Source organism: Eurosta solidaginis, chromosome 4 (genome assembly GCF_040869045.1).
Source record: "Eurosta solidaginis isolate ZX-2024a chromosome 4, ASM4086904v1, whole genome shotgun sequence".
Classification (NCBI taxonomy): Eukaryota; Metazoa; Arthropoda; class Insecta; order Diptera; family Tephritidae; genus Eurosta; species Eurosta solidaginis.
In genome coordinates, this window is record NC_090322.1 from 176,497,699 (window position 1) to 176,569,787 (window position 72,089).

General features: G+C 38.2%; 1 protein-coding gene across 3 annotated transcripts; it reads right to left on the bottom strand.

Annotated features, from left to right (window-relative positions):
- Positions 1-23,854: 23,854 nt before the first annotated feature.
- On the bottom strand, positions 23,855-51,435 carry su(r) (dihydropyrimidine dehydrogenase su(r)). Of its 3 annotated transcripts, none has more exons than XM_067783927.1 (9): positions 51,296-51,435; positions 30,767-30,826; positions 30,595-30,705; positions 29,886-30,530; positions 29,421-29,825; positions 27,903-29,360; positions 27,611-27,841; positions 24,254-24,411; positions 23,855-24,184 (listed from the first exon to the last, which is right to left on the bottom strand). In XM_067783927.1, the coding sequence occupies exons 2-9, from the start codon at positions 30,809-30,811 to the stop codon at positions 24,094-24,096; spliced, it is 3,144 nt and encodes a 1,047-aa protein (XP_067640028.1). In that variant the 5' UTR covers positions 30,812-30,826; positions 51,296-51,435; the 3' UTR covers positions 23,855-24,093. The 3 variants fall into 3 exon arrangements, with proteins under 3 accessions (XP_067640028.1, XP_067640026.1, XP_067640025.1); XM_067783925.1 differs by having other exon boundaries at positions 30,595-30,708; XM_067783924.1 differs by lacking the exon at positions 51,296-51,435 and adding an exon at positions 46,060-46,114.
- Between the last annotated feature and the right edge of the window lie 20,654 nt (positions 51,436-72,089).

The window sequence follows — 72,089 nt, forward strand, 5'->3', positions numbered from 1 at the left end:
ATCGTCATAAATGTAGACCAGGGGTGACTGTAGAATGCGTTTGTACGATATGGGTATCAAATGAAAGGTGTTAATGAGTATTTTAAAAGGGAGTGGGCCGTAGTTGTATATGTGAAGGCGTTTTCGAGATATCGACCAAAATGTGGACCAGGGTGACCCAGGGCATCATCTGTCGGGTACCGCTAATTTATTTACATATGTAATACTACGAACAGCATTCCTGCCAAGATTCCAAGGGCTTTTGATTTCGCCCTGCTGAACTTTTTCATTTTCTTCTACTTGTAACGTAGCGTTACAATAACGTAAATCCTCCCTGTATTTCCTTATTCACTTAAACCTGAACCTCCCTGTACTTATTTTTCTATAGCATAGCCAACAACCACTTGTACTTATTCTTTTATAGCATAGTCAACAGCCACTAAATAGCAAACCAATGAAAATCACAATAATGGTGTGTTGACTTCTCAACCAGTTTGCGGCACCACCCATATAAACATCGAATTTGCATTTTTGCAATTCAGTCCTCGCAGGTGAGCCAGCGGGAGTGGATGTCTTTTTTAAGACATACTTTTCCCTCCTGCTAGCTAGCTGAGTGGAAGGGGCGCCGTCATGGCACGGGTCACCCTTCACTTAGGTAAGGACGACGGGGAGGATGCCTTGTGCTACTTTGCCCCCCGCGCCATCCTAGGCGTTGAGCGGCCCGACGCCCACATGACCATTCCACCCCTTCCCCTCTGCACTGGTTTCGGCTGTGAGCCGATGCGTGCGCACAGGGGCTACCGCTGTGCCGTTAAGGTGCACTTCCCCTCCGCCCACGGGTCGACCCACGGTGTATCGGCTGGTACAACCCCGCCCCCTTACGCACCTTTTACTAGTGTGCAAGTAGAGAGGCGGGGGTGTCCAGCGGTGAAACCAGCACTAACGAGTCCTCGCAGTTTCTCCCGCAGGTGGCTTACCCCACTGACTACCAAGGCTGCCGAAGAAGAGCGATTAGCCCGATCCTGTTGAAGCCGACCGACCAATACCAGCCCGTTGGTACTCCCATCCTACCCCGCCCGGAACACGCAGCCGCTGTCCAGGTAAACCCCGTCGCCAGCCTATTTCCCCTCTCACCCGGCCCTGGTACGCGCTCCGTAGCCCACCGCTGCTGCCGTCGCATCGTCGCCCCTCTGGTGCCGCCGGTGCTACGCCGACCGTTGGCCGTCCGCCATGCTACCGCCGTGCCCATCCCGCCTTGCTGGTGCCGCCGCTGCCACACTAACCGTTGGCCGTTCGCCATCCTACCGCCGTTAAGCCGCTGCATCCGTCACGCCGCCGCTACGACGACCGTTGGCCGTCTGCCATCCTACCGCCGTTAAGCCACTGCATCCGTCACGCCGCTGCTACGACGACCGTTGGCCGTCTGCCATCCTACCGCCGTTAAGCTGCTGCATCCGTCACGCCGCTGCTACGACGACCGTTGGCCATCTGCCACCCTACCGACGTTAAGCCGAGGCATCCGTCCCGCCGCTGCTGCACTAGCCACTGACCGCTTGCCATCCTACCGCCGTTAAGCCGTTGCTTCCATCCCGCCGCTGCTTCCGTACCGCCGTACGAGTCCGCCCGTTACCCAACCGTCCAACCGCCCTGTCGAACCTTCTCTACTCCAACGACCGTTAGCCGCCGCTCCGCCCCCTCGCCATCTTGCGACGGAAAGCTGCTGCCCGCCTAATATCTCCAGCCGTGTGTGCGTGTGTTCGTAACACATAAATATTGTGTATTTATTCAGTAGGGGTTTGTGGGACCTTTACTCGACTCTGGATTGACTGATCGTTACCCCAGCCTTAGACAAAACCCACCTCATATACTTAATATGGTAGGTGTCACACCTATTTTACAAAGTTTTTTCTGAAGTTATATTTTGCGTCAATAAACCAATCCAAGTACCATGTTTCATCTCTTTTTTCATATTTGGTATAGAATTATGGCATTTTTTTTTCACTTTTCGTAATTTTCGATATCGAAAAACTAGGCGTGGTCATAGTCGGATTTCGGCCATTTTTTATACCAAGATAAAGTGAGTTCAGATAAGTACGTGAACTAAGTTTAGTAAGATTTATCGATTTTTGCTCAAGTTATCATGTTAACGGCCGAGCGGAAGGACAGACGGTCGACTGTGTATAAAAACTGGGCGTGGCTTTAACCGATTTCCCTCATTTTCACAGAAAACAGTTATCGTCATAGAATCTATGCCCTACCAAATTTCATAAGGGTTGGTAAATTTTTGTTCGACTTATGGCATTAAAAGTATCCTAGACAAGTTAAATGAAAAAGGGCGGAGCCACGCCCATTTTGAAATTTTCTTTTATTTTTGTATTTTGTTGCACCATATCATAACTGGAGTTGAATGTTGACATAATTTACTTATATACTGTAAAGATATTCATTTTTTTGTTAAAATTTGACTTTAAAAATTTTTCTTTTTAAAAAGGGCGTGTTCGTCATTTTTAGCTAGCACACATATAGTAATAGGAGTAACTTAAATGCCAAATTTCATCATGATATCTTCAACGGTTGCCAAATTACAGCTTGCAAAACTTTGAAATTACCTTCTTTTAAAAGTGGGCGGTGCCACGCCCATTGTCCAAAATTTTACTAATTTTCTATTCTGCGTCAAAAATTCAACCCACCCACCATGTTTCATCACTTTAGCCGTATTTGGTAATGAATTATCGCACTTTTTCTGTTTTTCGAAATTTTCGATATCGAAATAGTGGGCGTGGTATGGTCCGATTTCGTTCATTTTAAATAGCAATCTGAGATGAGCGCCCAGGAACCTACATACCAAATTTCATCAAGATACCTCAAAATTTACTCAATTTATGGTGTCCACGGACAGACAGACGGACGGACGGACGGACATGGCTAGATGAATTTCTTTTTTCGCCCAGATAATTTTGATATATAGAAGTCTATATCTATCTCGATTAGTTTATGCCGTTACGGATTACCGTCATGAGAACAAAATTAATATACTCTGTGAGCTCTGCTCAGCTGAGTATAAAAAGAGAAATGAGGAAAAATGAAGTATTTTAGAGAAGGCCGCGGAGAACGCTCTCCAAAAAAGAAGAAAATGAAAAAGTTCTGCAGGGCGAAATCAAAAGCCCTTGGAATCTTGGCAGGACAGTATCGTGGTATTATATATAATAAGTAAGGAAGGCTAAGTTCGGGTGTAACCGAACATTACATACTCAGTTGAGAGCTATGGAGACAAAAAAGGGAAAATCCCCATGTAGGAAAGTGAACCTAGGGTAACCCTGGAATATGTTTGTATGACATGGGTATCAAATGGAAGGTATTAAAGAGTATTTTAAAAGTGAGTGCGCCATAATTCTATAGGTGGACGCCTTTTCGAGATATCGCCATAAAGGTGGACCAGGGGTGACTCCAGAATGCGTTTGTACGATATGGGTATCAAATGAAAGGTGTTAATGAGTATTTTAACAGGGAGTGGTCCTTAGTTCTATAGGTGGACGCCCTATCTAGATATCGCCACAGAGGTGGACCAGGGGTGACTCTAGAATGTGTTTGTGCGATATAGGTATCAAATGAAAGGTGTTAATGAGTATTTTAAAAGGGAGTGGGTCTTAGTTCTATAGGTGGACGCCTTTTCGAGATATCGCCATAAAGGTGGACCAGGGGTGACTCTAGAATTTATTTGTACGATATGGGTATCAAATGAAAGGTGTTAATGAGGGTTTTAAAAGGGAATGGCCCTTAAGTTTATATGTGAAGGCGTTTTCGAGATATCGACGGAAATGTGGACCAGAGTGACCCAGAAGAGCATCTGTCGGGTACCGCTAATTTATTTATATATGTAATACCGCTAACAGTATTCCTGCCAAGATTCCAAGGGTTTTTAATTTCGCCCTGCAGAACTTTTTCATTTTCTTCTACTTAGTATGGTAGGTGTCACACCCATTTTACAAAGTTTTTTCTAAAGTTATATTTTGCGTCAATAAACCAATCCAATTACCATTTTTCATTCCTTTTTTCATATTTAGTAGAGAATTATTGCATTTGTTTTAATTTTTCGTAATTTTCGATATCGAAAAATTGGGCGTGGTCATAGTCGGATTTCGGCCATTTTTTATACCAAGATAAAGCGAGTTCAGATAAGCACGTGAACTAAGTTTAGTAAAGATATATCGATTTTTGCTCAAGTTACCGTGTCAATGGCCGAGCCTAAGGACAGACGGTCGACTGTGTATAAAAACTGGGCGTGGCTTAAACCGATTTCGCCCATTTTCACAGAAAACAGTTATCGTCATAGAATCTATGCCCCTACCAAATTTCAGAAGGATTGGTAAATTTTTGTTCGACTTATGGCATTAAAAGTATTCTAGACAAATTAAATGAAAAAGGGCGTAGCCACGCCCATTTTGAAATTTTCTTTTATATTTTTATTTTGTTGAACCATATTATTACTGGAGTTGAATGTTAACATAATTTAATTATATACTGTAAAGATATTAAATTTTTTGTTAAAATTTGACTTTTAAAAAATTTTTGTTTGTTCGTACACCGATTTTGCTAATTTTTATTTAGTACACATACAGTAATAGGAGTAACTTTCCTGCCAAATTTCTTCATGATATCTTCAACGACTGCCAAATTATAGCTTGCAAAACTTTGAAATTACCTTCTTTTAAAAGTGGGCGGTGCCACGCCCATTGTCCAAAATTTTACTAATTTTCTATTCTGCGTCATAAATTCAATCCACCCACCAAGTTTCGCCGCTTTATCCGCCTTTGGTAATGATTTATCGCGCTTTTTCTGTTTTTCGAAATTTTCGATATCGAAAAAGTGGGCGTGGTTATGGTCCGATTTCGTTCATTTTATATAGCAATCTGAGATGAGTGCCCAGGAACCTGCATACCAATTTCTTCAAGATACCTCAAAATTTACTCAAGGTATCGTGTTAACGGACAGACGTACGGACGGACGGACGGACGGACATGGCTCAATCAATTTTTTTTCGATACTGATGATTTTTATATATGGAAGTCTATATCTATCTCGATTCCTTTATACCTGTACAACCAACCGTTATCCAATCAAAGTTAATATACTCTGTGAGCTCTACTTAACTGAGTATAAAAAAAAAAAAAACAATCATAAAATGATATGGGCTACGCTGGCAAAATTTGGTACAAATCGGCGGTAATATGTGCACAGCCCAAGGAAACTTCTTAACTAATGAAGATTCTGTGGTCTTGGCCAATCCTTTACTGCTTCTATCGTTTCATTCGCGGTGCCGATGTCCTCCGTTCAAATTCTATCCAGTGCAACTACGGTTAGGGAATTTAACATCTACTCTGATAGCCAAGCGGCTATCAAAGCCTTGAGTTCAACTACATTGCGATCGAGGGTGGTCTGGGAGTACCTGACCTCGCTTGCGATTGCATCAAACTATTTTATAATTAAGATTATCTGGGTCCCGGGCCATAGTGATATCCCGGGCCATAGTGATATCCCGGGTAACTGTCAAGCGGATTTCTTAGCCCGCATCGGTACAACTGAACAGGATGAAGATGGATGCAGGGATTTCGGGACTCCGCTGGCCACCTGTGGTTTGCCCCTCCATTGCTGTGCCTCGAGTCAGCTCAGCAAACGTTTGGCGGACACCACTTGCAGTGTATCAAAATCTTTCTGCCGAAATAATTGGGTCCACTAAGGCTCACCTATCAATGGTCATTGGGGCTTTGACAGGGCACTGTCCCATGGGTATCCATGCGATACATCTCAATATACTGGAAACTCCATCCTATTTCAGCTGTGTGGAGGATGATGAGTTGGAATCACCAAACCACTTACACACACACACTGCTACCACAACAACAACAACCAAATCACTTTATGATTGATTGCCTAGCTTTTGCCAGAACTAGGCGAAAGTACTTCGGTCGCGACTCACTTGGATCTCCCGAGGATTTATCGAAGGTTGAGATCGGTATCATTCGGAACTATATCGTTGCTACCCAACGTTTCTCTAAGTAGCTAGATCTACGTCACCGTAATTTTATTTTATTGTATGTGGTATCACAACGGACCAAGTGAGCTTCCCTTATCAGGGCAGCTACCACCTAACCTAACCTAAGCAAACTCCCTGAGTAGTTAGCATCCACAGAATATAACGAAAATCCTCATACAGTTAAAAAGGCCCTAGCAAAAGTTGACGTATCCATATCCATATAAAACAGCTGATCCAACCTTATGGAAATCAATGTAATTCTTCAATGGTACCATACTGTAACGAATTTACTTGCAAATCCTCTTATTTGCAACCTTCTGCTAAGTTCGAATCACTTAAACTGTTGAATAAATAACTCTCTGATTTTCTCGTTCGCATCTTCTAGGCGCTTCCATTTCCAGAATCTACTAGTTGGCCATCAGCTATCAAATTTCTCAGCTGTAACTACAATTGCACGCTTTTATAGCTTCTTTCATTGCATACTTTCGGGAGTATCTCAGATATATGCATGTGGTTGTTCGTTGCTTCTCAGCTGCGTATACGTACATATGTGTAGACATAATGATTGAATTATTGATGTGCATTCACGTCACTGCTTAGCATCGGCTTAGAGATGACAGTACCCTTATTGTTGCTAATATTCGTTACAATACCATAACGCGCAAGCCATAACCATAGCATAGCCAACCAATTGGTTTTTGGTTTTTCGGCATATCCATAACCTAAAAATATTGGAGTTGATGAATTTATTAACTTTTTGTATATTTTATTTATTTCTTTGGATACGTTTTAACTAAGAGACTTATTTTTTGTGGAATAAGCTCGTAATTTTTTGCGTTTTCTTCATTTTTATGAAAATTTTACGAATTTTAGGTTAAGGCACCAATTACTGATGCTAATTGATATGGATAAGTAAAAAAATATGGTTACGACTATGGCGTTATGACTATGTCAACTTTTCCCGGCCCTTAAGGGCAAATTAAACTTCCTTAACCCTAGCGCCATAGTCGTAACCATACCAATATAAATAACCATCTCTAATGTAATCGATTAATGGTGCCTTAACCTAAAAATCGTGAAAATTTCATAAAAATGAAGAAAACGCAAAAAATTACAAACATATTCCACAAAAAATAAGTTTCTTAGTCATAACGTATCCAAAACATTGAATAAAATCTACAAAAATTATTAAATTCACCAACTCAAATATATTTAGGTTTCGGATATGGCGAGAAACCAAAAACCAATTGGTTGGCTATGATATGGTTATGGCGTTAGCGTTATGGTATGGCACCATTAATCGATTACATTGATTTCCATAAGGTAGGTTCGATCAGCTGTTTTATCTGGTTATGGTTTTAAAGTTATAAGTTACCATTAATTAGCCCTTTAACTTTAGCTATGTTTGTATTATTGTACATGTAACCCCCAATAGATGTCGCAAACAGCATTTAGTTTGCATTAATCTTGGCAACACTTTACTGGAACAAAACAGTCGTTATGGAACGGAAAACAGTTCAAATTGCGCAAAGTGATGTGACGAAGTTAAAAGTAGATTTGAGTGCGGTTTAATTATTTTGTTTTATATAGAAATTTTAATTTATGTCTTGTTTGATTAAAATGTGTTGCTACAAAAGTAACAAAGATTAATAAGAGTGAAAGCTTTGCATGTAAAATAGTGAAATATTAAAAAGGAAGAAAGTAAATTCTCAAAGTAATTAGCATACATAGGGTAACGAATTCACTTGCAAATCCTCTTATTTGCAACCTTCTGCTAAGTTCGAATCACAAAACTGTTGAATAAATAACTCCAATATTTAATAATGGAAAAATGGCCTTTATTAAAGTACTTCACAATAAATAACTCTACTATTGCCCGACAGATTGCGTGCTTAATTAAAACTGACTCTAGCGCCTCTACCTTTGGTGCTTTTATACTTTGTGATTTCCTCGTTGCATCTTCTAGGCGCTTCCAGAATTTACTTAGTTACTGCCATATAATTATAACTACAGATGCACGTGTATAGCTTCTCATATGCGCGCGTATTTGTGAGCGACGCTTCCCCAAATACAATTACATACTTTCGGGAGCATCTCAGATAAGATATATGCATGTGTTTGTGCACTGTTTCTCCCTGCGTGTACGTACATATGTGTAGACATACTTTATTGATTCGTTTGTGTAGATACATAATGATTGATTTATGGATGTGCATGCAAGTCACTGTTTAGCATCCGCTTAGAGATGGCAGTACCCCTTAGTGTTGCTAATATTCGTAACACTGCCCTCCACCTAAGTCAGATCGTCCCGATCAGACAAATCATTTGATCTAAACGCTGCCAGCCTTTCCAAATGGACCACTTTCATTTTGGTTCGTGGTTTACCGATGGTTTTTATGCGGTACACTACATCGTTGATCTGTTTTACAACTTTGTATGGGCCTTCCTAATTACACTGCAATTTCGGGGACAAACCTTTTTTTCGTTGTGGGTTGTATAACAGCACTAAATCTCCTTCCTGAAAACCTTCCGAATTAATTGCTTTATCGTACCTCGCTTTCATCTTGTCACTCATAATCATTGATCGTTGCCTTACATGATCGTGTAACTCTCTTAGCTCTTCTTCCAATACACCAGTGGATTTCTTGACATTTCTCTCCGCATCGGCATCTATGCCAAACTTGAAATCAGCTGGCAGTCGAAGGTCATTGCCAAAAATTACTTTTGCAGGGGTTTGACCCGTTGTCTCATGCACTGCTGATCGGTAAGCCATCAAGAATAATGGTATGCGGGTATCCCACTCTTTATGGAACTTGTCCACTACTTTCCTTAAGTGCTCCTCCAATGTTCTATTGAATCGTTCCACCATACCATCGGACTGAGGATGCAATGCAGTTGTCCGTGTTTTTCGAATGCCCAATGATTTACACATTTCCTGGAACACAGCTGATTCGAAATTCCTGCCTTGGTCAGAATGTAACTCCATTAGTACACCATACCTTGCAACCCAATTGTTTATAAACACTTCTGCTACAGTTTCCGCTTCTTGATTTGGGATTGGGTATACCTCTGGCCATTTGCTGAAATAATCCATAACCACCAGTACATATTTGTTTCCGCAGTTGCTAGTAGGAAATGGACCTGCGACATCCATAGCAATCCTTTCAAAAGGCGCACCTGAGTTATATTGCTTCATCTGGCCATGACTTCGGGTTTTGGGCCCTTTCGCTCTGCTGCAAATCTCGCAGTTCGCAATCCACTCAGTGACCGACTGACGGCAATCAGCCCAATAGAATCTCTGTTTAATCTTCTCGAGCGTCTTCGTGATTCCAAGATGACCTCCGCTTGGACCATTATGCAGCTCACTGAGCACGTCAGGAATCCTCTTGCTGGGAACAACTATCAGTTTCTTTTTTCTTTGACCATCCTCACTCTCCCATACTCGATGCAAGCAACCGGATATCAATTCTAAACTGTTCCCTTGCGCCCAATAGGACTTCGCAATGGGACTCTCTGCTGACACCTCCTCTCTGCTTGGTCTTTCGTTTCGTTCGAGCCCTTGCATAACATGTGACAGATCTGTATCTTCCAGCTGACACTTTCTTAGTTGTTCCTTGTCCTATTCATCCGTACACGTTATAGTCATTAGCCGGACATCTATAATGTCTTCTTTAGCCTCGGCCTTTGAACAGTGCTTGCATTCCAAACTACATAGTCTTCGTGGCATTGCATCGGCATTTCCATGGGTACTACCTTTTCGATGCTCAATGGAAAAGTCATAGCTTTGTAGCTCGATCCACCGTGCCAATTGTCCTTCCGGATTACGGAACAGCAGAAGCCATTTTAACGCTGCGTGATCTGTCCTGACACGGAATCGCTGGCCGTATAGGTATTTGTGAAAATGTTTAATGCACTCTACCAATGCCAACATCTCCGCGTAACGCAGTAGTTCCTCTCTGGTTTTCCAATCGAACGGCTGTAATATGCAACTACCTTCTCCTGTCCATCGACTAGTTGTGATAAAACTCCTCCTATAGCATATCCACTCGCTTCTGTATCTTGAATAAATATTGCTCCTGGAATCGGATATGCTAACATTAGGGCAGTGCACAACCGCTCCTTCAATGTTTGGAAAGCCACTTCTTGCTCCTTCTTCCATTCAAAAGCTTTATTTTTTCTTGTAAGCTCATGCAGGTTATGGGCTACGCTGGAAAAGTTTGGTAGAAATCGCCGGTAATATGTGCACAGCCCAAGGAAACTTCTTAATTCATGCAAGTGCTGTGGTCTTGGCCAATCCTTTACTGCCTCTATCTTTTCATTTGCTGTATGGATACCTTCTGTCGTTACCTTGTGACCCAAATAGTTTACTTCCTTTTTAAACAGCGCACACTTTTTGGGACTTAGTTTCAGACCAGCACCAGCTATTCTCTGGAAAACTTCCTCCAAGTTTTTAAGATGTTCATCGAAGTTCTTGCCCAATACGATGATGTCGTCCAGGTATACCAAGCATGTTTTCCAGTGCAATCCTTTTTGCAGTCCTTTCAAAACCTGATTCATGAGTCTCTCAAAAGTAGCTGGTGCATTAAAAAGTCCAAAAGGCATTACTGTAAATTGCCAACGACCATCTCCGACGCTGAAGGCGGTTTTTTCTATGTCTTCCTCCTTCACCTCCACTTGCCAGTAGCCACTTTTCAAGTCCAGTGTGGAAAACCATTTCGTACCAGAGAGCGAGTCCAGAGTGTCGTCAATTCTTGGCAATTGGTAGCTATCCTTTTTCGTGACGTCGTTCAACTTGCGGTAGTCAACGCAAAACCTCATTTTGCCATCCTTCTTCTTCACAAGTATCACAGGTGAGCTCCATAGACTAGCTGATGGTTCGATGACGCCGCTGTCGCTCATTTCTTGTACGATTTGACTCACAACTTCCCGTTTTGCCAGTGGAACACTACGAGAAGCTTGACGTATCGGCCTCGTGTTTCCAGTGTCAATTTGATGTTTCACAACATTGGTGCGGCCTGATTTGGAACCATCCTGGTCAAATATGTTCGCGTACTTTAGGAGCAGTTGTTTTGCCTTACTCTGATCGGCTTCCTCTAGCCCCTGCGTCCATGCCGTGATGTCATTTGAAAGATCAGTATTACTAGATGAAACGTGTTCCTGGAGCTGTTCACAGTTAATAACTACTTCAGCCTCTTGGCATCTTCCCAAAATAGCTCTTTTGGTCAGTTTGAGTGGTGACTTGAACTCATTGAGTACTCTTACCGGAATACGTCCATCTTGTTTTGTCATAGCCAGGGTTTTTCCTACAAGTATATTCAGTGCTGATGTGCTTGCTGCTTCTACAACCCACAATTTGTTTGTCCCACCTTCTCCATCAACCTTTGCCCAGATGACTGCTTCGGATTTTGGTGGTATTTGCTGACTCTCTTCCACCAGCACTCGTTTACTGCTGTGCCTCTCCCGTAGCCGAAATTAAGTGGCACATCCATGTTCTTATATCGCATCGTCTTGCTTTCATATATATATACATATATCTACATATATATAATTGCATAATAACTGAAATTGTTATGAAATGCTTTACGTTTTATTATAGTTTGGTACCAGGGTGGGAAAAGAGCCATGAAGTTCGCAGTGCCGAGGATTTGGAGGGAACCGAGTAATCATGACACTGATTGCTATTTTTGTGTACTGAAACCACTGAAAGGGAAACGTTTAAGGAAAACAATATATCCGGAACTACCATCGACATCCGCTCCAGTACTACATTCGGGACAAAATCCTGTACCTGATCCACCTGTGTTGGAAAAGCAACTATTCCCTCAAGGCAGCTTTCAAACACCGAGTACATCTGCATCCGTACATTCCGAATTTGTTCCTCAATTTGAACCAGGAATACTACATCTCATCAACTCTGAAGATCTCAATGACTTAATAAGAGACTTAAATCTATCAAAAGACAAAGCAGAGTTATTAGCATCGAGGCTTAAACAACGAAATTTACTTCTGATGTTCGAATATTCGGCACAGAAAGCGTCATGAAGAATTTTCTTGTTTCTACAGTAAGGAAGATGGACTCTGTGTTTGCTATGACGTGAAAGGTTTATTTGAAGCAATTGGCATTTGGAGTGGGAAGATTTAATATTAAACATGAAGCCATTGTGGATCCTAAAAATATATTGATGCCGCCAATGCATACTAAATTGGGCCTTATTAAACAATTTGTGAAGACTTTTAATATTGAGTCTAAAGCTTTCAAATATTTGCAGACTTTTTTCCAAAGCTGTCAGGGGCGAAAATTAAAGCTGGAGTCTTTGTTGGCCCTCAAATAAAAAAAATTATGAACTGCGATATTTTCCCGGACCTACTTAGCAATGAGGAGAAACTAGCGCGGAACAGTTTTAAGGCAGTAGTTCATGGCTTTCTTGGAAATCATAGGGATGAAAATTATGATGAGCTGATAACTGGCATGATTACGAATTTTTTCGCCATCGGATGTAGAATGTCGCTAAAGATGCACATGTTACATTCACATCTGGATAAATTCAAAGATAATATGGGAGGTTATTTAGAAGAACACGGAGAGCGATTCCACCAAGATATAATGGAGTTTGAGAAACGCTACCAAGGCCAGTATACGGAAAGAACGATGGGCGACTATATTTGGACGTTAATAAGAGAAAATGTTACCGAATATGGCAGGAAAAGCAGGAAAAAGCATTCTTAAACATTTAAACTGTATTCTAAAATTAAATTTATAAAAATAAATCTTAAATTGATTTTTACTATACTAGAATAAATCAAATCTATGTCAAATTTTGATGAATTTTCACGTTTTTCTTTTTTCGAACAAAACCAAATCAAACACTTTTTTATGTTCATATTCTTATTTCTGGGTGCAAAAGCAACAAAAAAAATATACGCACGACCCATGTATAAAAATGTTGTTGACCAGTGTTATTGATGTGCATTCACGTCACTGCTTAGAGATGACAGTACCCCTTAGTGTTGCTAATATTCGTTACAATATGTTTTTGAAATCTATTTTTAAGGAAATCAAATATTGGTAAGTAAAAATATATAATATACTAGCTTTACCAGGCGAACGTTGTAACGCCCGAGATCGAATGGATGTTGCGTTATTTTTTCTGTTTTGTTTGTTGATAATTTAATTTATTGTTCTGTAAATTGAATTGAATTTTGTACGCATATTTGATGAAATTTTTTGTTAAAACATATTATTCTTGTATCTTATAGTATCTTATTTTATATTATTGTATTGCTTTTACCGCTGATGATTGTTGCTTTGATTACATTCCGAAGAAGCGTGACTGGTGGGCCAATTTTCAAAGTTGATATATGCGCAGGCATTCCTTTTGGTTCTAAGGAGTATAGAAATTCATTTGGATAATTCACAATTTTATCTTCATCTGTAACTGTGTCGTCGATTTATATTTCGTCACTTCACCAGGAAATTGATTTTGGAAGCGATCATTGATTTTGTTAACATGATCATTTTTGGGAGCTAAGATAGTTCTTTCGCATAGCCAAAAAACAAAAACATTTAAGTTTAAAATTTTTAATTCTGAAATATGAAAAACTTTCGTCTTGATCGAAGGAACCTCGAGCCAAAATTTGGTGATGATCGAAGTGTAGCAAACACGTTTTCATAGGGAACACACACACAGAATTTGATTTTTATAGAAGATGAAGATAGACTGAAGCTAAACGATTTTTTTAACAGCGGCAGATTACTAAACGTCCATAAGGCATAACAGCTAAACTCAACAATGCAGTCAAACTTTAGGTGTTAAAATAACTTAAGTTCGTACGGCAGCCATAGTTTTTCCCCATTCCACATTTTACTGGAGGTTTTAGGACTTAACGTCACATAGCTCCTTACCAATTTTAATTATCCTACCATTACGACATCCAGATATATGCAGTATAATATATTCCATTTGTATGGGAGGTGCCACGCCCCCTTTTTCCCAATTCTATATTTTCTTGGTGGTGTTAAGGATTGACCTCAAATAACTCCTTACTGAATTTCAATGGTCTGGCATGTATACCTTCAAAGTTATGCAGTACCAAAGATTCCATTTGAATGGGAGGTTCCACGCCCCCTTTTTCCCAATTCCGCCTTTTCTTGGTCGTGTTAGGTACTGACATCATATAACTCCTTACTGAATTTCAATGTTCTGGCATGTATACCTCCAAAGTTATGCATCACTAAAGATTCCATTTGTATGGGAGGTGCCACGCCCCCTTTCTCCAAATTCCGCATTTTCTTGGTGTTGTTAGGGATTGACCTCATATAACTCCTCATTGAATTTCAATGTTCTGACATGTATACCTTCAAAGGTATGCAGTACCAAAGATTCTATTTATATGGGAGGTGCCACGCCCCTTTTATATATAGAAATTATTTTTAGCCTAAAACCTTCCCGTTGATCAAAGGAACCCATAACCAAAATGTGGTGATGATTGCTGTGTGGGAAATACGTTTCCATAGCGAACACACACACAAACACACAGAATTTGATTTTTATGTATATATGTCTAAACCGATTTGGGATTTCAAAATCATCATCTCTCCTTCCTGTATCTTTCCTTAAAATTTCATGGTAATCTGTCGAGCCGTTCTCGTGTTATGGAGTGACAATCAAAATGTACACTTCTTTTTATATTGTAACGAATTTACTTGCAAATCCTTTTATGCTAAGTTCGTATCGGTAAACTGTTGAATAAATAACTCCAATATTGAATAATTGAAAAATGGCCTTTATTACAGTACTTCACAATAACACTTATACTTTGCAACGAATAGCAAGCTTAATAACCAAAGTGATTGATAGCTCAAATGAAACTCTACTATTCAAAATAATTCTGCTATAGCTCGCTAGATAGCGCTTAATCGAAATCTCAAATCAAACTGAATTACTTCTTACTCGCCTGCCCCGCTTTTATAGTTTGCGCTGCATACTTCTAGGCTCTTCGATTTCCAGAACTTACTAGTTAGTTTCGGCTACAAAATCGCCAGCCACAACTACGTGCACAAATTATTGCTCTCTCTTGTGACAACTCAGATAAGATATATGCATGTGTTTGTGCATTGCCGCTCCGCTGCTCGTATACGTACATATGTGTAGACGCAATTATTTATTCGTTTATGTAGATACATAATGATTGAATTATTGATGTGAATGTTTGTAGTTTGCAGTCTCTCGAGTACACATAGGCGTATAAGTAAATGCATCTGTGTGTGACATCTCTCTGGGCTGCCTTATATATGTGTATACTTGATTTGATTATTGACGTAAATACTGCTTATCGTGGCCTTAGCATCGCCTTAGTGATGGTATAACTTAGCGATGCTAATATCCGTGACAATATATATAGATGTATGTGCATATAAAAAAGTAGAGTTTGATTAATGATGACATGTAGAACAAAGTAAGTTATGCGGCATACTCGAAGATTGCCCAGGTACTGTTATCATCGGCCTAAACACCCGCGCTGTTAGTTCTGCTTACTCCAAACTGGAAAAAGAAGCGGTAAAGATGGGTTTGATGGTGAATGAGGACAAAACGAAGTACCTGCTGTCATCCAGCAAAGAGTCAGCGCATACCCGCCTTGGCAACCACGCTACTGTTGGCAGCCATAATTTCGAAATAGTAAAAGACTTCGATTATTTGGGAATCAGCATCAACACTAGCAACAACATCAGCACTGAAATACAGCGAGCAATCAATCTTGCCAATAAATGCTACTTTGGACTAGGTAGGCAATTGAAAAGTAAAGTCCTCTCTCGGCGAACGAAAATCATACTCTACAAGTCACTTATCGTACCCGTCCTGCTATATGGGGCAGAAGCATGGAACAGCAGATGAAGCGGCTTTGGGAGTGTTCGACAGAAAAGTTCTTCGAAAAATTTATGGACCTCTACGCGTTGGCGATGGCGAGTACCGAAGAAGATTTAATGATCAGCTGTACGAGCTATACGCAGACATCAACATAGTCCAGCGAATTAAAACGCAGCGGCTGCTAGGCCATGTTATGCGAATGAAAGATGATGCTCCGGCCAAGAAAGTGTTTCTATAGGAACCCGCCTATGGAAGCAGAGGTAGAGGGCGGCCCCCACTCCATTGGAAGGATCAGGTGGAAAACGATTTAAACTCCTTTGGTGTGACCAATTGGCGCCGGTTGGCGGAGCGAAGAGCCGATTGGCGCGCCTTGTTGGACGGCCATAACCGTTTAGACGGTTAAGCGCCAATTAAGTAAGTAAGTAAGTAACCAACAAATTTAATATTTTACAGGTGAAGGGAAAAACATTCCATTTCAACATTAACTACATGCACTACTACAACACCGTGATATGATGGTAACGTGCCCCGCCTACCACACCCAAGATCCTGGGTTCACACCCCGGGCAAAGCAACATAAAAATTTTAGAAACAAGTTTTTTCAATTAGAAGAAAATTTGTCTAAGGGGGTCGCCCCTCGGCAGTGTTTGGCAAGCACTCCGAGTGTATTTCTCCCATAAAGAGCTCTCACGGAAAACACATCTGCCTCGCAGATGCCTTACATTATTTATTTGCATGCAGACATGGCTTTTTAAAAGCGGCATCAATTCGTTGTTATTGGTTCTAACTCTATACAATTTTTACTGGAGGTTGTATTTGTACATATTGTAACAAAATCTGAAAAAAAAGCAGTTTTGAAAAATCTGTTGGTTAGGGCCTTTGTGAATTAAGCTAACGATATGTATGTCATATGATTAAGAATCAATTAGTAAACATTTTTGATGAACATTTTTGATCACTCCTGCGGTTTATTGCAATTTTCTGTAGTCGAATTCAAAATATTCCTATAAAATTTTTTTCAATGCACTAATTTTTATATTTTCAAGAAAGTTTGCTACATCCAAAAGCTGGGGGTGCACTTCATAATTCCACCAGTAAAATCCCGACAATTTTGGCACTTTTGGAAAAATGGTACTTAGCAGGTTTACGCTCCACGCCGACGAAATGACAATAGAATATTAGGCGTGCACACATTATTCTGCAAGACTTCACATCCCTCTTTTCAGTGTAACCCAATTTTCGTAAAAAATTTGAAATTATCAATATTGACAGCTAAGGCAAGCTCCAGGAATATGAATTAATCGGTGCAGAAGATATGCGATATGGAAATCAAATTTGTATGGGAGGTGTCACCCTCCCTTTTCCAATACCTCAACTGACACAATACCAATGTTGCGACTGCTTTGTGTCACTGTTATATATGTATATCAGATTCCAGGCCCCTACATAGCAAAGTTACCCCCTTTGCACTGAAGAACTCTATTTTCTTCAAATTGGTTAATTTTTCACCCAAATTAGCCAAACGGTGCGTCCAAAAAGGAGTTGAAAACATTTGCATATTAGAGTTCTGTGGGTGCACACACCCTTTGAAAGGTTTACCACTTTTTATATGTTGGTACATATATCAGATGCCATGCCACATATTTCCTACAACTTGGTGTATATTTCATCCAAATCGGCCGAACGGTGCGTTCAAAATAGCAGTTGAAAAATATGCATGTATCGTATTTAGCTTCAGAAATAAAAAAAGGTTCGAAATTTGCGAACCATTTTCTCCAACTTTCGAGTTTTTTCGAAATCGCTTATGAGCTGGTTTTGAAAACAATCGGAGCAGATCAGAATTCGCAAATCATTGACATCAACCTAAAGGTTTTCAAAACTTTTTATCGCTGGAAATTATGTAATATTTGTATGACTGCTTTGGGCTATAATTGTTAGATCCCAACGGGGGAGGAAATTTTTAGCCAAAGCCGAAGCCGAACATACGGCGATATACGTAGATTGAAAATAGTCCACATTAATCATACATAAGCCTGGGCTAATGAGACCCCGTTTCTAATACCGACACTCGAAGTCCTACGATTTCAGCGTATGGATGTGGAATATTCGGTCCCTTAATATAGATTGTGATGCTACCCGGCTTGTTGATGTTATCGTGAGGGCATAACCTGAAATCACAGTGATACAGGATATTATATTATGAAATTATGAATTATGAAAATGAGACCAATCAAAAGTGTGACCTTTACTGTTGTTGTTGTCGCATTAACGACAAAGATACTCCCGAAGGTTTTTGGGAGTGTTATCGATGTTGATGGTCCTTTGTCGGATATATGTAGATCCGGTACCTTGTGGTTACAAAGCACCATTAAGGTACTAGCCCGACCATCTCGGGAATGAATAATATGACCATATTAAACCTTCTAGGCTAGGTCATGCCATGCCCAAGAATGTACTTCAATCAACACCTGTGTTTGGAAGCAGAGGAGGAGGGACACTGCCACTGAGTTGGGAGAGACAGATGGATGAAGACTTGACCTTCCTTGGTGCTCCCAATGGGCGTTAGCTATCCAAAAACAGGCTAAAGTGGTCAAAATCGGTTAGGAGATAAGCGCCAATTAATGTTGATGGTGATGTCATCAACAAAACAACATGGACCTACAAGTTTTGTAAACTTTTCTAGGGTGGGTCGGTAAATGCTTTTACTCGTTCCAGCGTGGTGACGTATGACTTTACCACTACATCTCGGTTTTTGTTCGTGCGTGTTAGAATAAATTGAATGAAATTTTGGTTCAGCACTCCATTCAGCGCTCTTCATAACGTTCAGCGGCACATATTTAGGTGTGTGGTGAGGTTAAGACTAGTTCAGTTTAACGTTTTACTTCAATCTGTGGTTACTATTCTAATATTAGGTTTACATAAGTGAGTTTTTGCCGAAATCGATGTCCTTTGACCAATATGAAGTTTGCATTTAACCGTTAAACTCACGAAATAAAAATAATTAAAAACAAGTAAAGGTGTCTAAGTTCGGTTGTAACCGAACATTATATACTCAGCGTGAGCTTCAATTGTACATTTCATTTCATATAAATTACTTTTCTACATAACACGTGGCACCGCCCGTTTAAAAACAATTTCTCCCCATTTCCTCTTACAATTAAACTTTATAAGTGAAATATCATTGATTCAAAACTATTTTTTGCTAAGTTATAGCTTATTATTCTAGTCTACGACCCTTTTAAACTTGTTTTATATCTAAGTTGCCGTCGTCTTTAACCGATCTCGTCCATTCTTACTAGAAATATTTTCTGCTATAAGGAAAATATGTGTATACAATTTCATTACGATCCGTTAATTTTTCTTCGAGTTATAGCTCCCGAAACATAGAAAATCGCTTAGTCATAAAAAAAAGGGGCGGTGCCACGCCCATTTTTTAAAAGTTGAAGTGTTTCCTATTTATTGTTATAAATCCACTTGGGAAATGAAATACCATTGATATAAAGCTCTTTTTGCAAAGATATAGCTTATTTTATTCGTCCACTACCATTTTAAAAATCTTTTATATAAAAGTGGGCGTGGTCCCTAACCGACTTCGTTAATTTTTCTTCAAAGCATTCCTTATAGTAAAGGCAACCTCTCTGCCGAATTTTGTTACGATGGGTTTAGCAATTTTTGATTTGTGATTAATAATATTTGTAAAATTGATTTTATCACGCCCATTTTAAAGTAAGTAAGTAAGTATCGTGTTAACGGACGGACGGACATGGCTCAATCAAATTTTTTTTCGATACTGATGATTTCGATATATGGAAGTCTATATCTATCTCGATTCCTTTATACCTGTACAACCAACCGTTATCCAATCAAGGTTAATATACTCTGTGTGCAAAGCACGCTGAGTATAATAATAAATATTTTTAGTAAAACAAAATTACATTTATTTGATAAAAGTTGAGCACGTTTGTAACATTTCTGAACATACATACATATTTGTATATAAATATATTTAGAACATTGGGGGGGGGGGGGGGGGGGGGGGGTGAATGGTGCCATCAAATTTACTCTAAAATACGTGACGTTTTCGCTGTTTAGCGCGGTATGCAGATCACAAGAAAACGCTCAATAATTTTTTATACCTTTCATGAACATGAAATGGTATATTAACTTTGGTCCGATGTTTGTAACGTTGAGAAATATAGAAGATAGACTCACCATTAAGTATACCGAATTGATCAGGCCGACGAACTGAGTTGATATAGCCATGTCCGTCTGTCCGTCCGCCCGTTCGTCTGTCTGTTTGAACGCAAACTAGTCCCTCAAATTTAGAGATATCTCAATGAAATTTGGCACAATGATGTTTTTTTGTATTATATTAGGCATTTGTCGGATCCGGTAGGATCGGACCACTACAACATATATCTCCCATACAACCGATCGTTCAGATAAGACGATTTTGGTCATTCCTGCCGCAATTTAGAAAGTATAAACGTGAAACTCGGTGATATATATTCTAATATATCATAGAAGATATCTTGAAAAAATCACTTTGATCGAAGCTATATATAGTTATATCCCTTACAACCGATCGTTCAGATAGAAAGATTTTTGGCCATTTCTCCCTTAATTTAGAAAGTATAAACGTGAAACTCGGTGATATATATTTTAATATATCATAGAAGATTTTCTGAAAAAATCACTTTGATTGGAGCTATATATAATATATATCCCATACAACCGATCGTTCAGATAAGACGATTTTGGTCATTCCTGCCGCAATTTAGAAAGTATAAACGTGAAACTCGGTGATATATATTTTAATATATCATAGAAGATTTTCTGAAAAAATCACTTTGATCGGAGCTATATATAAGTTATATCCCATACAACCGATCGTTCAGATAAGGGGGTTTTTTTGCCATTTTTTATTTTATATTTATCTTAAAAATCGTTTAGGTATGTACATCTGTTCACTATATATTTCTTATCTTATACATCCGATTATTTGGAGATTACGAACGGGATAATATTATTGTTCAGCCCCATTCATGAAAGGTGTGAAGTCTTCGGCAGAGCACATTAGAGAAAAATTACAAAGTTTACAAAAGGCGATGGTTACTAGGACATGTTTCTTAATTTCACTTCTTCGTCAGGTAGCTTTACGGGAGCTGAGTATTAACCTCGAGATCTCCAACATTCATACTTTATATTAGTGTAAAGGCAGATGTCTTTATCCACTCAGCCAAATGAATGCATCGCTGCTCGCTTTGCAATTGGCCTCCCTGCAAAAATTGTTGGATTACGTGTTCCATTTTCTTTATGTTGGAGTACTCTAACAATACCCATTTGCAATGCGTTTGCGGACCACCATCAGCCGATCATTGCTCGTTTTTTAACGACAGTGATCACGACACGATGACGATCGAACAGAGTTGCCAAAAGTAAAATATTCCATGCAAATAACTAATAATAAAATTTTACTTTGGCAACTCTGATAAAATGCAACAGCGCACTGGTTTTATCATTGTTTACTATATAGAGCGGTACGCAGATCACAAAAAAATAAAAATTCCATATAAAAAACGCTCCAGAAATGCTCAAGAAAATTTCTTGTGGTAAATTTTCTCGAAGTAGTACGCAGTTTACAAGATATTTAGTACGCTACTTTACTACTATTTTTCCATCAAATTTCGGCAACACCGGTTTCCGCAAGAAATATGTCAAGTGCTATATATTTCTTGAAGAAAAAAGGTAAACAAACTGGAAAAATTAGGTAAGCACATGATTTTTTAATTTTACTGCAATAAATAATTATTATTTTATTTCAGAAATAGAAATAACAATAGCTGCAGCACCAAAACGCAAATAGGGCAGAGTGAATTTCCCGGCAGAGGAGAAACGGGCACTTATAAGGGAAGTGGCATTCTTTACATTTCTTTTGTTTATGTGCTCTTCTTCGTGCTTGTTTCACTATTCACCGTAGATTTTTAAACGTCAAAATTACTTCCACACTACTATTTTTCACGCAAGAAAAAACTCTCAATTTTTCTTGAGCAATTACCTGTGATCTGCCTACCGCTCTTATAGTTTGGCAGCTTAATTCGAGGTTAAGTTGCGAATAGGGTGGAAGGCACTCGCAGGCCGTGAAAATAGGCACTCGAATGGAGTGGAATGAAGAACAGTAGGAATACCAAAGTTACATTGGATCAATCATTGCATCAAATTAAAGATAAATTTAGAAAAAATAATTAAATACTTGAGTATAAGCAAACATTTTCATTCAATTACTGCAATTAAGGTGTCCTAGATGCTATATATTCCAAAATTATAACATTTTATGTCTGTTTAAAAATTTAACTTCAATTTCCCTAAGATTTCCGTAATATGGCCATTAGTGATGTGTGTGTGTGTGTGCAAATTTTGAGCGATCAGCTGTTAGTTGCGCTACTTGGTAAAGTTTACAATGGGTTTTATGTATACATATGCACTATAGTATAGAGAAATATTAGTTTCTTTATTCACGCAAATGCTAAATAACATAAGAATATTCGTAGCATAAAATATAAAAGTTGTATTGCCCCTCTGCATTTACTTTCATTTTAAATTAAATTCACTTCGATAATTCTTTCCGACACAATTCCTCTTTAGTACTTTGGCATATGATCCTCTGTGGGTGCTCCATGGAGTACTACAGTGAAAGTACTTTGGAAAGTACTCTCACGTATGTACTCTATGGAATACTCACAAACAAAGAGAGAGTGGGATCACCTACTCCTCTCCTAGGACATCGCAATGTTAATTGGAGCACATTTTTTGTATGAATACAGATTAGATTTGGAGCAGTCCTATACTCCCATACGAGTATTCCTTACATTATTTATAGAGTACTCGCGTTTTTTGAAGGGCTCTAATTGTTGCCTTTTTGTTGCTATTCCTTTAAGGGCCAATTAATGGTCACTTATAACCATAAAACCGTAACCAGATAAAACAGCTGATCGAACCTACCTTGTGGAAATCAATGTAATCAATTAATTGTGCCATACCATAACGCTAAAGCCATAACCATATCATAGACAACCAATTGGTTTTTGGTTTCTCGCCATATCAATAACCTAAAAATATTTGAGTTGGTGAATTTAATAACTTTTTGTAGATTTTATTCATTGTTTTGGATACGTTATGACTAAGAGACTTATTTTTTGTGGAATATTTTTTATGAAATTTTCACGATTTTTACGTTAAGGCACAATTAATCGACCAGATTGGAGATGGTTATCGATATGGATATGGTTACAACTATGGCGTTAGGGTTAAAAGTCAAATTAAACTTCCTTAACCCTAACGCCATAGTCGTAACCATACCCATATCCATAACCATCTCAATGTGATCGATTAATGGTGCCTTAACCTAAAAATCGTGAAAAATTCATAAAAATGAAGAAAACGCAAAAAATTACAAACATATTCCACAAAAACTAAATCTCTTAGTCATAACGTATCCAAAACAATGAAGAAAATCTACAAAAAGTTATTAAATTCACCAACTCAAATATTTTTAGGTTATGGATATGGCGAGGAACCAAAAATCAATTGATTGGCTATGGCGTTAGCGTTATGGTATGGCACAATTAATCGATTACATTCCTTTCCATAAGGTAGGTTCGATCAGCTGATTTATTTGGTTATGGCTTTATGGTTATAAGTCACCATTAATTCGCCCTTAAGGGAGTTTAATTAGCCCTTTATACACCATTAGGTACATACTAGTTCTATATGTTTATCCTAGTTGTGTGGAATACTTATAGGTGCGCTTTCAAGAGCTTAGTAACATTGGATTTATAGCAAAGCTTTTGTAAGTAATACTTCCGCCGTTCACTATTATATTAATATTATTATCTGTATTTAATAAGCGAGACATGCCTATATTGCTTTAGACAGAATTTTTTTTATTTTTCCCTTGTAAGCCAAACTTGAAGTGTTTATTTGGGAAATGTGTATTTTCCTTTTTTATTGTTAATTTTCTTTATAAAAAACTGTCTTAAATGGTTGCTGGATTCGCCGTTTTGACGAAGTCACGAAAGAGTGTTTGATGTGCACTCAATGATTCGAAGCTTACTATTGAAATAATACATTAATACATTTTGCTAAAAAAAAAACATAAGTAAAAAGAAAATATGATAGTGAAAAATATAAAATATTTGAATTGTCATCGATTTTTTATTGCACGGGACTAAGCGCATGTGCATATATGGGAGTATTCTCACCCCAACCCCGCTTGATGATATGTGGAACTGTTTTTGGTACCATGCTGCAAAAAAAAAAATGTTTGTAAATATTCAAAAATATCTTCGTAATATAAAAAGAATTCAATACTTACGTAATGCAATCGATAATGGGACAAACGGACACGCACAGCGTACAGCCGGTGCAGTCATCGGTCACATGTGGTATATGCGTATCGGCATCAAATTGTATGGCCTGATAACCAGAGTCATTGCATGTCATATAACATTTACCGCAATTTATACACATATCCTGAAAAAATTAAATACAATTTTTTTAAATATGTATGCAGAAAAGAAGTGATGAACTAAGGAACGGCTGCACGTTTGCGCAAGGAAAGAAGCACAAGGTCTTGAGGAGCTATACTGTTTTGTTGATCTTACGCCATATTGCACAAACAAAAGTTGAATACCAAAAATTTGAAAGGAAGCATGGCCTATGTCTCATTAGATTTTATGTATCTACTAGCTCTAACACGCGTTGATGTTGCAGATAAACTAATTTTATATATTATTTATTTAGTTTTAGCTCATACTCTCCATTCGCCTCATATTTATTCCACTAACTCATCACTACTTTTTCTTTACCCATTTTTCCCACTTAATTTTTATACCTCTGAATCTCTTGCCATACCTCTCAATTTCCCCTCTGCCTTCGTTCTTTTCCACCTCCCTCACCAATTTTTTCTCTTTCCTCTGAGCTTCCCTTGTCCTTTCCCCTTCCCTTTGTCTATTTCTGCTTCAGTCCTTCCTTGAACCTCTGCCACTACCATACCATTACATCTTCCTTGCCATATTTACTTTCCTTTTCTTCTCCCTATCACTATGAATTCATATTTTTTTAAAGGCCCGTCCTTCACCTAGTTCCTGAAAAAAAGTATCTCAAGTATTAACTCAGCAAAAAGCAACTTGTGTACCAAATTTCAAGCAAACCGCACTTCCTGCAAAGAAGTTTCTCAAATGTTAACCAAGTCAAATCGCACCACAAATACGATTTTTCAGAATACCGGAAAGAAAACTTTGTAATCTGGATTAGAACCATCTAAAAGGCCACGCGTCAATTCAAGAAGGGGAAGCATTCTATAACACTCCGATGGTTTGCAGGCTTGTAGTATACCAGTCGCGGTTTGGCATAAGAGGTGCTGTAAAAGGTGGCGATACGAAACTCGATGTCGACAGATTGATGTTATAACGTTTGCCCCATCTATACGTGGCTCGACGACCTAGACTAAAGGGTGTTTAGAGAAAAATAACACATCGAGAACCGGTAGAGTCAAATACCTGTGTGTATTTGTACACCAGTGTGACTAAAAGTACTAAAGTCCGCACCCCTGTAACCAAAATCTAGCTGATGGAAACATTGTGAATGATAACTAAGTGTGATATCTTATCTGTCAAATGCCTAACAGGATGTTCAATATGGCTACTTTTTAGCGTTTTGACAGGGTGTTCAATATGGCGGCGCCTTTCTTCAGCGGGTGATAGAAAGAGATACAGAATGAGACAGCGATAGTCAAATACAAATCAGGTGATCCAATCACTTTGGAATTTTGACGTCTATGCAGAAGATATCACAGTTAGTTATCATTCACAATGGATGGAAGGTCTGGTAAGTCTGTGCAATCTTATGTTAGCCTACATTAGGAAAACCCAATAATTTTGGCTGCCCACCCGCAATACCCTGCAATACCTAGTTATTGTCTGTTCAGAGTTTCTTAAGCTAGCGCGACACGCATTGTACAGAATCAGATCACAGGTGGCACAGGGTAATTCCGAATTCTTTACTAACCATAGTAATAGTGAATAGCGTCCCATCCATAGCATCCTTTGTTACGGAACTGCGGCAACTTCCGCCTGGAAGATGCTAAAGTGGGTAGATGGAATTCAGTTTACATTGAGCTCCTGACAGAAAACCGCTGATGAACACAATAGTCTGTCCTATCTGGTATAAAGTCAATATTGATTAAAAAATAAAATACGGTAGTCAGAAAGCCCATATCCTGATTAACTATCGGGCCACAGCCGCCTATCCACAAGATGTATGCTCAGCATTCAATGTTGTAATAAACGATCTGCCGCTGGTACCAATCAACGCGGTCCATTTTATTGATACTAAATTTTGGCATTGTTCAATGCATTCCACTAGACCAGCATAGAGTAGAATCGACTTTAATACCGTTCTATGAAGCCTGTTATCAATCCTCGGCGAGAGTTTCCGGCTCCTGGCGCTTGCCAATACTCTGCATTGGTCCTCCAAGAAAGTGTCCAAAATAATTTCTGATCTTATCAGAAAATACCAGCGCCAACCAAGGGAATCCTAAAAGAGGGAAACTTATATCTCTCCGCAAAAACAACCAGTTTTGCCAGGGTTACCAACTAGTTTGCATTACTCCATGCCACTGTGTCCAGCTAGCCCTGCGTAATATCGCGCAGGTTGTGCAACCACCGGCCTCTAGCTCCACTCAATTGTTGTCCCAGCTCAGTCAGCAGCAGCTATGCTTTTGCGCGGAAGTTTGTTAATAACTTAAATAATAGTTACTCGTATCCTAAATCAACCACTTCAAATCAAGCACTTCCAATGTCCTGTTTTTGTTGTTGTAGCGGTGCTCAGCCCCATCCAATAGGCGTCATCAATATCCTCTAACAGGAGTTCAAGCAAACTTGCAGTTTCAACAGGGGGGACCCATAGTGAGAGGGTTGTTAGGGGCGTTGGTTCCACATTACAATTGAAGATATGGCTGGTGTCATGTGGGGACACATTGCAAGCAGGGCATAAATTTTGTATGTCGGGGTTGATTTTGGATAGGTAAGAGTTTAACCTGTTACAGTACACAGATCGAAGTTGAGCTAGAGTGACAAGCGTTTCCCTAAGGAGAGTGCGTTCCTCTTCTGCGAGCACTGGGCATTTTCCTTTAAGAACTGGATTCGCCGGGCAATTCCTGGCATAGAGGTCCTACGCCTGTGTGTGGATATCACTGAGGACCTGCTTGTGCTTTTCATGCAACTGTGTTCTCAGGTGCCGTATTTCCTCATAATGCTTACGGAGATGACCTCTTAAGCCTATTTAATTTAATACCTGCAATGTCCTCAGGAAAGGCTGTATTAAACACATCTTGGATATCCAGCAATACTTCTAGAGTAAAATTGTTTGTTCCTTAGGCAATCCTCTATTTGTTTTACAATTAAATTACATGTTGAGATCAATCTGGTCTTTCAACGCTTTTTAGTGAAACTTCGAAAGACTCAGTTTTACGATGTCTTTAGGAGAGATGTGATCTTCAAGTCAATCATTAGAAGTCCTTGTAATTATTTTCTTCAAAGCTAAATGGAAATGGGCATCCTAATTCGAAGTTCACAAAACCTTCAAGATGTGTTTCGGAACAAAGTAGAACGTTAATGAAAGGTTCTGACCTCGCCTTCAAAGAGAAAACTAAGTACCTTATTTTACTCACATCATCAATTAACGCAACTTTCTGTTGTGTGTTGTCCAACTTCTTATAGGTACCAATACGATCTAAAGCGCGTCCAATAACTTCATTTACACTAAGCGCAGGTTTTGGTGCACCATTTTCACGCAAAGCAGTAGATTCCAGCTTCACATTCCATAACGGCCCATTTTTCAGCCCCTCTTCATAAAGTTTGTTTTCACGTAGCTTTTTATAAGGTCCGAAGAAACCTAAGGTCTACAGTAATAAACGAGATTAGGACGCAGAAGAACGCAAAAGTTTCATCATGTCCACCTACCTTATTATCCGCACCAGTCAAGTGCGCTACTGGCTTGCCTTTCTGATGCTTTGGTGTCGGTGGCGATTGTCCGTCCCACAGCGCGGGGCTCGTTGGCGGTGGATTCGCTTTTAAGTATAGTAAAGCCTTCAAGCTAGTCGTATAGTCGTCGATCAGTGTAAAATCTTGATTTTGTACAGCCGAACAAATTTGCACAACGCTGGCACCCGCTTGCAAAAACTGTAAGGTCACTTCACCTGAATCCACACCACCAATACCGAGTATTGGGAAACCTGGCAATGCATTAGCAATTGAAGATATCGCTTTCAGTGCCATGGGACGTGTTGCATTGCCTGAAACACCACCATAAGTAGTACGTTTTTCAATACCAACTGCAGGCCAAGGTGTAGCGTCTGCTTTCAGACTCATCAAACCTTGCACGGTATTAATGGTCGAGACACCAGCGGCGCCACCACGTTGAGCTGCCGCTGCTATACTTACTATATCCGTAATATTTGGCGTGAGCTTCACAAATGCCGGTATTTTCACAGACTCGCTAACCCATTTGGCGATTTCTTCAACCAATTCAGGAATTTGTCCACAAGCCAAACCCATACCAGACTCACCCATACCATGTGGACATGAGAGATTGAGCTCTAATGCATCGGAACCACATGCTTCCGCCTTGCTGGCCATCTCTTTCCAGTCTTCCTCCACTGCAGCACACATAATACTCGCAATAACAATTTGTTTGGGAAAGTCACGTTTCAGTTCGCGTATCGAGCGATACCAATATTCAGCGCGCTTTTCCGATATTAGCTCAATATTGAGAAAAGCACCCTGCTGTGGTCCATAGTTATAACCTGAGGTACTACCGCGCACAATACGTGGTGACACATTTGTGACCAAACTTTTATCGAGACCAAATGTTTTAGTGACCACGAATCCCCAACCCTGCTCGAAAGCACGACGACACATAGCCGAACTGGTGGTAGGAGGCGCTGACGCCAAACCAAAAGGGTTGGGAAATTTGAGCGTATGCTTCTCCTTTTTGCCGGTAGCCTTATTGGTATGTTCATAAACCAAATCAACTGAAAGATCGACATTGTCAATGTCCGTATAGAAAAGTGGTAGCTCAGCGGGTGTATCGAGTGATAGGCCTTGCAGATGACAGTGCATACTCCAAGCGGCGATTTTACCATCATTCACCGATTCCACTGTCGTATTGGCCTGACCGGCTAAATCACCACCGCAGAAGATCTGAGGAATGCTGGATTGTAAAGTTTTTGCATCAACTCGAGGCAGATTCCATTGATCCAGTACCATAGGTCTAAGCGCTTCAATAATATCAACATCATTAAGACCTGATCCAAAAGCGGAGATGATGTAATCCGCTTTGAGAGTTGTTGGTTGCTCTTTATCTACAGACAGTTTGCCATTGTCGTCTATCTCTGTACGATAGAACTCCATAGCGCGTATCTAGAATGGGATTAAAGTAAATTTTCAACGAGTTATTTTAATCCCCAACCATATGCCTACCTTCTTGTCTTTAACGATCACCTTACTGGGTGCTAAGAATGGCAACAATTCACACCATTCCTCACGTGCTAACTCTACCTCTTCTGGTACAGCGCGTATTCCTGTGGTGCCACGCCGAAAGACAACAAATACGCGTTTAGCGCCACAACGCCATGCCGATGTAGCACAATCGCAAGCTGTATCACCTGCACCCAAAACGATAACGTTACCTCTTAGCTGCGGGAGGGCTTGGTTAACTTTGCAACCGCATAAACCAGGTTTCGAACCAGCAGCAACACTGGGCAAGAAATTCTTAGAGGTATAAAAACCCATAGACTCGTCCAAAGCACCGAATACTGGGTCGACATTTGGTTCAGGCAAGCCGATACCCAAGAAGAGTGCATCGTGGCCACTGGCGAGCAAACCCTGCGAATATTTGTTCATACTATAGATTACATTTTCACAAACAGAAAATATAAGACTTACTTTAACCGTCAAATCTCTCATAGACAAACTGCGATTCAACTCAAATTTCACGCCCAGATCCTTTACTAGTTGAATTTCAAAGTTAACCACATCAATTGGCAGACGATATTGCGGTATCTCTGATGAACTCAAACCACCTAAATAAGAACGTTTCTCATAAATTGTTATATCCTTATAACCCAAACGCGCCAAGAAGGTAGCACATGACAGCGACGCCGGACCACCGCCTAGTAAAGCGATTTTCTTATTGGGCTGCAGCAATGGTTTCACATTCGGTGGCACTATTTGTCGCACGCCCATCTCTTTGAATATTTCCGTTGCAAATTGCTGCAGACCACCGATGTTAATGGGTCCCTCCTCCGATGCTTGGAGATTGCAGCCACCTACACATAGATCACTAGTCGGGCATACCATGCCACAGGTGAGACCGAGAGGATTGTCAGAGAATATAGCTTTTGCAGCACCATAATAATTTTTATTTGCAATGCTGGTAATGAAGCTTTTGATATCCAGCTGAGTAGGGCAAGATTTCTGGCATGGAGCGTCGGCACATTTTAAACAACGTGCTGCCTCTCTTAGAGCACCACGTTCCGAGAGTGTGGTGTGTTTGACATCATCGAAGTTATTGAGCAACTTTGAGCAGCCCTATGGAGGGAAGGAAAGAGTGAGTTGGAAATTGGAGGGCAGTTTTATGGTATCGTAAACTCACATTTGGTTGGTGGTCGTTATTGCGTTTCCAGTGTTTTTTGTTAACTTTCGTTTCGGCAGTCGGTAGAACTGTACATTTGGTTTTGACACGTGGATTTAGTGCCATCAGGTTCTGCTGACGTGGAAAATAGTAAACTTTCATATAATAAACGAATACAATTATTTTAGCTCACCTCTATATCGGGTACCTCTTTGCTGAGTAAATCGGGTTGTGCCATTTTGTACTGGTTTATCTGAAAAATGATTACAATAAGAATTTGAGGTTAGTTATAATTTGCAAAAGTAGCAACTTTTTGAGATGGGGCCTAGTGGGTTTGTGTACGTGTCGAGGTTCTCTGGTTGAATACAATAACAAACTACTGCGCAATAAAACTTTGAAATTTTGCTTCTGGTAACGCTAGAATCGCGTGGCTATTTACGCAGATGATCTTGTAGTCCTGATCGCGGTTCGATTTCTGTACATCCTGCGGGATGGCTTAAAGTGTTAACTTAACATAGAGCCTGGGTGGATTGAGTCAAGTGGACCGGCTGTCAACCCATGCTAAAAGAAACTGGATTTGTTTTGCCAAGGACGTATAAGATCCCCGAAGGAGTACCGCTGACACTTTCTGATTCGGGGAGTATCGATGATACTCTGTGATAGGGTTAAATATCTAAGGATATTTTTGGACAGGATTCTGTCCCAGTGGTCCAATGTGAAGTATAGGGTTAGAAGGTCTATGTTGCCTTGCACTCTGACACCCGGGCCATCGCTGGGAGCTGGATACTCTCTCCAGTGATGATGCAGTGACAAGCATTCTTACGAAATTTGACCATTTTCCAGACAGAACAAATTATTTTTTGCCGACAACGAAAACCTTCTGGCTCAAATCGCTGGGTTCATCTAGTCTAGATGGAGATCCCAAGAGTTTTAATTCAAACATGCTAGATAAATGTGGGGTACCAATCCGCGTAGCACAAATTTTCACTGCCTATCCGCAAGCCATTTTACTCCCATCAGTAAAAACTGGAATGTCTAAAAAAATTTCGCATATTTGATTTTCTTCCAACTAGGAAATATATATAGTTTTCTAGATAGTGTTGAGGGGGGCCGTAGAAAAGTTGTAGAGTCCTTTGTTTGTGGAAAACAAATAGTTTTAGTTGAGCACAACCGATGTCCGAACTCTCGCAACCCAACGGCACTTTCTGACCTCTGTAGTAACTTCAGGCATTTGGAGGAAAAATAAATTTTCGAATACTTTGTCTTACAATGACCTTATTCATTCACTTATCCATTTCCTCTTACCCACCCAGGCAGAACTAAAACTTGGCGAGCAAAATACAGGCTCTACAATTAACTTATCGTAGCCAGCTTACTACAGGTAGAGAGGTGGACATATACTATGAGACTCTTTTCAAAGACGATGAGTAAACTTTGTTCGTCAGGAAAGTACTTTACACCAGTGAATCCGAAATTTCTTTGTAGCACATATGTATGTATATATAACCACACCAAATTTGGTTCAGCCTTTAGATTACAGAGCCTAGATTAAATTTTAAGCCAGAGGGTTCTACAGTTGTATTAAAAAACAAGTAAGGAAGGTTAAGTTCGGGTGTAACCGAACATTAAATACTCAGCTGAGAGCTATGGTGACAACATAAGGGAAAATAACCATGTAGGAAAATGAACCGAGGGTAACCCTGGAGTGTGTTTGTATGACACGTGTATCAAATGAAAGGGGTTAATGAGTATTTTAAAAGGGAGTGGGCCTTAGTTCTATAGGTGGACGCCTTTTGGAGATATCGCCATAAAGGTGGACCAGGGGTAACTCTAGAATGTGTTTGTACGATATGGGTATCAAATTAAAGGTATTAATGAGGGTTTTAAAAGGGAGTTGTGGTAGTTGTATAGGTGGTCGCCTTTTCGAGATATCGGCATAAAGGTGGAGCAGGGGTGACTCTAGAATGCGTTTGTACAATATGGGTATAAAACGAAAGGTGTTAATGAGTATTTTAAAAGGGAGGGGGCCTTCGTTCTATAGGTGGACGCCTTTTCGAGATATCGCCATAAAGGTGGACCAGGGGTGACTCTAGAATGTGTTTGTACGATATGGGTATCAAATTAAAGGTATTAATGAGGCTTTTAAAAGGGAGTGGTGGTAGTTGTATAGGTGGTCGCCTTTTCGAGATATCGACATAAAGGTGGACCAGGGGTGACTCTAGAATGCGTTTGTACAATATGGGTATCAAACGAAAGGTGTTAATGAGTATTTTAAAAGGGCGTGGGGCTTAGTTCTATAGGTGGACGCCTTTTCGAGATATCGCCATAAAGGTGGACCAGGAGTGACTCTAGAATGTGTGTACGATATGGGTATCAAATTAAAAGTCTTAATGAGGGTTTTAAAAGGGAGTGGTGGTAGTTGTATAGGTGGTCGCCTTTTCGAGATATCGGCATAAAGGTGGACCAGGGGTGAGTCTAGAATGCGTTTGTACAATATGGGTATCAAACGAAAGGTGTTAATGAGTATTTTAAAAGGGCGTGGGGCTTAGTTCTATAGGTGGACGCCTTTTCGAGATATCGCCATAAAGGTGGACCAGGGGTGACTCTAGAATGTGTTTGTACGATATGGGTATCAAATTAAAAGTATTAATGAGGCTTTTAAAAGGGAGTGGTGGTAGTTGTATAGGTGGTCGCCTTTTCGAGATATCGGCATAAAGGTGGACCAGGGGTGAGTCTAGAATGCGTTTGTACAATATGGGTATCAAACGAAAGGTGTTAATGAGTATTTTAAAAGGGCGTGGGGCTTAGTTCTATAGGTGGACGCCTTTTCGAGATATCGCCATAAAGGTGGACCAGGCGTGACTCTAGAATGTGTTTGTACGATATGGGTATCAAATTAAAGGTATTAATGAGGGTTTTAAAAGGGAGTGGTGGTAGTTGTATAGGTGGTCGCCTTCTCGAGATATCGGTATAAAGGTGGACCAGGGGTGACTCTAGAATGCGTTTGTACAATATGTGTATCAAACGAAAGGTGTTAATGAGTATTTTAAAAGGGCGTGGGGCTTAGTTCTATAGGTGGACGCCTTTTCGAGATATCGCCATAAAGGTGGACCAGGGGTGACTCTAGAATGTGTTTGTACAATATGGGTATCAAATTAAAGGTATTAATGAGGGTTTTAAAAGGGAGTGGTGGTAGTTGTATAGGTGGTCGCCTTTTCGTGATATTGGCATAAAGGTGGAGCAGGGTTGACTCTAGAATGCGTTTGTACAGAATGGTTATCAAACGAAAGGTGTTAATGAGTATTTTAAAAGGGAGTGGGCCTTAGTTCTATAGGTGGACGCCTTTTCGAGATATCGCCATAAAGGTGGACCAGGGGTGACTATAGAATGTGTTTGTACGATATGAGTATCAAATTAAAGGTATTAATGAGGGTTTTAAAAGGGAGTGGTGGTAGTTGTATAGGTGGTCGCCTTTTCGAGATATCGGCATAAATGTGGACCAGGGGTGACTCTAGAATGCGTTTGTACAATATGGGTGTCAAACGAAAGGTGTTAATGAGTATTTTAAAAGGGCGTGGGGCTTAGTTCTATAGGTGGTCGCCTTCTCGAGATATCGGCATAAAGGTGGACCAGGGGTGACTCTAGAATGCGTTTGTACAATATGGGTATCAAACGAAATGTGTTAATGAGTATTTTAAAAGGGTGTGGGGCTTAGTTCTATAGGTGTACGCCTTTTCGAGATATCGCCATAAAGGTGGACCAGGGGTGACTCTAGAATGTGTTTGTACGATATGGGTATCAAATTAAAGGTATTAATGAGGGTTTTAAAAGGGAGTGGTGGTAGTTGTATAGGTGGTCGCCTTCTCGAGATATCGGCATAAAGGTGGACCCGGGGTGATTCTAGAATGCGTTTGTACAATATGGGTATCAAACGAAAGGTGTTAATGATTATTTGAAATGGGCGTGGGGCTTATTTCTATAGGTGGACGCCTTTTCGAGATATCGACATAAAGGTGGACCAGGGGTGACCCTAGAATGTGTTTGTACGATATGAGTATCAAATTAAAGGTATTAATGAGGGTTTTAAAAGGGAGTGGTGGTAGTTGTATAGGTGGTCGCCTTTTCGAGATATCGGCATAAATGTGGACCAGGGGTGACTCTAGAATGCGTTTGTACAATATGGGTGTCAAACGAAAGGTGTTAATGAGTATTTTAAAAGGGCGTGGGGCTTAGTTCTATAGGTGGACGCCTTTTCGAGATATCGCCATAAAGGTGGACCAGGGGTGACTCTAGAATGTGTTTGTACGATATGAGTATCAAATTAAAGGTATTAATGAGGGTTTTAAACGGGAGTGGTGGTAGTTGTATAGGTGGTCGCCTTCTCGAGATATCGGCATAAAGGTGGACCAGGGGTGACTCTAGAATGCGTTTGTACAATATGGGTATCAAACGAAATGTGTTAATGAGTATTTTAAAAGGGTGTGGGGCTTAGTTCTATAGGTGTACGCCTTTTCGAGATATCGCCATAAAGGTGGACCAGGGGTGACTCTAGAATGTGTTTGTACGATATGGGTATCAAATTAAAGGTATTAATGAGGGTTTTAAAAGGGAGTGGTGGTAGTTGTATAGGTGGTCGCCTTTTTGAGATATCGGCATAAAGGTGGAGCAGGGGTGACTCTAGAATGCGTTTGTACAGTATGGGTATCAAACAAAAGGTGTTAATGAGTATTTTAAAAGGGAGTGGGCCTTAGTTCTATAGGTGGACGCCTTTTCGAGATATCGCCATAAAGGTGGACCAGGGGTGACTCTAGAATGTGTTTGTTGTACGATATGGGTATCAAATTAAAGGTATTAATGAGGATTTTAAAAGGGAGTGGTGGTAGTTGTATAGGTGGTCGCCTTTTCGAGATATCGGCATAAAGGTGGACCAGGGGTGACTCTAGAATGCGTTTGTACAATATGGGTATCAAACGAAAGGTGTTAATGAGTATTTTAAATGGGCGTGGGGCTTATTTCTATAGGTGGACGACTTTTCGAGATATCGCTATAAAGGTGGAGCAGGGGTGACCCTAGAATGTGTTTGTACGATATGGGTATCAAATTAAAGGTATTAATGAGGGTTTTAAAAGGGAGTGGTGGTAGTTGTATAGGTGGTCGCCTTCTCGAGATATCGGCATAAAGGTGAACCAGGGGTGACTCTAGAATGCGTTTGTACGATATGAGTATCAAATTAAAGGTATTAATGAGGGTTTTAAAAGGGAGTGGTGGTAGTTGTATAGGTGGTCGCCTTCTCGAGATATCGGCATAAAGGTGGACCAGGGGTGACTCTAGAATGCGTTTGTACAATATGGGTATCAAACGAAAGGTGTTAATGAGTATTTAAAAAGGGAGTGGGCCTTAGTTCTATAGGTGGCCGCCTTTTCGAGATATCGCCATAAAGGTGGACCAGGGGTGACTCTAGAATGTGTTTGTACGATATGGGTATCAAATTAAAGGTATTAATGAGGCTTTTAAAAGGGAGTGGTGGTAGTTCTATAGGTGGACGCCTTTTCGAGATATTGCCATAAAGGTGGACCAGGGGTGACTCTAGAATGTGTTTGTACGATTGAGTATCAAATTAAAGGTAATAATGAGGGTTTTAAAAGGGAGTGGTGGTAGTTGTATAGGTGGTCGCCTTCTCGAGATATCGGCATAAAGGTGGACCAGGGGTGACTCTAGAATGTGTTTGTACAATATGGGTATCAAACGAAAGGTGTTAATGAGTATTTTAAAAGGGAGTGGTGGTAGTTGTATAGGTGGTCGTCTTCTCGAGATATCGGCATAAAGGTGAACCAGGGGTGACTCTAGAATGCGTTTGTACGGTATGGGCATCGAATTAAAGGTATTAATGAGGGTTTTAAAAGGGAGTGGTGGTAGTTGTATAGGTGGTCGCCTTTTCGAGATATCGGAATAAAGATGGACCAGGGGTGACTCTAGACTTTGTTTGTACGATATGGGTATTAAATGAAAGCTGTTAATGAGTCTTTTTAAAAGGGAGTGGGCCTTAGTTCAATAGGTGGTCGCCTTTTCGAGATATCGCCATAAAGGTGGACCAGGGGTGCCTCTAGAATATGTTTGTACGATATGGGTATCAAATGAAAGGTGTCAATGAGTATTTTAAAAGGGCGTGGGGCTTAGTTCTATAGGTGGACGCCTTTTCGAGATATCGCCATAAAGGTGGACCAGGGGTGACTCTAGAATGTGTTTGTACAATATGGGTATCAAACGAAAGGTGTTAATGAGTATTTTAAAAGGGAGTGGAGGTAGTTGTATAGGTGGTCGCCTTCTCGAGATATCGGCATAAAGGTGAACCAGGCGTGACTCTAGAATGCGTTTGTACAATATGGGTATCAAACGAAAGGTGTTAATGAGTATTTTGAAAGGGCGTGGGGCTTAGTTCTATAGGTGGACGCCTTTTCGAGATATCGCCATAAAGGTGGACCAGGGGTGACTCTAGAATGTGTTTGTACGATATGGGTATCAAATTAAAGGTATTAATGAGGGTTTTAAAAGGGAGTGGTGGTAGTTGTATAGGTGGTCGCCTTCTCGAGATATCGGCATAAAGGTGAACCAGGGGTGACTCTAGACTTTGCTTGTACGATATGGGTATCAAATGAGAGCTGTTAATGAGTCTTTTTAAAAGGGAGTGGGCGTTAGTTCAATAGGTGGTCACCTTTTCGAGATATCGCCATAAAGATGGACCAGGGGTGACTCTAGACTTTGCTTGTACGATATGGGTATCAAATGAAAGGTGTTAGTGAGTATTTTAAAAGGGCGTGGGGCTTAGTTCTATAGGTGGACGCCTTTTCGATATATCGCCATAAAGGTGGACCAGGGGTGACTCTATAATGTGTTTGTAAGATATGGGTATCAAATTAAAGGTATTAATGAGGCTTTTAAAAGGGAGTTGTGGTAGTTGTATGTGAGATGGCAGCCCTGAATAATACCAGTAACACCCCTGTACGAAGTAGAGAAGAGGAACAAGAGCAACGATAAAGAAGTCAGTCGTCATCGTAACCACTCAGCAGCAGCAGTCGTAATTTTGCAGTAATTTTTGCTAACCATTAATGTTCATTTCACTTTCATATTTTAATCATTCTTCTTAATATACTTAATTACTATTTAATAATAAATGAAGCATATTCAAGCTTACATGTATATGTGAAGGCGTTTTCCAGATATTGACCAAAATGTGGTCCAGGGTGACCCAGAACGTCATCTGTTGGATACCGCTAATTTATTTATATATATAATACCACGAGCAGTATTCCTGCCAAGATTTCAAGGGCTTTTGATTTCGCCCTGCTGAAATTTTTCATTTTCTTCTACTTAATATGGTAGGTGTCACACCTATTTTACAAGGTTTTTTTCTAAAGTTATATTTTCGTCAATAAACCAATCCAATTACCATGTTTCATCCCTTTTTTCGTATTTGATATAGAATTATGGCATTTTTTTCGTTTTTGGTAATTTTCGATATCGAAAAAGTGGGCGTGGTCATAGTCGGATTTCGGCCATTTTTTATACCAATACAAAGTGAGTTCAGATAAGTACGTGAACTGAGTTTAGTAAAGATATATCAATTTTTGCTCAAGTTATCGTGTTAACGGCCGAGCGGAAGGACAGACGGTCGACTGTGTATAAAAACTGGGCGTGGCTTCAACCGATTTCGCTCTTTTCACAGGAATAAGTTATCGTCCCAGAAACTAAGCCCCTACCAAATTTCACAAGGATTGGTAAATTTTTGTTCGACTTATGGCATTAAAAGTATCCTAAACAAATTAAATGAAAAAGAATGTTTTGAAATTTTCTTTAATTTTTGCATTTTGTTGCACCATATCGTTACTGGAGTTGAATGTTGACATAATTTTCTTATATACTGTAAAGATATTACATTCTTTGTTAAAATTTGACTTAAAAAAAATTTTTTTTTAAGTGGGCGTGGTCGTTCTCCGATTTTGATAATTTTTATTAAGCATACATATAGTAATAGGAGTAACGTTCCTGCCAAATTTCATAATGATGTCTTCAACGACTGCCAAATTACAGCTTGCAAAAGTTTTAAATTACCTTCTTTTAAAAGTGGGCGGTGCCACGCCCATTGTCCAAAATTTTACTGATTTTCTATTCTGCGTCATAAGTTCAACTCACCTACCAAGTTTCATCGCTTTATCCGTCTTTGGTAATGAATTATCGCACTTTTTCGGTTTTTCGAAATTTTCGATATCGAAAAAGTGGGCGTGGTTATAGTCCGATATTGTTCATTTTAAATAGCGATCTGAGATGAGTGCTCAGGAACCTACATACCAAATTTCATCAAGATACCTCAAAATTTACTCAAGTTATCGTGTTAACGGACGGACGGACGGACATGGCTCAATCAAATTTTTTTTCGATCCTGATGATTTTGATATATGGAAGTCTAGATCTATCTCGATTCCTTTATACCTGTACAACCAACCCCTCTGCTCAACTGAGTATAAAAACTTATGGGATCCTTTGGCAGGTTTCAAATCGAAGTGCTCCGTAACGGAATCACGCGCTCTACACACTGAGCTTGTACAACTGTAAAAAATACCATATCAAGAGCAGTAAGTTTAAACTTTTTTGTTTTGTTTTACATTTTTGGTATTTTTTTAAACAATTTTTGAGAATTTAGAATCTCTTTAGTTTAAAGTTAGAACCAAATAGAATTAAAAACAAGTAAAGGCGTCTAAATTCGGGTGTAACCGAACATTATACACTCAGCGTGATCTTCAATTGTACATTTCATTTCAGATAAATTACTTTTCTACATAACACGTGGCACCGCACGTTTAAAAAAATAAAACTTGATAAGTGAAATATCATTGATTGAAAACGATTCTTTGCTAAGTTATAGCTTATTATTCTAGTCTACGACCCTTTTAAACTTGTTTTATATCTAAGTTGCCGTGTTCTTTAACCGATCCCGTCCATTTTACTAGAAATATTTTCTACTATAGGGAAAATTTTTGTACACAATTTTACTATAATCCGTTAATTTTTCTTCGAGTTATGGCTCCCGAAACATAGAAAATTGCTTAGTCATTAAAGGGGCTGTGACCCGCCCATTCTTTTAAATTTGAAGTTTTTCCTATTTATTGTTATAAATCCACTTGGGAAATGAAATACCATTGATATAAAGCTCTTTTTGCAAAGATATAGCTTATTTTATTCGTCCACGACCATCTTGAAAATCTTTTATATAAAAGTGGGCGTGGTCCTTAACTGATTTCGTTAATTTTTCTTCAAAGCTTTCCTTATAGTAAAGGCAACCTCTCTGCCGAATTTTGTTACGATGGGTTTAACGATTTTTGATTTATGATTAATAATATTTGTAAAATTTATTTTATCACAAGTGGGCGGTGCCACACCCATTTTAAAAATTTTTTTTTAAATTTTTATCCTGAGTCTCAATATCAGTCCACTCGTCAAATTTCAACATACTCGGTGTATTATTTACTAAATAATCAGTTTTTTTGTGTTTTCCAAAATGTTATATATATAAAAAGTGGGCGTGGTTATCATCCGATTTCACTCATTTTCAATACCAAACTATTCTGGGTCCAGATAAGCTCGTGTGCCAAATTTTGTGAAGATATCTCAATATTTACTCAAATTAGCGTGTTAACGTACAGACGGACGGGCGGACGGACATGGTTCAATCAAATTTTTTTTCGATATCTACTGATTTTAATAAATGGAAGTCTATATCTATCTCGATTCCTTTATACCTGTACAACCAACCGTTATCCAATCAAAGTTAATATATTCTGTGGGCAAAGCACGCTGAGTATAAAAAAAACCAGGTGTAAATTGGGACTAACGATCTATTCCAAACTCAACTGAAAAGCGTTCATCAAGGAGCGTGTTCGGAAGGCCTAGGGCAGTGGTGGTGCCAAGGTTGACGTACGGCTCTATAGTGTATTGGGGAGCTCTTAGTAGGAACTACAATCTCACCAGCCTACAGAAAGTTCAGCGCAATGCGTGCCGTGGTGCTACCGGAGCCAGTCGCAACTGCTCCACGGCGGCTTAAGACGCCATCCAAAAGCTGCTACCAATAGACAGTAACATATAACCGAACTGAGCTTCGGGGAATACGGGTGCTGAAAATACTCTTAGAAAGGGCATAGCAGTATCCTTAATTTTCTTCCGCCGAGATCTTTAAATTCCGTAATAGATTATTATCCCCGCAAAATGCAGTTTTACTGCGATGCTATCACTATCATTCCGAGTAGGAATGATTGGATGAGTAGGAACATTGGATAAATGGTATACTAATCTAAATCGATGGCTACAAAATGGACTCAGGTATGCCATATATACGCATTCCTTAGAGATTTTTACGTCATTCGAACTACCGTCATAATGTAGTGTATTTTAAACAGAAGAAAGAAATGATGTGGCCGATGAGCTGGTACGTACGGGTTCAGCGAAAGAAAGTGCAGGAAATTTTTGAGTGAACAACACGGCGGGCTGCGCAATTTCAGGAGCTACATGGCCAGACTTCAATGAAAGGAGGACACGGAGTCAACTGGGCAGATCTAGGGCCAACACACATAAACTTATAGCGGTCTGCACGAGTCATTGGGTTTTCGACACGCATACGGAAAAGATGGGTGTTCCGTATGATGACCACTACAGAAGTTGTAAAGATATGGACAAGCTAGAACACGTTTTGGACCCTTTATGGAAAATCTGGGTAGACTATCAGAAATGCGGACTCTAAATATTCTTAATTTTTATAAAAAAACTCGTGCTGGTTCCGATGTAGCACTCAGTAGGCTCAAACAAGTTTATGGCGTCAAAACGGCTTTTCATTAGGTCGCAGCCTACCCACCTCTCTAAATTGAGACTTTTCCACTTTGGCCAAATAAGTTTGAAACATTTTTTAAACCGATGAATGGCTTAAAATTTAAGCTACAACTTTTAACCGCGCACTCAAGACTTTCTTACACAGTTTATATGGCTGCTTTGGTCAAAAAGAGCCTGGAATATTTAAATAAGGAAAAATACTTCTCACTTCTCACATCTGAGTTAATTATATTCCTTCTCACTCGAATTAACATTTCATAATTTGCTAATATTTTGATAGTACCTTTGGCTTCAAAGACGGCAAAAATACTTGCCGTACGGTATTCAGAGGTATTTATTCTGTAGCAAACTTTTAATATGTATGCTGATGTGATTGAATATTGTATATTGTATTGTTCATACCATATCATCAATGCCTGTCTAAAGTTTAATTACCTATTCACAAAATCTTATCAACTTTATCATATATTCCTTAAAATGATTCGCTTGCTTATTTTGTCACTCATTATTGCGATTATAATATCATAGTGATTAGAGACAGTGATGCACACAAGCGAATGATCCAAATAGGAGAACTGTGTACTATGATACTATGTACTATGATTTTGCTGGAGCCGATAACAGAAATGATGTAAGCTCGACTTGAAAGTTCTTCAAATACCGTTCTAAATGAGAGATGTAAGTAGGAGTGAATAATCCACCTTCCCAACCTCTGCCAGACTGTCGGGAAAACCGTGTAGCCAGACATCTAACCGTCAGAGAAAGTGATGAATAGCCTTCTCTTCCTCCATATACCGACAGCTTCGGCAGAGGGAGCTTTTTGGTATGCGCCACCGTCAGGACATAGTGCAATAGCGGAATGACCTGTGACGATACCCGAGGGTACTCTCACTGCAGATTTATTTTGCTTGAAGCAAGTCCTTTGGCCTTACCTCATATTTCTCTATTTCCCTTAGGAGAAAACCCAGCACGCAGCTGTCCTCCTCGCGTATGTCCATTTCGGAACCTTTCCTGACCATCTCATCTGCAAATTCATTCCTTTTAATATCGCTGCATCCGCGGACCTAGCAAAGGTGGACATTTAGATACGTTATAGACGTTGGATTCTAATGCTTTAAGGTGGACTGACTGTCGACAAATATCGTTACATTGATATCTGGGACCGTACTTTCCTGGAGCATTCTGGCTGCTCTCTCTATGGCATCCACCTCCAAGTGGAAGATACGATTTATTTGTCTGCAGATACATTGAGTACATTCCAGCTACAGCTCCCTTCATCATTTTCGAGTCACTTGTGTAGCTTGTTAGCCTTCACCACTGTCAAGGCTTTCCTCCCACTCCTTCCTTGAAGGATATCTTGTGATCTGCGCCTGGAAGTGATATGAACGGTACGGGACGTAAGGACAGTTGTGATTCCGTTTAATTTTCTTCTCGTCATGTAATCTAGTTCCATCGGGTGCCCATATTCGGTTAATTTCCACATTTTGGGTTCTCTTAGTCTTAGACCCTCTTTCGAAGCCAGTGCCTGCACGGCGTCAAGTAAAAAATTACGTTTAACCCTTCCTGAGGACGCTACATACTGCGCCTGTCTTACTCAGGCATGCTAGCCTTTGCACCTTCCCAAACCTATGTTGATTATCGTCAATTATTATCGATTTTGGGTATAAGGAAATCAAAGACCTCAATTACAATATTTTAAGTATCCCTACAGAACCCTTAGCTCTATATTGCGTTTTTGATCTACGTATTACCGTCTGAAGGAATAAGAGCGGAAAACAGGGGTTTATTTGATTTTCAAGGACCACCTTAATGTACATACATATCTATGTAGATTATATATATATAGCACGAGAAAATAATAAATAGATTAAGTGTTAAGTGATAGCGAAATTTGAATTCATATAGCTCTTGAATTTTTATACGGATAAGCAAGTTTGGGGGTTTCAAGTTTAAACCCCAGAGAATAGAGGGAACACGCAGATGTCAAAGTAATAAAACAAGATTTTACGCTTCACAATCAACTGTTCGATTCATTTGCTCAATAAGTATGTAATTTCATTCTATCTTCAGGAAAATCTCCAGTTCATAACTGGTGCGCTTCTATGCATTCGAAACCACTACTAGTTCGTATTATAAAACACTCTTCCAATTGTAACAGATAAAATGGGCTGCCAGAAAACAATCAAGTATTACGGATTCTTGATGTATATCGGAACGATTGTCCGTCATCCCTTGTCAAATTTGGTTTGGAGACAAATCGGTTTCGGGTTTTCACTTATCAACTTGTGTGGCTAGCTGAGAAAGGTAGAAATCAGTAATTTTAGTCTTTTGATATCTTTTGTGTGTTTGTTGATTTGGTTTTTTTTATTGTTTTGTGTTTATTTGTTGATGCGTGTTTGTCTGTTGTACCTGTGTGATTACTTTGTTTTTTGTATAAAAGTTTTTAAGGTTCAAATATTGTGTTAGGAATAGTGTTTGCCTATTATTTAATTTTTCTTCCGTCGAATGCCTTTTGTTTGTAGATTTCCTTGTTTTCGAGTATGTTCAGACGTCGGCCTTTTACTTCCATATGAAGGACCTTGACTGTTTTGTTGATGTTTGCTGGGGAGCATTTATTTTCGACCATGTGATCCGCAAAGTTTGACTCTGGTATGATGGTTGAATTCCGTGTTTTTTTTTTTGCTGTAATTTCTTATGTGTTCTCTGAGGTAGGTCTTTATATGCCGTGGCTGCTAATCGGGTCCTCTGAGCTGGTGTTGGTTCTTAGTTGTCGCCCTTGACAGTTCGACGTTTTAAACGCTTTGCTAATGTCGTATTTCTTAAAAAAGTTAGCCAATTTATGAGTTGTCTTTCCAGTATACGTCATTGTCGTCCCAGTAGTACTTTCTTTTTCATTACTTCTTTTTAGTTCCCTACGATTTCTTCTGGGTTTTTCTACTAGTGCTTTTTTATATCTCTTCTTTGCAGCAATATATATTTATGCATATATATATTACTCCCAGCTCTCTCTTATATGCTTTTTGTGTAAGAGGTATAATTTCAAGCCTGTGTACCAAGTCTCTTAATGCTATATATTATTGTGTCGGTGGGTGTTGATTTTCTATATATGTCGTAATTAAATCTGTTGGTAATTTTTTCAATACTTATCGTGATTTCTAAATAATTGATTCCTCCATCGTTTCCATTGTGAATTTTTTGTTTCAGTGCTGCTTGCTGAAGTATTAGCTCTCCATTATTCGTAGCGTAAAATGACACTCCTAGTTTGGATTTCAATTCCTCTATGTACTTTTATCGAATTCCCTGTAACCTAACCTAACCTAACCCTGTAATTGATTTAAGCGTGTTTAATACGAATTGACTAATATATAAGATGCTTGTCATTATCGAAATGTACTATGCTGATTCACCCCCAGTGGGTTAGGGGGCTTAGAATATACCCACGGCAGGTATGCCTGTCGTAAGAGGCGACCATTTCAAGGGGTTGCCAGCGCAATATATAGCTTCTCCAACCCAATTATCAACCTTACCTACACGTGCCGAATCCTGTTTCTTTAACAGCCGAAGCTCTTACGACCCCAAGTTCCTTATGGATGTAGGGGTTGGAAAGCCGTGCTTGTTACCGGAACGTACCGGATCTTCATCCGGCAAAGCACCATCAACATCGATAACACTCCCCAGTGCCTTCGGGGAGTGTCCTTATTGCTACAACAACAACAAGAACTATGTTGAATCTATGACGAAGTAGTAACCTTGGTAGAACCATTTCTCTTTAAATTTGCATCCCGTTATGTAATGGAGATTACATAAGCGAAAGGCCTTAAAGCAGTGGTCACCAAAATTTTAACTTTAGTTGTGTTAGTAAGAGTAACATCATCGTAGTTGTAGTGGTTCAGGCGTTGATAAAAATGTTTGTTAACACTCAAAAAATAAATCGTAAATGTGCCATACGTTAAGAAATTATTATAACTAATTACTGACTTTCCTACAGGGTAATTACTGACCGTCGGGTGCGTACCAAGGTCGCATAGTCCAGCTACATAACAGGTCACGTCAACAACTTGTTTGAAAATAGACCTCCTTGGAAAATTGAGAAAATCATTCCAGTGTACTTCAGCCATGAAAAACAGCACATATCGCTCATTTACTTCAATAGTGTCATAACTCAAAAAACACAATTTTCCAGGAGAGCTATTCAAAGATTTTAACTGCCATATGTTGCCCTTATATATATATATTTTCATTTTTATAGCACGTGGTAAATTTTTAAATGATAACAAGGTTTTTTTTATACAACATAGATCATGATATTGGGTACGTTTATATGTTATTAACTTAAAAGTCATGTTTTTTGAGTTATGACACTATTGAAGTAAATGAGCGATATGATCTAGCATATGTTGCCGAAATCGTCAAATATTTCAATTTGTAATTTGTAGAAAATTTTTTTAGTGGGGGTCGGGCTCATCGCATTTGTATATCGTCGCCCGCTTGCCAGAAGCATGAATGTGCCAAAATGAAAATGTTGGAAAATCGAGCTTCAAAGTTTATTGCTCTCTCAAAATTAGAAGAATTAGTTTCTAGTGTAAAGATGTACTTATATATTATACTCACACTATGCTCTTTTAACTGAGATAACTGTTTTGCTCGCATCCCTTCTATTCTCCGAGATTTAGCATATTCATTTTTCTGGCACAACAAAAATTTAAAATGCTGATATATTTTTTGTTAACACATCTATACAAAAAAATTAAAAGTAGTCGGATCAGGTTAATCTGCTCATGCTTTCTATGCATTTTGATGCGCTGAATCCGAATAAGCTATAAGAATTGGCCCAACTGGTAATGGTATGGCCTTAACCTCAAAAGACGTAAAAAATCACTGCATATTGATTTTTAAATAACGTTAGGGCCAAGCCAAGACCTGATAGGCCAGTTCCGTTGGCGGATTGGGATTCGGAGCATCACAGTACTTGGGAAAACATCTGCGGCTTTGACTTATCGAAAGTATGTATGTAAATGAAGAAAGTTACACATTCAATTCAATTTCATATACACTAATTCAATTCAATTTCATATACAATGTGTTTTTATTTAAGGTATTATTGCAAACATCGAACTAGTTCTTATTCTCATCAGAATCAGAACCGTTTAAAATGTTGGGTTCGGGAAAAGCGTTGCCCTCAAGATTTTTATAAAAAGAATGATATTATTTTGGTATAACCAGTTTTTCACACAATTTTTCCAAGTATTTTAGTTTTGATTCGGGAAGAGGTAACGGCTTCGAATAAACCGATTCGCCTTCCTTTAAACAACTATTATTTTTAGGATATTAAGCTATTAAAAATTTTGCATCGGTGTAATTTTGTTTGAAGAATACCAGGCACGTATACCCGAACGATGGAACATACGAATATGTGCTGTTCTTATTTTTTTCAAAAATTGTAAAAATTGTTTAGCCATATCAACGAATGTGTCATACAATATGCTACATTCATTTTTCTGGCTCAACTTTGTGTGATTGAATTGTACATTCGTGGAAATGGTATTGCAAATTATTGGGGTTTCATGTACGTAGGAAGCTCTAGATTTAAGTAGAACCTAGAGAATCTAAAGGGTAATCCAAAGAGGCATCTAACACAAAATCGTAAAAATTGCACATTCATGCTTCTGGCTAGCGGGCGACGATATGTTTATTGCAACACAAATTTATTATTATTAAAAGACCAAATATACACCCCACCATAGAGCCAAATAGCGTAACTATGCTTTTGAACATTGTGGGATATTACCCTTCTATTATAGCAGTGGCAAGATACCCAATTCGACAATCACTTTCTCATGGCCCTATTACCATGCCAATTAACTAGTGTCATCGGCGGATACTTCTCAAGGCATTTAGTTTACAATGTGGGAGATGTTGAGCAAAAGTATACCACAAAGTCTGCAGTGTATGGCATGTACGGGCAAGGATGTGATATTTCTGAAGGCCTGCAGTTAGCTACGTCTGGCAGGACCTATATAACACAAAAGCGCATAAGTAAAAGTTACGTGTTTCTATTCTACCACATATCTCTGAGTTGCATACTACGGGATGCCTCGGGATTCCCAAAATCCATGGCATGATAAATGCGCATAAGTAAGAGTTAAGTGTTTCTGTTCTACCACGCATCTCTTTTCATCCTCATTTCATAATTTATTTACAACTTCCAGAAGTTTCTCACTATTCCGTCCCTCTTCTTTCTTCCTCATGGGACAATCTTACAGATGATTGGTAATTTTTTATCTGATTTTGCATTTCAATTTCTGCTTGGCCGTACGGTTTTGATATTAAATCAGAGCATTAAAAAACAAAACAAAATACATGGAATGTGTGTATTTCGGTTCTGTTGTTGTAGCAGTGCTTCGACCCATCCAAGAGGTGCGACCATCAAAAGTTGTCATCAATATCCACTAACGATAGCCCAAGGAAACTTGCAGTTTCAACAGGGGTGAACCAGAGTGAGAGGGGTGTTAGAGCTGTTGGTACAACATTGCAATAAAAGAGATGGTTGGTGTCATGTGGGGACAAATTGAGAGCAGGACATACATTATGTATGTCGGGGTGATTCTGGATAGGTAAGAGTTTAACCTGTTGCACAGTACCCATATCGAAGATGAGCTGGAGTAACGCGCGTCTCCCTGGGGAATTGATTTCCTCTTCTTCGAGTTCAGGGTATTTAACTTTAAGAACGGTGTTCTCCGCGAAATTCCTGGCATAGAGGATATCACTGAGGACCCTTTTTGGTCCCGAGGGAGCAACATCACTGTTGACGGAAAACAATTCGGGAATGTGAAGGACATCCTTTATCTGGGAACTAGTCCTGACTGCATACCATATCAAACAAACGAACTATTTCCCAAAAGAGCTACTTTCGACTGAGTAGGCAAATGATAGTAGAGCCCCCTTTTGGCGAACAAAGATCATGCTTTAATGTAAATGGCCCATCATAAATATGCCGATTTATGACTCGAAATCATGGACGGTGTTGGGGGACGATGGGATGGCCCTTAGAGTGTTCGAGAGAAAAAGTTCTCTGGAAGATTTGTGGTCTTGAAGTTGAGGTATATGAACTGTTTGCAGACGCTATATCCCAACAAATACTGAAGTTATATTAAGATTAGAGGAAGATTCGATTAATACGCCTCTTCTGGAAACTATAACATTAGAGGATGACCGAAGAGACAATAGAGAAACACAGCGCTCTCAAATTCGCAATTTATACCATTTGGGCAATTTATGACGCAAATAATCATATAATAAATTGTAATAATTAATTGCCAATTTAAAAAAAAAATGCGTAATAAATTGTTTGAGTAGATTTAAACGTCAGTTACGTATGGCTCAACTATATGGTTGGCTTGTCTCATCAGCTGATTTTATTTTTTTCATTTCACTGGAGTAGGGATTGTCAAAAGAAAATTGCAAACTCAAAATGAATCCAAAACATTGAACACATTTTCTTACAACACACAAAAATTTCAAAGTTTTATGTTTTCATTCCATTCGCCTAATACCAACATGCACATTTTTACAGTCTGAACAAAGGTATGTTGTTTGCAGTAGAGATGAGCCAACCAGCTATCAAATTACTATTGTGTAAGCTAAATTGAGTTGTATGAACACCACTCCATTTAAATCGAAATTGCCTCAATTTGTTTTTCTGTTTGAACATAGTATTAAGTATTTCACTAATAGGATTATATTGTGAATTGAATTTGCAATAGTTCTCTAATCATTTTCGACTCGATTACTAGTGTAGTTTTCTAACAATTTTCTTTAGTCAATATTACACTTGCTATCTTACTTGCCTACATAAAAGTTATCCAACGTTAGAGGCTTTGTTTGCTGGACTAGTGCGGGGCTGCAAAAGCCGGCCTTGTGGGTGCTTTCGCGTATATACATTGCGCAACTGATTGGCAAGCACTTTGTATTACACAGTATTAAGCTGTAGTTACCCACGAACGTACGTACAAAAAACGTGTCAGCTGACACGACCTATCTTGTGAATGTGCAATGTAGAAATCAAAGCAATTTTAATTTTTTCCGTAAGAACGTGTCAGCTGATCGCTCTCTCATTAGACAGAGTTGCCTAGTAAACTTTCGCGCCCTAATTTTTGACCGTTTGCAGTTTTTATGCAAAAACACCTAATTAAAATTTTGAAAAATTTTGGAAATAATTCGTAATAATTATGTAAAAGTTCAGATTATAAATATGTAATATATTTATACTTATTTAATATTAATTCCAGCCTTTTACAACATCAAAAATAAAAAAATAGTAAAGTTGATGTTTCCATAAGCATGCATTTAAACAGGTCAATGGCAACAATATTTTCTTTGCCACTACGGGCATAAATTTTTAGCTCAAATGTGTACGTACGGCATACGTATACGTACGTTACACACGTCGGTGGGTAACTGCAGCTTTAGGAACACTATGGAAAATCTCTACCGAAGCTATCCAGCCTAGGTACGAGGCAGTGCTTTAAAATCCAAAGGCTTCGCTGGGTGAAACCCGTATTTGGAGGCAGAGGAAGCGTAGTCCTCCATTGTGTTGGAGGTGACAAGTGGATGAAGCCTGAATTGGCCTCAGTTATCGTGAAACCGGGATAGCTGGTGTGATTTGTTACTCCACGGCCGAATTGGCTAAGCGTTTAAGCTGCAATTAAAGATGATGAACATGAAGTAGTATGCAAGCCTGTCCAACCAAATCCAACTCATCATGCCAATATACTTTGCATCGATAAAATTTGGGTTTTATGCTATATACACTTTTTTCAAATTTTTTCCAAGGAATTGGGAGTTATGCATTTTAGAAAACTTCGGGAAATCATTTTTCGAGACGTCGTTTTCTTCGATTTTTTTTTTTTTTTTGTTAAATTATCCGACTTGGAAAACTTTTTTTTTTAATTTACGAGCCGGACCCGTGCGCATCTTGCGCAACCAATATAAAAGTCTCTTATCAAATATCAACACTTGCGCTGCCATCTAGAGTATGACAGCTACTGCCAGTTATGCAGTGCAAATATTCACAATAGTGCCATAGTACAAATAGATTTCTTCATGTGCTCACAATCGTCTATTTTTGACAAATTATTTTAATACAATATAGCTAAACAAAAGCTCTTCGACCAAAATTGCCCAAAGCTCGCTTATAGTCCGAACCACCATCTTTTCAACCAAAACCTTATTTATAGATTTGGATTCCAAATAAGAGCGAAAAATGTGTCGAAAAAGCTTGAAAATTTTAAGAAAAGTCTGACCTTTTGTTTAGAGTTCCCTAAATTTTTTGCGTTTGCCGTTTGTACCACAATGAATTTTACTCCGATGGATTTGTGACTATTTTTTTTTTCGAAAAGTGTCTAGATTTCCTTCATACGAAAAAATATTATACGCTTTGTATGCAGGAAAATCTAAAACACCCTTCGGAAATAGTTGTCAAAAATCAAGGCGAATATTGAAATAACTGTAACTTGTAATTTGTCAGACTAATATTGATTGGGCTACATACATCAGCGAACTCGCCAGTTATTAAAAAGCAGATCTTTAAAAAAATCTCCCGAAAATCTTTAAAAAATCATAGAACAAACCGAAATCCTTGATACATATTTCATCTGTATGAAGAGTTGGAATGGGTAGCCATATACATCCACATGTTGTAAAAGCCTGTACATACACATCCTGCAGATCAGAACCAGTTTTTTTTATTTGTCGGAAGAGCACATAACATTTTTTTTTTGCCATAGAATCAATATTTTTATTTGTTTTCATATATACATGCTATTTATGTATTAATGATTAAACGTACCAACAACAAAAATTATTTATCACAAAATTTGAATAACTGTATATGTTGTATTTTTATATTTGTGTGTAGGTATCAGGCCGTGCTTTAAGCTTTTTTTATTTATTACACGAAAGTAGATCTTGTCACTGCAAGTGTCTAAATTCAACTGATCTATGACTAAGTTGAAGGCAGCTGATATAAGATCAACATTAATGAAGTATTGGTAGCGTTTCATGCACTCAGCAATTGAGTGATAAGCTGAACACATGTTGTACTTCTGTTAAGGGCGACAATTCGTGTTTTAGGAAAGATAAATCGCTGCGGTCAAACCAACTAGTTGTTTACTAGAAGAATACTACTTTGCCAAAAATCACAACTAGTAAGATTTCTGTGTCTTTTACAAGCACCAGAGTCGTACAAGATGCCATACTAATCAGTAAATGCATCAGGGTCATACCAACTGACACACTAGCCAGACTCTGCGCCAGCCTCTGCGCCAGCATTATACCAGATGGCATGCTAGTTAGTTTATGCAACAGTATATTGATAATAATGTCACCGGACGCGATCTAGCGAAGCTATTTACCTACTTAGTATAAATTAGGGTTAGGGCTTCCTCATAGAGCCTACGAAGATATTTCTTTATCCCTCTGAGGCGGAGCTAGATCCAGCAGTTGTTTGGTGCGATGCCCCACTTATTCACAATTCAACTTTGTTGAATCGCCTGAGAGAAAAAAAGAAACACGGAGTAGATAACTATTTATTTTGGAAAGTTATATCCCTTATTGAAGGGCCAGGCCTAGCGAAGATATTTACCAACTCAGTATGGATTAGGCTTAGGAGATAGATTAAGCAGTTGTTTGGTGGAATGCCCCACTTTGTGACAATTCAGCTTTAATGGTTCGCCTGTTGGGGGAAAAAATGCGAAGTAGGCAACTATTTATTTTGGAAAGTTATTCGTCTATTGCAGTGTCTGGGCCTGTTTCCACTATCGTGCAGTCGTCGGCATAGGAAATGTTGGTAGTTAGTTCTGGTGATGAGGGGAGCTTTAATATGTATAAATAATAGGGGATAGAACACCACCCCTGGGTTTTGAGGTTTCGTTCTTAAATTGGACCGTTGCTTGCCGACCACGCAGATAATTTTCGGTTCATCTTTAAGATGTATTCTGAAAAATGTATGTGCAGTAATCTGATGCAGAATCCAATCTCTTAGCTGATTGGTTGGATCGGAATATATTGAATTCACTAAACAGTTAGTCAGCGGTTGCGTGTTCGAAAAGCACTCATTATTAGTAACAATTGATGTAGTAGAATATCAAGTGCCTCTCATAATTGTAAATGTTTCATACTTATACATACATATGTACATTTGTTGGGCCAGACTCCACAGGCCTCTGTATATAGATTTTGAGTAGCGAATCTTTTTATACCTGTCATGGAAATGAAATGGTATATTAATTCCGTCACGAATCCCAAAATTGTAAGTCCTTAAAGGAAAATAGATAGACCCATCATTAAGTATACCGAAATAATCAATATGAAGAGCTGAGTTGATTTAGCCATTTCCGTCTGTCCGTCTGTCTGTTTGTATGCAAACTAGTCCCTCAATTTTCGATATATCGTGATAAAATTTGGTGAGCGGGTGTATTTGGGTGTACGATTAGATATTTGTGGGAATCGGCCAGATCGGACCACTATAGCATATATCCTCTATAAAACCGATTTTTCAGAAAAAAAAAGGATTTTTGTCATATCTTCCTCAATTTATCAGATTGAAACTGCAACCTTCACCATAAGCTTTCGTATACTGCACATATTGTTGTCCGAAAAAATGGATGAGATCGGTAGTATATATAGCATATATCCCCCAGAACCAATTGTTCATATAAGGAGCTTTTCGCAATTTCTGCCCTATTTTAACAGCTAGAAGCTTCAAACTTCACCAATTGCTCACGATATAGCATATATTATTGTGTGAAAAAATCATAGAGATTAGTGATATATATATTATATACCCCATATAAAATGTAATTTTTACCTCTTTTTTAAGGCTAGAAGCTTCAAATTTCATCAAATACTTACGTTTACGTCATATATTGTTGAAATATGTGATTCGTAGTCAAGGTTTTTACATGCAGACCACAAAAGACGTGAAACTTTGCATCCTCACACAAAGTACCTGCCTATTGTTTTATTTTATACTAGCTGACTCGGCAGACGTTGTTCTGCCCTAAATTTGGTATATCTGCGTACATTTTAATAAGCTTTTTCCGTCTAACTCTGCGCTCCCCCCTCCACACTTTTTCCTAATCCTTTTGTTCACTCCTCACTCCATCTTTTTCGCGTCATCTATCTCCATCTTCGTGTCATTCCATTTCTTTCTCAGTCTCCTTCTCTCTTTTCTCTTCTCTCTTCTCTAAAGTTCTTCTTATTCTTCTTCATCCCTTATTTCCAGTCCCAGAGGGTGGTATGTATTTTGTTTCAGTCCTCTTCCGACCCTCAGTCCCACTCCCACTCCGAGTCTCAGTCTCAGTCCTAGTCCTAATCCCAGCCCCAGTCCGTCTCTGGTCTACTTCCCGGAAAAAGGATCGCAAATACTAATATAGGCAAATTTTATATACCAAATTTCAGGCAAATCGAATAGGACGTATGTAAATAGGTATGTGGGTATTATTAATTCATGTCTTTATTTCGGCTTCGCATGCATATATATCAGTTTTGCCAGGTTGATGCGACTAAATCGAATATCGCAATGAAAATTACTTTAAAGCTCTCAGCAACAGCTTTCATTTGATATCCATATTACACACACATTCTAGGGGTACCCGGGTCCACGTTTTGGCCTATATATTGAGACCCTGTGCGTCGATCGCAACCAAACCTATGTGCGCAAACCACCGCGTGAGGTATACGCAACTTATGTGAAAGTTTGAAGAAAATCGACCAACGCATCTCTTCAAACACCGGCTACCAACTAACACACATTTTAGCCTTTCTATTAATATATATAAGATTTATCTTAAAAATCGCTTAGGTATGTACATCTGTTCACTATATAATTTTTATGTTATGCAGCCGATTATTTGGAGATTACGAATGGGATAAGATTTTTGTTCAGCGCCATTCATGAAAGGGATGAAGTCTTCGGCATAGCCGAAGACAGTCTCGTTCTTACTTGTTTTGATTTGCTTATCGGACATCAACTTTTCATTCACTTTTATGTACGTAAATAATCACTTAGTTTCATCGTTAGAACGAGATGAAGGCAAATTTTATTACAAGCGTAGCACGCACAAGCCCAAGTACCCAGGAACTTGAACGAAAATGTGCCTATTTAATCTTTAAGTGTTGTTATGACGTTCTACCCTCCTACTAAATAAATGATGACCTTTGCAGGTTAATAAATCAAACTAAGTATAAAAGCAGGGCTGTTCAAAAATTTGTATATTGAAGTGCAAATCACAATACATATACAAAATTGTATGTATACTGAAACTTGTTTGTGTAGTGGCGCTTGTAGCCGAATTAACATTCCTATCTCACATTAACTATAATTCTACTTGACAGACTAATTTTGTTTTGCATAAGATTCATAGAATGCGAACTCTTCGATCATAAGCTTCCAATCAAAATTTTTGATTGACTTTTAGTACAACTATATCTACATTTTTTTATATACCTACCATATCTATGCTTTTATTACTAATTAAAACTATGTTATTTACACCTACTATATCTGCTTTATCTTTATTATTTTGTTCTATGATTTTAGTTCTTATTTAGTTATACCTAGATGATTAAGCAAGAACAAAAAAGTCCCGCAAGTTGCGGTAAGCTAAGCTGAAGAACGCAGTGGTTCGGGCCTTTTAGTTTGATCTTTCAAAGAGTTAAGATCTCATATTTTTTAATTCGAGCTTTGCTACCGTGTGAATGTTCTGAGTCTAAAGTGTGACTCACGTGGTTTTTTTTCAAAATCGAAAGCCACACTTAAAAGTCGCTTCGAAATGTTCGCGATAATCGAAATAAAACAATTTATAAAATTCGCGATATTTTAATCGACGAAATTAATTATAATATTCTACAACTTTCAAAAATGGAAAGGTTTCCCGAAATCCAGCATGGAGTTTCATCATCCTCTGAGGGCGAGTTCCTGTGGATATTTTCCTTCATTTCATCTTTACTTTGGATGCGTCATATTCCCTAGTGCATAAAAGAGTAAAGTTCGCCAAGTTTTTACTTAGCTTTAAAAAGAAAAAATTTAATTTTCCGAACATGAAATATTGTTCCTATTTCTAAAACTTTTGATTAAAATTTAAATCTTGTTTTCTTGGAAATTTAGAGGAAAAAAAAAAATGAAAAGAAAATTCCATAATTCTTAATTTTTGCTAAAAAGGTGGAAAAATAAATATATTGTAACGAATTTGCTGCAAATCCTCTTATTTGCAATCCTCTGCTAAGTTCGAATCACTAAACTGTTGAATAAATAACTCCAATTTGTAATAATGCAAAATGGCCTTTATTAAAGTACTTCACAATAACAAACTGTGCAACGAATAGCTTGCTTAATAACCACACTGATTGATAGCTCAATGAAACTCTACTATTCAAAATAACATTGCTATTGCTCGCTAGATATCGTCTTAACCAAACTGCTTGACAACTCAAATCAAACTGAATTACTTCTTACTCGCCTGCCCCGCTTTTATAGTTTACGCTGCATACTTCTAGGCTCTTCGATTTCCAGAAGTTACTAGTTAGTTTCGGCTACAAAATCGCCAGCCACAACTACGTGCACAAATTATTGCTCTCTCTTGTGACAACTCAGATAAGATATATGCATGTGTTTGTGCATTGCCGCTCCGCTGCTCGTATACGTACATATGTGTAGACGCAATTATTTATTCGTTTATGTAGATACATAATTACTGAATTATTGATGTGAATTTTTGTAGTTTACAGTCTCTCGCGCATACATAGGCGTATAAGTAAATGCATCTGTGTGTGACATCTTTCGGCTGCCTTATATATGTGTATACATGATTTGATTATTGACGTAAATACTGCTTATCGTGGCCTTGGCATCGCCTTAGTGATGGTATAACTTAGTGATGTTAATATCCGTGACAATATATATGTAAGGTATAGGTACATACATTTAATCATTACACGTATTAGTGCCTATGCATAATCTTTCATAAAGAAGAAGCAGAAATCATGTAGTGATTTCTTTTGAGGAGAAAAATTAATAAAATTAAATTTTGAATTCCACTTGCAAAAGAAAAAATAGTTAGAAAATACATATTAGATCATTAGCTTCTAAAAGTTGTGTTAAAAATCATTAAAACTAAAAATACATAAAATAATGTGAAATAAAACATGTTTACCTAATATTCACAAAGTATACACATATAAATATGTATACTAGCGCATACCTATATCAGTGAGAGAATTTTTGGTGTGTAACTAGTATTTTGATTAGAGAGAAAATGTTTAGAAATTATGTTAATAAATTTTCAAGAAAGTAAATAAAAATGGAATTTAGAGTTAAAGTGTAATAAATATTAGTCAAATAATCATGGATTCGATTAAATATGTTTGTTTGTGTTCCATACATTAACTTTGCATTATTAAATGCGCGATAAAGTGTGATACAAAAGAAAATCGCATGCGATTTTTCGAATGCGATATAATTCTCATAGAATCGGTAAAGTTTCACCTCATTGTGATTTTTAATAAATTATGTAGTTAGAAGACTACACAGGAAAGGGAAATAAATCATTTTTTTTTTGTTTTTGTTTAACATCTAAACCGAAAACAACAAGTCTAGATGTTAATAATTTTCCATTTCCAGCATACATTTTGTTCCAGGTCCTCTGCTGAAAGATCTTTCAACGTTGGAGCCGTAAGTGGTGAGTGAACTTTGTTTTTGTTATTTCTCTCACATAATTTTTGGTTATGCTGTGTTGGTGAGCGCATGATATACGCATTATTCATTTCTGTTTTCGCATAATTTTTCTAACTTAGATAAAGTTAGTGTTGCCAGATTCGTACATAAAAGTACCACCATACGTTTTTTTTATCTCACGATTTTTTAATCATGCAAAGTAACAATGAAACCACAACATTAGACCGAAAAATGCTTAAATACGTAAGTTTGTAAATTAGGTTAGTTTTTTTCTTTTGCTTAGAAGACTATATTAAAATTTTAAAAGAAAAAATATGAATATGTTTAAATAATATTAGTTTTAAAGAAAAACTTTCATATAGTTATGCAACCGAATTAGCCCGTAAAATATATATTTTTTTCTGACCAGAATTCTAAATCTGTGTACAGATGTCAAAAGGCAATTTTTTTTGATAATTTTAAAATGCTTATTTGTAAAGAATTTTTGAATATCAGTTGCAACATAGGCTTTTATTTCAAAATAGCGAAGCCTTTCACTTAGGATTGATTATGTTTAAAATTAAGTTTTGGTCTATTTAATAAATATTGTCAATTTCAAAATGACTTGCTAAACTTTTTTTTCTGATTCCTTGGCCTGATATTAGATAAGTATGGTAAATGTTAGGGATTTCCACATTAGTTTTGTTTTAGTTGGAGACTACGGAAATCATGGTAGGGAGGGCGATTGTTGCAACAATAACATGCAACATGCCCCGTACTGAAACCAATGCGACATCAAGACTTGTAAGCCACTGTAGGTATCCGCTTTCCTTTAGGTATATCTTTTTCTTGGCACGTTAAATAAAATAATTATGCTGTAGTGTGAGCTGACAGCGAAAGGTAGGAGCAAGAACTCCACCCCGTTAGCCGACGAGCAAGAGCCGTATTTAAAGACGTGTACCCGCTTCTTACTTTTTGCATAAACTGTGCTTACTACAAAACGTTGCATGCTACAGATAATAAATTATTTTTGGCGCCCAACGTGGGGCCTGAGATTTACAGATCCCACATATATTTTATTTTAATTTCGATTTTATTTTATCTCCTGTCGAAGTGAATCTATCATACTTTTCGGTTATAAACTTTACTATCATTCATTTTTCGAATTATACCAAGATGACGTTGTGATGTTCGCTGGAATCGTTACAGCTTCGATATTCGCTCAGCTGTTAACCAGAACAGAACTAGTGACTTAGGTAGTTATTTTTTTTTTTTGTTTTATTTGTGTGTTAATTGAAATTGAGATTTTTGGAAAATTTTCAATATCAGACCATGGCAGACATATAAGACTTGAAATAATTTAAAGATTAAATTTTAACTTTCATTTGATTTTTGTATGTGTTTTTTTCAATTTTTGGAATTCATTTGGAAATGTAGATTATTATATTGATGTAATATCTAACCAATGCATACCAAAAGAGTGAATATAATCACACTATCTTTCACATGTTCGGAATAGTAGATTTTAGTTTTGGAAATCTAACCGACGGAATTACCATTGGGGTTGGACAGATTTCCGCTTAATTTTTTTGATTGATCGCAGAGGTGAATGGATGGGTTTACCACTACTTACTTCTATCAGGCAAATTAAGGAGGAATCAGCAGTTTATCTCTATTTTTTTTTGTATCTTATTTTGAACAAATAAGGATATCTATCTTTTATTGAGTTTACATATATATCTTGTATATCTTATGTATCTTTCGTACTACTTTGTTTTCGCATTTTAAATTTTTTTTGTTTTGAGAAAACAACTCTTAACTTTAGTAGAGTTTATACCTTTTAATTACTTTTTGGCGTTTTCCTTGAGACGTTGCAACATCCCGCTAAAGCATAGTAACGAAGACTTAACCTTTTCAGAACCACCAGGGTCGCGTTGTGGCATATGCAATAACTTTAGTAGTAGTATCGCAAATTTGATTAAGACTAGGTGTGAACATGCTTTCCACAAAACTTGTCTAACAAAATATTTAAGGAACAACTCCAACTGTTTGTGATACGCGGGTAGTGTCAGAATCGAGAACTCCCAAACCTGCCACTCCGAAATCCAACACTCCACATCGTTACGAAACTCGGCTCCAAACAGGTTCACTAGAGGAGTCTAAGTCTAATCAGACTGTTACTAAACCTGTACAGAGTGCGCAACAATCTGCCACCACCCCTGTGAAGGTAGATAATGTTCAGACTATAGTTACAGCAGCAGTAGGGGCGCAGCAAGCAGAAATGTTGCAAAGTCTTGACCATTCAATTGATAGTAGAATTGAAACACAAATGGAAGAAAGGTTTAGACGTTTAAGCCTTCAATTTCCACCAATTCAAAACCAACAACAACCAATCTTATCTAATTTTAATACTTTACCCAATGTACAATAACAAAGTTTAGAGCAGTTACTTGGACTTCCTTCCGCGGGCGTGCCAAATCCCGGATCGTCAGCGTTAACCATCTTCCTAACAGAAGTGCCATTAGACAGGGTTTGAATGAATTAGCGTCTAGGCCTGATGAGGTTGATCACATTATTGCCAATTGGAAGTTGCTCTTCACCGGTGCGATTGATGGTATGCCAATTGAAAATTTTATATATCGTGTTGAGGCCTTGAGTAATCAGACATTAGGCGGGTGCTTTGATATAGTTTGCAGACATGCAAGTTTGCTTTTTGACTCCAAAGCTAGTGACTTGTTCTGGAGATATCACAAATCTGTATCGGAAATTCGCTGGCCTAGTTTATGTGAGGCCTTAAGACGTCAATACAAGGACACCATAACAGATGTAGATTTTAGAGAGAAAATACGTGATAGAAAGCAAAAAGTAAATGAAAGTTTTGATTCGTTTTACGACTCGATAGTCCAGTTGACTGATCGGCTAAGTCAACCACTTCCGGAAAATACACTTGTAGAGATTATTAGGAGAAATCTCTTACCTGAAATACAGTATGAAATTTTAAATATTGATGTTTTTTCCTTTGCTCATTTGCGCGACATTTGTCGGAAAGGTGAATTTTTCCTGCAAGACATGCAAACCCGGAAAAACTATAGCAAATCTTTGCCAATTCGCAAACGTGTTTCTGAAGTTCAAACCAATTTTGACTTTGCCAGCGACGGAGATGTAAGCGAATATGACGAAATTGAGGAGGTAGCTTAGTTTGCTGGAATTGCAAAAGGAATGGACACAGATATCAAGATTGTGTTAGCGAGCGTAGGGTTTTCTGCTACGGATGCGGAACCGCTGAACCTAATTGTCCGCGTTGCAATGTTTCAAAAAACGGCCAACCGAGTGCGCTGAAAAGTGCACGCAGACAGACACGTTTGAAAAGCCCGAAACATCAAGCAACAAACACAGAATAATTCCTATAGTATATATTCCAGTATCGATCTTAAATCAAAAAGTAGGTCCAGTAATCGGATAGCCACTTTTTGGAATAATGTTCGCAATAACAGGAAACTACTATTAAGTTCAATTTTTGATAAAACGAATGACATTCGACCATATGCGGAAGTGCAGTTATTCGGCAAAACTGTTTCCGGGTTGCTAGATTAGATTTAAAGGATGCCTTTTGGCAGATCCCTTTGGATCCGAAGTCTAGGGATAAAACGGCCTTTACAGTGCCAGGTAGGCCTTTATATCACTATAAAGTAATGCCGTTCGGCCTCTGCAATGCTCCTCAAACAATGTCCCGTTTGATGGACAAGGTTATACCATGCTATCTACGCAGCGAGGTATTCGCATACCTGGATGACCTCCTAATTGTCTAAGAAAGTTTTGAAAAACATATGGAAGTGCTTCGTATAGTTGCTCGGCATATAAAGGAGGCAGGGCTAACTATCAATATCGAGAAAAGTCATTTTTGTCTTAGCGAAGTGCGATATCTAGGTCACATTATGGGGAAAGGGATTATAAGAACATATCCCGAAAAAGTAGCTGCCATCACAGATTTTTCGACTCCAAGATCTGTTAAGCAAGTTAGACGATTCTTGGGTATTTCTGGGTGGTATCGTAAATTCATTAAAAATTACGCAGCGGTCACATCTCCGCTTACCGATTTGCTAAAGAGCAGTCGAAAATTTACCTGGCCCGTTATGGCTCAGAAATCTTTTGATGAGTTAAAATCTATACTGAGTACAGCTCCCGTTCTGCATAGTTCTTATTTTAGTAAACCTTTTTGTATTCACTGCGACGCTAGTTTGACAGGAGTAGGAAGCGTGCTAGTCCAGAAGGATGAGGATGGCGAAGAATACCCTGTCGCGTTTATGTCCAAGAAGTTGAACAACGCTGAAAGAAAATATTCAGTAACAGAGCAGGGATGCCTGGCAGCAATGCTCAGTGTGAAAAAGTTTCGTCCTTATATTGAAGGTCACAAATTTACCATTATAACAGACCATGCCACTTTAAAATGGCTAATGTCTCAAACGGATTTGAGTACGCGACTAGCGCGTTGGGCTCTCAAGCTCCAAGGGGTTTCTTTTAGCATTGAGCACCGACGTGGTAGCCAAAATATGGTACCGGATGCTCTATCCAGGGTTAATACTGAGAATCTTTCATCTCTGGAAGCTGGTATTTTTGTTGATTTGAGTTCATCCCAATTTAAAGCGGACGACTGTATCGAGCTTAGTGAAAAGATACTCAAAAACATTGAAAAATTACCTGATTTGAAAGTAATTGACGGCTTTGTGTATAGACGGACTGAACACTCAACCGGAGAGCAACTGCACGACGATATGGTATGGAAACTTTGGATACCTAAAGGGTTGATTCCTGATATTTTGTATAAAGCGGATGATGACCATTTATCTTCTCATTGTGGTATTAATAAAACTATAGAGAAAATTCGGCGATATTATTATTGGCCTGGTCTTGTTAACGACGTTAAGGCGTACATAAATGCGTGTGAAACCTGCAAGTGTACGAAACAGCCAAATTATATACTTAGACCGCCTATGGGAAAAACTGCCGATTCGCAACGAATTTTTCAAAAATTGTATGTCTATTTTTTAGGTCCCTATCCGCGTTCTCGGTCAGGAAATATTGGAATCTTCGTGGTTTTAGATCATTTTTCCAAATACGTTTTCTTGAAACCGGTTAAGAAGTTTTCTGCCGACGTTGTTTGTAAATACTTGGAAGAAGAGATATTTCATGCTTTCGGTGTGTCAGAGTCGATTGTGTCAGACAATGGAACACAATTCAAGTCCCATGTTTTTAATTCCTTGCTTCAAAAGCATGGCGTAAATCACGTATATACAGCAGTACACTCGGCTCAAGAAAATGCTTCGGAGCGAGTAAACCGTTCCGTAATCTCAGCTATTAAGTCATACATTGAAACCGATCAGAAAAACTGGGACCAGTATCTTAGTAGCATTTGTTGTGCCTTGCGTTCTGCAGTACATTCTGCAATTGGTACTTCTCCTTACTTCATGGCATTTGGTCAGCATATGATAACAAACGGTTCTACATATAGTTTGTTACGCAATTTGAGTATGTTGGAAGATCGCAGTATAAATTTTAACCAGCAAGACACAATTGACATTGTTCGAAAGAAGGCAGCTGAATGCATAAAGAAGCAGTTTAGTCGAAACGAACGATCTTACAATTTACGGTCTCGTGTTGTAACATATGAGGTTGGTCAGGAAATTTATAGAAGAAACTTCAAACAAAGCAATTTTGAAAGGTTATAATGCCAAATTAGCACCAGCATTCGTTAAAGCACGGATACGTAAGAAACTAGGCAACTCATATTACCAGATAGAGGACTCACAGGGTCGTCTGATTGGTACTTACCATTCCAAGGACTTGCGACAGTAGCTACAAGCGGGTATCAGCTTTTGTGCATTAGCCCCAAACCTGATTAGGGGGGGAATGTAGTGGCGCTTGTAGCCGAATTAAGATTCCTATCTCACATTAACTATAATTCTACTTGACAGACTAATTTTGTTTTGCATAAGATTAATAGAATGCAAACTCTTCGATCATAAGCTTCCAATCAAAATTTTTGATTGAATTTTAGTACAACTATACCTATATTTTTTTATATACCTACCATATCTATGCTTTTATTACTAATTAAAACTATGTTATTTACACCTACTATATCTGCTTTATCTTTATTATTTTGTTCTATGATTTTAGTTCTTATTTAGTTATACCTAGATGATTAAGCAAGAACAAAAAAGTCCCGCAAGTTGCGGTAAGCTAAGCTGAAGAACGCAGTGGTTCGCCCTTTTAGTTTGATCTTTCAAAGAGTTAAGATCTCATATTTTTTAATTCGAGCTTCGCTACCGTGTGAAATTTCTGAGTCTAAAGTGTGACTTACTTGGTTTTTTTTTTCAAAATCGAAAGCCACACTTAAAAGTCGCTTCGAAATGTTCGCGATAATCGAAATAAAACAATTTATAAAATTCGCGATATTTTAATCGACGAAATTAATTATAATATTCTACAACTTTCAAAAATGGAAAGGTTTCCCGAAATCCAGCATGGAGTTTCATCATCCTCTGAGGGCGAGTTCCTGTGGATATCCTCTGCTGAAAGATCTTTCAACGTTGGAGCCGTAAGCGGTGAGTGAACTTTGTTTTTGTTATTTCTCTCACATAATTTTTGGTTATGCTGTGTTGGTGAGCGCATGATATACGCATTATTCATTTCTCTTTTCGCATAATTTTTCTAACTTAGATAAAGTTAGTGTTGCCAGATTCGTACATAAAAGTACCACCATACGTTTTTTTTATCTCACGATTTTTTAATCATGCAAAGTAACAATGAAACCACAATATTAAACCGAAAAATGCTTAAATACGTAAGTTTGTAAAATAGGTTAGTTTTTTTCTTTTGCTTAGAAGACTATATTAAAATTTTAAAAGAAAAAATATGAATATGTTTAAATAATATTAGTTTTAAAGAAAAACTTTCATATAGTTATGCAACCGAATTAGCCCGTAAAATATATATTTTTTTCTGACCAGAATTCTAAATCTGTGTACAGATGTCAAAAGGCAATTTTTTTTGATAATTTTAAAATGCTTATTTGTAAAGAATTTTTGAATATCAGTTGCAACATAGGCTTTTATTTCAAAATAGCGAAGCCTTTCACTTAGGATTGATTATAGTTAAAATTAAGTTTTGGTCTATTTAATAAATATTGTCAATTTCAAAATGACTTGCTAAACTTTTTTTTCCGATTCCTTGGCCTGATATTAGATAAGTATGGTAAGTGTTAGGGATTTCCACGTTAGTTTTGTTTTAGTTGGAGACTACGGAAATCATGGTAGGGAGGGCGATTGTTGCAACAACACAATTGCAACATGCCCCGTATTGAAACCAATGCGACATCAAGACTTGTAAGCCACTGTAGGTATCCGCTTTCCTTTAGGTATCTCTTTTTCTTGGTTCAAATAACTGTTTTAATACATTTAAAAGGCAATAAGGGCAACCCCCGCTTAATTCATACGAAACTTTTTTAAATTGAAAAAAAAAGAAAATGTATTTTAAATATTTAAAGAATTCTGATGGTCCCCTTATACCTATATGACACTACTTTATTTTGTCTTGAATTCCAAGCTAGAAAAACTGACGAAACTTTATCGGAACTTTAAAATACAAAAACAATTCTACCATGACAAAGCGAGACCACTATTCCCCCAAAATTAGTCAGTTTGACATGTTTTTGTTTATGTTTTAAATTTTATTTTTACATTTACATTTTTAACAATAAAAACAATGCAAATAACACAGGAAAATTATTTCGGTCTTAACTTTTTTCACAAGAAAGTTTATTTTAGTTGTGCTTTTATGCACACATTTTTCAAACTAAAAACAAAATTTTCATTTGAAAGAGAAAATAAAGAAAAAACCGCCGAATGTAAAAAAAACCTATCGAAATACAAACTGGCTCGTTTGTTTTTAATGAACTAGGTTGTATTTTTCTTGTGTTTCGTTAGTTTCTTGAAATATAGTTTACACACTTATACTAGTACTGAAACCGCATTAGGAGGGAGGGGGACAAAAAATATTAAAGAAAATACAAGAAAAATACAGAGAAAATAAAGTAGTATCATATAGGTATTAATGAATACATTTGGGATTAAAATTTTTCTTAATTCTCTGCTACAATATTTTTGAAAAATTTTTTGGTGTAAATTTGTTAGTGTAAATTTGAATATCATACCGAAGTGCCTTGGCTTCATAAGGAAGTGCTTTTTCTTTGCACTTTCATATGAAATTCAGGCAGCATGGCTTCAGACGCAGAAAATGCACTTCGGGCGCAATTGAATATGTGCTTACAGACGCTAATGCTAGTTCCAAACGATTTGTCCTTCTTTCGACCTTAGACGTAAGAAACGCAACTGCACGAGATAGGCGGACATGCTGGCCGCTGTAGGCGCGTCATCAGAAGCTGCATCAGTGCTCGAATCCTTAGAGAGTCCGCGTACAATGAAAGTCACATGCGGAGCAGCATAGGGATCAATTCCTGATATTGACCTGTGGAACGCCAGTTACGATGAAATTTTCATTCTTTAAATGCCTGATGATTAATTCTTAGTTGGATACACAGACGACATTTCTGCTGTCATTACAGCCCGAAACACAAAAGAAGCACGCTTGAAGCTGAATATAGTCATGATGCGCAGAACGAAGTGGGTAGAGCCGAGTGAACTCATGTTGGCAGCAGAAAACAAAGAGTGGATACTCCTAACAAAAAAGCATATACCGTTAGAACTTAGCTTTGAAACCTTATACAGAAATTTATCATCAAAAGTAGTCAACTATTTAGTAGAAAGGTTGGACACTCGACTAACAAATTAGGCGTAAATTCTACATGCGATTGAGAAGGCATCTAAACAGGTACCACTGCTAAGAAAGCTGATGGCAAACATCGAAGAACCGACAGAAAGCTTAAGGAAACTGCTGATGGACATCACTCTATCCGCGTTAATGTATGGCTGTGAGTTGTGGGCAAACGCACTTCGTAAGAATAATCGTTGAAAGCTTCTAGCGAACAGCAGCTCTGAGAGTAGCCTCCGCTTATCGCACTGTATCAAGACCAGCCGTAAAAGTGGTTAGCGGAAAAATCCCCATCGGCCTATTAGCGCTGGAAAGAAGGTAAGGGGAAACAAAAAAATAGACGGTTCAAGAGCGCATGAAAGTCGTTAGCAAAGAGAACAAGAAAGAAACGTTTAGGCAGTTACAGCAAAAATGCAGAGCAAAAAACAAGCAATATGAAACGCCACCCAGAAGTTACGCAAAAGCGGTCCAGGGGTGGGCAACGGTTCCAAATGGGATGGTTTTCAGCCCACGGACACACAGTTGCTGCGACGGCAGCAAATATGGTGCTTTAGGCATTTTTTTTATCATACATAAACTTTTTGTTTTCCAACGAGTTACTTACCACTCGTAGCAAACTGGTGGCTCTTAATTAATCCTCTTTGGCACAATAAGCAGCTGCTGGCTTTGGTGGTGCCAATATGGTGAGCATTTTTATTTTCAACCTCACTTCAACTCTATATCAAATGTGGGATATCAACTGGAGTAGTGTGCTGGACATAGCTTTGCGAACTAATTTAATTCATAAGATTGGATTATAATTTGATAATGATGTTGGGGATCAATTTGAGAACTATACATTTCTCAAAGGTTGCATAATGATTAGAGAATGATGTTGAATATCAACTTGAGAATTATAAGCTTGTAGAATAATTAGAGAATGGTATTAAATATCAACCTGAGAACTTTATAATTCTCGAGTGATGGAAAAAAAATGTGAAGATATGTCATCGATTTTATGTTAAAGTTTCATCGGTGCATATTTCAAACAGAAGAGTTGCCGATGCCGATAAAAAATTGATAACTTTTAGGTATCAAATAGGTACTTTTTCTGATACATTTTAGGGTTCCAAGGATCCTTAGACTTCTTCTCGCGACCGCATCGCATTCAAACAGGATGTGTTCTGCAGTTTCATATTAGTGCCTTTGCTTGTCGAAGTCCTGAACTTTCACGGCAGTGTTGTTCTCCGAGACACGCCTGCCTTTACTGGAGCGCTTCCCTTAAAGTGATACCGACCCTATTGGCCTTTCGGCCACAGCTATCCGTGCCAACCCGTCCACTTCCGTCGTTTCCATTCACCCCTCCGGGGCTAGATACCCAAGCCAAACGTATAGCGTTATTGCCTCCTAGACGGTTTAACCTCTCTACGCATTGAAAGACTGTTGATGATTTAATCTCAACTGAAGATATCGCCTTGAGCGCGGCCTGACTGTAGCTGAGTATAACAATTCTCTCATTTGTGTATGCCCGCTGCAGATTTATCTCTGCACGCCGGCTTATGGCGTAAACCTCGGCTTGAAAAGTGCTCTGATATTTTCCGGATGTTATGGACATTTTGGTTCTGGGGTTGAAGATCCCCGCTCCAATCACCGCCAGTGTCTTCGAGCTATTGAAGTACCATATAAGAGTGTGCTCCTGGAAGAGCGCTACAACTCTGGAAGTGTTCCAAGTACTTTTGCTCTCCAACTCCATTTTTTAATGTTGCGAAGGCTTAATCAGCTTTCTCGTGTCATCCATGTGAATCATTGTGCATCATTTTGCCTCTTCCACATCCCTCTTTTACTATGTTAACCAAAGTGTTCCTGGCTGCCCGGTCAACTGTTGTGTTGTGTAGAGGCGTTAACTCAAACAGCACTTCCATTACAGCCGTCGATCATGCTCACATGGCTTTCGTAATGCAGACTCAGGCCAAGCGTTGAAGCTTGAAGAGTTATTTTTGTACAGTCACCATAGTTGCACTTGATGCCCACGCAACTACTCCATACACTGTAATAGGTCTCACTATCTTAGTGTACATCCACCTTAGGATCTTGGGACTGCATCCCCAGGATCTTCATGCACTGCGCCCGCACACCATTGTTGCCCTCGTAGACTTTGATATGGTGTTGCCGACGTGCTCACAAGAGATGCTTGATATTTCGGAGACTATTAGTAGACAGTTCTAAGCGTTTGAGCGAACTGCGGCGTTTAAAGCCGTGGACGACAAAATCCATCGAATGATATTAAACAATCGGAGAGAAAATGCATGAAGTCAAAAAGCACAAGCAGGTCCTCAGTGACATCCACACACAGGCGTAGGACCTCTATGCCAGGAATTGCCCGGCGAATCCAGTTCTTAAAGGAAAATACCCAGAATTCGCAGAAGAGGAACACACTCTCCCGAGGGAAACACACGTCACTCTCGCCCAACTTCGATCTGGGTACTGTAACAGGTTAAACTCTTACCTATCCAGATTCAACCCCGACATACAAAATGTATGTATTGCTTGCAATCTGTCCCCACATGACACCAACCATCTCTTCAATTGTAATGTGGAACCAACGCCTCTAACACCCCTCTCACTATGGTCCAACCCTGTTGAAACTACAAGTTTCCTTGAACTCCCGTTAGAGGATATTGATGACAATTTGTGATCGGTCGCGCCTATTGGATGGGGCGGAGCACTGCTACAACAACAGCAACAAAATAGATGAAGTGGCTGAGATTACGGATACTCAAGCGCAGCGGTGTGGCAGCTCCCAACGAGGATCTTTGCAGATCTTTAATTTAATTTATAAGTGGTTATGGGAAAGTCGCTATTGGTATAGGTGTAGTACTGTCCCGATTTGCATGGGCATCCGATTAGCACTATTTCGGAGGTGATCATCAAACTTGTAGCACGAAACTGTCGCTCTGCGCGACTGTCGCAATTACCCACGATTGATTCAGTTAATAACTAGTTCAAAAGGTGGCGCAATTACTACTTCATAGGACATCATAATGTTTAAAGCTAAGTTGAAAGTACTGCGAGGTTATGCACTAGTACTGATGGAACGATATTTCGCTATTGGTGATTGCATCACCGCTATTGACAAATCGCTAATAGCTATAGCTATTGCAATCCAAATATATCAGTGATTGGCGATTTTCCTTCATTCGATTCTTTTGAATGATAATCATCTCTGGCAGAATATCGCCAATAGCGATTATAGCGATTGGCGATTTTCCTTCAGCATGAAATTCTAATACTAATAGGGATAGCGGGGATGCAATCATCGATAGTGAAATATCGTTCATCACTACTCATCTGTGTTGTTTACTTTCCGACTGAGTAAAAAAGTTTTTTGGATACAAAAAGGAATAATTTTCTCGAAAATTGGAATAAATATACTTCTGCAAAAGTTTGCCAGCTATTATCGAAAAATGGTGATAGTTTTCTTAAGAACTGCACAACGAAAAAAATTTCTCGTCAACAGATAGTGGTAAATAAGGGCGAAAAAATTGTGCTTTTTGTGCAGAGAAATTGTGGAAACGGCGAACGAAACAAAGCAAACTTGTGCAACAACAATTTCGAGGACGAAGTGATATGCAATAATTGCAAAAAATGATTTTGCAATGGGCGTGGAAGCACATCTGGATTCCAAATTGTTAATCTTTCGGTGGGGGCTAAACATAGGGAAGTCACCCTACATTCTGAAGGTCCACTTGGAGAAACAGTACTAAAATGTTACTCGTGTGGCGTACGTAATGTATATGAATTGGGATCACGAAAAATGGAAGCCACTTATAACTGATCGTTCGTTTTTGCCATGGTTGGTTAAGGTGCCTACCGAGCAAGAGCAGTGGCATGCACGACAAATATCAGCAGCACAAATAAACAAATTAGAGGAATTATGGAACGAAAATATTGATGCAACATTTCAGGATTTAGAGAAGCCAGGTATAGATACTGAACCATTACAAGTGTTATTGCGTTATGAAGATGGTTATCAATACGAAAAAGTGTTTGGTCCACTTGTACGCTTAGAAACAGACTACGATAAAAATTTAAAAGAACCGCAAACGCAGGAGAGTATAGAAATAAAATGGGACGTTGGCCTAAACAAAAAAAACAATAGCATATTTTACGCTTCCTAAAACTGATTCGGACATGAAACTAAATAATGTGTTATTCATAAGTTAATACTTCTAGGCTGTAGCCGTTAACAGTTTTATAAAATTTGTGTTTTTGATGGGAAAATAAAAGAATTATAGAAACATATATCACTCGTCTTATTGTAAACAGATTAACTCAAAGTTTAAGTTTTTTGGGAGAATGCAATTCAAGCTTTGGCATATGCTTTGTATATGGTTGAATTCTCTAATTTCTAGGGCACTGAAGTGGGTGGCTAATTTTCTGCTAAAGAATATTTTTATAATAGTTTAAAGAACTTGCTATATTTTTCCTATGTATTTTTCATTAAAAATTGATTCACTTTACTATACAAATATTATGCAGCCAAGTACAAATTCCAGAATAAATTCATACGGAGTATTTCTGAATACATCGGTGTAGTATAAAAATAATTGTAAATAAATCATATCACATATTATCGCAAGCCAGTTAATAATAAATCTCATAACATCTCAGAAAATTAGAATTTCACATTACATCAGTTTACAATAAAAGGTTCATATTTTTGTCTTTTTATTCCAATTTTGGTTCATATATTCTGTATACTAGATTAAATTAATGTATAATATTCAATCTACTCCGGTAAACAAACTTAAACATTCATTTTTTATATCCAAGTATACAAATAATTGCAGATTCGCTTATCAAAGATAAATGAAAGCGATCGCCATAGCTGTAAAAATAGCCATATCTATATTCACTGATAGCTCAAAATCGCTGTATCGCCCATCATATCTTCTGTATTGAATCGCTTGTTAAAATAAAGCGATCGCTATAGCTATAAGAAATAGCCGTGATTCAAAAATAGTCATATCTATTTTCTTTTTTTTTCCAGTTTTGGGAATTGAATGGTCCAATTCCAATAAATGGCAAGAGGACTTTTAAATTGCCTCTTAAATCGCCAGGTTAACAAACGTAAAAGGGTACTATACTTGCAACATTTAGATGTGCTTAAGCAGCTAACACATGCCGCAATGTAAATACCCGTCGCACAAAGTTTCCTTTAATATTTTTCCTTTTGTAAATCCAGTCTTGGGCAAAAGTTGACAGTTTATATAATGCGTCTTAAACTTCTTCACATGAGTTCCAAATATTTAAAATGTAGAAAACTGACATGATTTTTAAAAGTTGCATGGCAAGCATGTCATATCATCCTAAGATAGTTGTCTGATGGTCTCTAAAGTGAGCATATACATAAAATGAAAATATTTCAATAAAAGAACACACAAAATTCTCAGATACATACTTTACATAAAATAACCTTATATGTCAAACCTAAGATGAATATATATTAATTATATATATGTATGTATATATATATATACATTTTTTTTTTATTTATTATTATTATTATTTTTTTATTTTTTATATTTTTTTTTATTTTAATACTTAATATATAATACTTATATATATTTTTTAAACTGTAAATTGTTCTTCTTTTTTCCATTTTTTTTTTAATTTTTTTTATCTTAGTATACATTTTTACTTTAATGTATAATGATTATATATATATTTTTTTTTAAGTGTAAATTTTTCATTCTTTTCCATATTTTTTTTTTTTTTAACTATATATAACTTTTTAAATATACATTTTTTTTTTAAACCATTTAGTTATCAGTTTAAAGTTAAATACATATTTAACATATGCAGCAAAATAAAAGTAACACATAGTACAAAAAATTAAATCAAATTCAAACAAAGCAAAATGCTTACAAGCAAAGCAATAAAACAATCATTTATAAATCTTCTTACTTATATTTCTTTTAACAATTTTCTTGTCTATATTTCAGCATAAATTACTAACTATAAAACCTTGTCTAACTTTGTCTCATGTAAAAAGGATAATAAATCATTGTAATTATCCACATTCTTCATATAAAATAATTCGCTTAATGTATTAAATTTA